The following is a 72089-nucleotide window of genomic DNA, read 5'->3' on the forward strand; positions in this document are numbered from 1 at the left end:
TATATATATATATATATATATATATATATATATATATATATATATATATATATAAATATATATATATATATATATATATATATATATATATATATATATATATATATATATATATATATATATATATATATATATATATATATGTCGTACCTAGTAGCCAGAACTCACTTTTTGGCCTACTATTCAAGGCCCGATTTGCCTAATAAGCCAAGTTTTCCTGAATTAATATATTTTTTCTAATTTTTTTCTTATGAAATGATAAAGCTACCCATTTCATTATGTATGAGGTCAATTTTTTTTTTATTGGAGTTAAAATTAACGTAGATATATGACCGAACCTAACCAACCCTACCTAACCTAACCTAACCTATCTTTATAGGTTAGGTTTGGTTAGGTAGCCGAAAAAGTTAGGTTAGGTTAGGTTAGGTAGGTTAGGTAGTCGAAAAACAATTATTTAATGAAAACTTGGCTTATTAGGCAAATCGGGCCTTGCATAGTAGGCTGAGAAGTGCGTTCTGGCTACTAGGTACGACATATATATATATATATATATATATATATATATATATATATATATATATATATATATATATATATATATATATATATATATATATATATATATATATATATATATATATATATATGTCGTACCTAGTAGCCAGAACGCACTTCTCAGCCTACTATGCAAGGCCCAATTTGCATAATAAGCTAAGTTTTAATGAATTAATTGTTTTTCGACTACCTAACCTAACCTAACCTAACTTTTTCGGCTACCTAACCTAACCTAACCTATGAAGATAGGTTAGGTTAGGTTAGGTAGGGTTGGTTAGGTTCGGCCATATATCTACGTTAATTTTAACTCCAATAAAAAAAATTGACATAATACATTATGAAATGGGTAGCTTTATCATTTCATAAGAAAAAAATTTGAGAAAATATATTAATTCTTGAAAACTTGGCTTATTAGCCAAATCGAGCCTTGCATAGTAGGCTGAGAAAGGCGTTCTGGCTATTAGGTACGACATATATATGTATATATATATATATATATATATATATATATATATATATATATATATATATATATATATATATATATATATTTCATTGAATATGACCGCATATTCTGTATTTATTATTTTCTGGTTTAGGGCTTCTATCCCTCTAACTATTTTCTTAGCATCAGGGCTTAATTGAAATAGGAGTTCTAAATAGTAGAACTCCTATTTCAATTAAGCCCTGATGCTAAGAAAATAGTTAGAGGGATAGAAGCCCTAAACCAGAAAATAATAAATACAGAATATGCGGTCATATTCAATGAAACATGTTTGAAAGAAAACCTGCTGCCAGTATACACCAATATATATATATATATATATATATATATATATATATATATATATATATATATATATATATATATATATACATATATATATATATATATATATATATATATATATATATATATATATATATATATATATATATATATATATATATATATATATATGCAAATAAGCTTGAATGGTCCTCAAGCATTTATGCGACTGAAAACTCCACACCCCAGAAGTGGTACTTTAACCACTCGACCAACCGTGACCATACAAAAGATGATGGTAGCCGAGGCTATTTTCCCCACCTTCCCGACGGCACTTGGTGGTAATCTTGGGCATAGCTATTTCATCAAATCACCTCTCCTTGGGGCCACATGAGCAACACAAATGCAACACAAACACACACACACACACACACGCACACACACACACACACACACACACACACACACACACACACACACACACACACACACACACACACACACACACACACACACACACACACACACACACACACACACACACAAAGCCTTTGATACAGTACCGCACATGAGACTGCTGTTCAAGCTCGAGAGGCAGGCGGGGGTGGGGGGAAAGGTCCTAGCATGGATAAGGAACTACCTAACAGGAAGGAGCCAAAGAGTTACGGTAAGGGGCGAGAAGTCGGACTGGCGAACAGTAACAAGTGGAGTACCACAAGGACCGGTGCTGGGACCAATTCTATTTCTTGTATATGTTAACGACATGTTTACAGGCGTAGAGTCCTACATGTCGATGTTTGCGGATGACGCAAAGTTGATGAGAAGAGTTGTGACAGATGAGGATTGCAGGATCCTCCAAGAGGACCTGAACAGGTTGCAGAGATGGTCAGAGAAATGGCTACTGGAATTCAACACGAGCAAATGTAAAGTTATGGAAATGGGACTAGGAGATAGGAGACCAAAGGGACAGTACACAATGAAGGGGAACAGCTTACCTGTGACGACGCGTGAAAGAGACCTGGGGGTGGACGTAACACCTAATCTATCTCCTGAGGCACATATAAATAGGATAACGACAGCAGCATACTCTACACTGGCAAAAGTTAGGACATCATTCAGAAACCTAAGTAAGGAGGCATTTAGGGCGCTTTACACTGCCTACGTGAGGCCAGTCTTAGAGTATGCCGCCTCATCATGGAGTCCCCATCTGAAGAAGCATATAATGAAACTGGAAAAGGTTCAGAGGTTTGCAACGAGACTCGTCCCAGAGCTACGAGGGATTGGGTATGAGGTGCGCCTGAGGGAACTGTGCCTTACGACACTAGAAAGAAGAAGGGAGAGGGGGGACATGATAGGAACGTATAAGATACTCAGAGGGATTGACAGAGTGGACATAGACGAAATGTTCACACGGAATAGTAACAGAACGAGGGGACATGGATGGAAGCTTGAAACTCAGATGAGACACAGAGATGTTACGAAGTTTTCTTTTAGCGTGAGAGTAGTGGGAAAATGGAATGCACTTCAGGAACAGGTTGTGGAAGCAAATACTATTCATAATTTTAAAACCAGGTATGATAGGGAAATGGGACAGGAGTCATTGCTGTAAACAACCAATGCTCGAAAGGCGGGATCCAAGAGTCAATGCTCGATCCTGCAGACACAACTAGGTGAGTACACACACACACACACACACACACATATATATATATAGGACCTGCCTTACCCTATAGAGTTCTTCACTGACCTGCTTCCAACCAGAGCTGTGAGGGAGATCCCGGTCGATGTAAGCATTGACAACACTCCTCTTGTACCTGTCTGGGCAGGCACTGTTGGCATTAAGGCATATTACTAGGATTGTTTCCTTAGTGGAGACTGCAGTGTGGAAGTCACCATTCATTTCTGTGACTGTTACATCTAGAAAGGGCGGCTTCCCATTACTCTCCATCTCTTAAGTGAAACTTAACACCCAATTTTGCTCGAATGCCTCCTTCAGCTGCTGGATACGTCTGACATCAGGTACCTCCATAAAAATGTCATCAACATACCTGCAGCATATTGCGAGTTTCAAGTCCATGTCAACTAACACCCTCTGCTCTATGGTATCCATTTAGAAGTTCGCAAACAGGACACATAGGGGAGAACCCATGGCCACCCCATCAACTTGCTTATACACGTATCCACCTGGACTCAAGAAGGGTGCCTCTTTAGTGAAGCCTTGGAGCAACTTTCTCAGTATGCTCTCTGGTATGTCAAGAGGAGTACAAGCCGGATAACGATACACTCTGTCCATTATCATCCTGAAGTCTCCTAAAGAATTCGTTGACTTACTGCCGGGAGCACGGCCACAGGAATAAGAACCTCTTTCGATGTGGAGTCGCTGTTTACAAATGTGCCTGAGTGCAAAACAATCAGGATAATGAAGGTCTGAGTTTATCGTGATCCGGCTTGTAATCCTTCTGACATACCTGAGAGCATACTGGGAAAGAATGTACTACTACAGTAGTACATACTACAGTACTACTGCTGAAAGTACTACGGCAATTGACATTACAACAGCTGTTGACATGACCACTGATTATGACATTACTACTGCTGTTGTTGATATTATTCCTGCTGTTGTTGACATTTCTACTACTGTTGACATTACTACTACTGTTGACATTACTACTGCTGTTGACATTACTACTGCTGTTGACATTACTGCTACTGTTGACATTACTACTGTTGTTGACATTACTACTACTGTTGGCATTACTGCTACTGTTGACATTACTACTGTTGTTGACATTACTACTACTGTTGACATTACTACTACTGTTGACATTACTACTACTGTTGACATTACTGCTACTGTTGACATTTCTACTGCTGTTGACATTACTACTACTGTTGACATTACTACTACTGTTGGCATTACTGCTTCTGTTGACATTACTACTGTTGTTGACATTACTACTACTACTGTTGACATTACTACTACTACTGTTGACGTTACTACTGTTGTTGACATTACTGTTGTTGTTGACACTACTACTGTTGTTGACATTACTAATGTTGTTGACATTACTACTGTTGTTGACATTACTGTTGTTGTTGACACTACTACTGTTGTTGACATTACTAATGTTGTTGACATTACTACTGTTGTTGACACTACTACTGTTGTTGACATTACTACTGTTGTTGACATTACTAATGTTGTTGACATTACTACTGTTGTTGACACCACTACTGTTGTTGACATTACTGTTGTTGTTGACACTACTACTGTTGTTGACACCACTACTGTTGTTGACATTACTACTGTTGTTGACATTACTACTGTTGTTGACACCACTACTGTTGTTGACATTACTACTGTTCTTGACATTACTACTGTTGTTGACACCACTACTGTTGTTGACACCACTACTGTTGTTGACATTACTACTGTTGTTGACATTACTAATGTTGTTGACATTACTACTGTTGTTGACACCACTACTGTTGTTGACATTACTACTGTTGTTGACATTACTAATGTTGTTGACATTACTACTGTTGTTGACACCACTACTGTTGTTGACATTACTACTGTTGTTGACATTACTACTGTTGTTGACACCACTACTGTTGTTGACACCACTACTGTTGTTGACATTACTACTGTTGTTGACACCACTACTGTTGTTGACACCACTACTGTTGTTGACATTGTTACTACCATTAACATTACTGTTGCCATTAACACACAGAAATTAAATTGACGAAAATTATATCAAAGAGAAATCCACTAGGGGTATTAGGTGGGTTCGAACCTACGACCCCAGCATAGCCAGTCGCCTTCTCTTCCAGTAGACCACCGAAGACAAGTTTTTTTCAATATACAATATTGTTCCCTGTTCATAGCAAGAACAGAAACAAATTGTATAGGCCGTGACAAGTTGAGCCTCGTATTCAGTGTCTGATAGACCTATTGGGCTACACTTTTGTGCGATAGACAACATTGAGTGACGCTGATATTGTGATGTTACGTTAGTCCAGTTGCTGTAAGAGTCAGGCAGACTGTATTGCATTTAATAATAGTGTGAGCATAGGTGGAATACCATATGCAAATTATCATATTTGTGCAGGTGGGAAAGTAAATACAGTTAGGCCTACTGTAAATGTAAGTGAGGTGAGTATATTCAGTTAGGCCTACTGCAAACGTAATTGGAGCAGTATATTCAGGTAGGACTATGCAAATGTAAATGGGACAGTATATTTAGTTGGGCTTATTACATGTGTGTGTGGTGTAACGTACAGTTAGGCCTACTAAGAGTGTATATATGGATTAACTTATAAAGTTAGACCTATTACATGTGTATATGGAATAAATTATGCCTACGAGAAGCGTAAGCGGGACAACATATACGTTTTTATTAGTGTAAATAAAACACTCAAAACATTGTTTGACTGGAAACAAGCTGTTGCAGACGTGTGTGTGTGTGTGTGTGTGTGTGTGTGTGTGTGTGTGTGTAATTACCTAAGTGTAATTACCTAAGTGTAGTTACAGGATGAGAGCTACGCTCGTGGTGTCCCGTCTTCCTAGCACTCTTTGTCATATAACGCTTTGAAACTACTGACGGTCTTGGCCTCCACCACCTTCTCACTTAACTTGTTCCAACCGTCTACCACCCTATTTGCGAAGTATTTGTGTGTGTGTGTGTGTGTGTGTGTGTGTGTGTGTGTGTGTGTGTGTGTGTGTGTGTGTGTGTGTGTGTGTGTGTGTGTGTGTGTGTGTGTGTGTGTGTGATCAGCCAGGCTGTTATAACACCCTCCTTCCGGACTCACCACGCCGGATACACTCCTACAGGGGTGGTGGTGGATGGCGACAACGGCAGCCAGAGCTGTTAGGCAGCAATACGTGACCATGGAGCGGCCGTGGAGCATGTCGCAGGAGTCTCTCGGCCCACTTTAGTGTGTCCCCAGGAAGGCGTTTACCAAGTGAGGGGGGACTGAGCCCTCCGGAGGGGAGGGCTGGGCGCTACTGCCCTCCTGAGGGCCGCAATATTGCTCGCTCCACGCTCCGTCTAATGGCCCGGCGGGGCGGGAACCTCTATCCTGGCGAGGGTATTGGGTCTCATTACGCGTTACTAATGAAACCTTTTATGTTACTGGAAACTTTCTCGTTGGGTTTTGTTGTCAGTGTTTAGATATTGGTAAAACGCTTACACACACTCTCGTATGTACATAAGCACACATAGGTATACACGCCAGGCACACTCACACACGCATACACAGGCATGCATACGCACGCACACACACACATATAAACACACACACAAACACACACACACACACACACACACACACACACACACACACACACACACACACACACACACACACACACACACACACACACACACGGGCCTGGTAGCCTGGTTGATAACGCGCAGGACTCGTAATTATGTGGCACGGGTTCGATTCCCGCACCAGGCAGAAACAAATGGGCAAATTTTCTTTCACCCTGAATGCTCCTATTACCTAGCAGTAAATAGGTACCCCTGGAGTTAGTCAGCTGTCACAGGCTGCTTCCTGGTGTGTGTGTGTGTGAGTGGTGTGGTGTGGTGTGGGGAGAAAAAAAAAGTAATTAGTAAAACAATTGATTGACAGTTCAGAGGCGGGCCGAAAGAGCAGAGCTCAACCCCCGCAAACATAACTAAGTGAATACAACTAGGTGAATACACACACACACACACACACACACACACACACACACACACACACACACACACACACACACACACACACACACACACACACACACACAAACACACACACACACACACACACACACACACACACACACACACACACATCACAGCATCTGGAGCGAAGGAACTTTGTAACACAGCATCAACATGGGTTCAGGGATGGCAGGTCCTGCCTCACAGGGTTACTTGAATTCTACGACCAGGCAACAAAAATAAGGCAAGAAAGAGAAGGGTGGGCAGACTGCATATTTTTGGATTGTCAGAAAGCCTTTGATACAGTGCCACACAAGAGGCTAGTGCGAAAGTTGGAGATGCAGGCTGGAGTGAGAGGGAAGGTACTCCGGTGGATAGAGGAATACCTAAGCAACAGGAGACAACGAGTCTGTGTGAGGGGTGAGGTCTCAGATTGGCGAGACGTCACAAGTGGAGTCCCGCAGGGGTCAGTCCTTGGACCTATACTGTTTCTGGTATATGTAAATGATCTCCCAGAGGGTATAGATTCGTTCCTCTCAATGTTTGCCGACGATGCAAAAATTATGAGGAGGATTGAAACAGAGGATGATAGTAGGAGGCTACAAGATGACCTGGATAGACTGAGTGAATGGTCCAACAAATGGCTGTTGAAGTTCAACCCAAGTAAATGCAAAGTAATGAAACTAGGCAGTGGAAACAGGAGGCCAGGCACAGGATACAGAATAGGAGATGAAGTACTTAATGAAACAGACAGAGAGAAAGATCTAGGAGTTGATATCACACCAAACCTGTCTCCTGAAGCCCACATAAAGAGAATAACGTCTGCGGCATATGCGAGGCTGGCTAACATCAGAACGGCGTTCAGGAACCTGTGTAAGGAATCATTCAGAATCTTGTACACCACATATGTAAGACCAATCCTGGAGTATGCGGCCCCAGCATGGAGCCCGTACCTTGTCAAGCACAAGACGAAGCTGGAAAAAGTCCAAAGGTATGCTACTAGACTAGTCCCAGAACTAAGAGGCATGAGTTATGAGGAAAGGCTGCGGGAAATGCACCTCACGACACTGGAAGACAGAAGAGTAAGGGGAGACATGATCACAACCTACAAAATCCTCAGGGGAATCGACCGGGTAAACAAGGATGAACTATTCAACACTGGTGGGACGCGAACAAGGGGACACAGGTGGAAGCTGAGTACCCAAATGAGCCACAGAGACGTTAGAAAGAACTTTTTCAGTGTCAGAGTAGTTAGTAAATGGAATGCATTAGGAAGTGATGTGGTGGAGGCTGACTCCATACACAGTTTCAAATGTAGATATGATAGAGCCCAATAGGCTCAGGAATCTGTACACCAGTTGATTGACGGTTGAGAGGCGGGACCAAAGAGCCAGAGCTCAACCCCCGCAAGCACAATTAGGTGAGTACAATTAGGTGAGTACACACACACACATACACATACACATACCCCTGTGGGTATGAGTGATCACAGTGTACTGTTGTTTGAGTATCCGGTCGAAGAAGGGTTTATGTACTCTAGGAAGGGACCAGAAAGCAAGAGGCCGGCATTCCGGAAGGGAAACTATGAGATGATAAAATTCCTAACTGAAATAGCTTGGGAAACAGAGCTCAGAGGAAAGACGGTTCAAGACATGATGGACTACAACACACAAAAGTGTAAGGAGGCAGCAGACAAGTTCGTCCCAGTCCAAAACGAAAAAACTGAAATGGAGATGGGAAACCCGTGGTTAAATCATAGTTGTAAGCTAGCAAATCAGCTAAATAAAAGGGCGTGGAGAAACTATAGAAACAGGAGAAGTCTAGAGAGCAGAGAAAGATACCAGAGCGCCAGGAATGAATACGTCAGGGTGAGAAGAGAGGCACTATAGAAATGACATAGTGAGCAAGGCAAAGACTCAACTCAAACTGCTGCATAGTCTCATCAGGAGGAAAACAAGAGTGAAGGAACAGGTAATGAAACCGAAAATAGGGGCAGAAAGATTCACTACAAACGACAAGGAAGTGTGCGAGGAACTCAATAAGAAATTCCAGGAGGTCTTCACCTCAGAGCAAGGAGAAGTCCCAGAGTTAAGAGAGGGAACATCAAACCAGACACCGCGAGAGGAGTTTGTGATAACCAGTGGTGAGGTGAGGAAGCATCTGCTAGATTTGGACGTGATGTGGGAACCGACCTGTGAGATTTATATTTATTTAATTTATATGAATTTATATTTACGTTAATTTATATACTTCGATAGCAATTTGTATAATGATAAGTGGACTGTATTTCTGCAATAATCTTATAATCTCACAAATCGATCCTCTACACATTAGGGGGGGTTTATTAGTTTATATATATGCAGCCAATCAAACTACAGAATTAACTACATACATTGAAGAGGTTCCTTATCTTATAGTACAGCAGGCTAGTCCACCAGGTATAACTAGGGTGTAGACACCAAATTATCCTCTTTGAGGTAGCTTCCATCACCCAGTAACTGGTGCACAAAATCTTGCTTCCTCGTCTTGACCTGTTAAAAGGGCGCTAGCTGTGAAGCCAGAAACCTAGTATATGACAGGTATTTCAGAGAAACATTGTACATGGAACAATAAAGACCTGGCTTAATTACCTTTAGTATGAGGCGATTTCGCGTTCTAACCGGCTAACCCTACCCAATGACATTAATGGCCACTAATGATAGATAATGGGTTTCGGAAAGAACACTTAACTTGAATTTGTAGACAGCGTGTTGATAATGGTACACTTCTGGTTTCCATAACACTACGTCCAAGTAAATTAACAGGAGCCGAATTTGCTCCCGTGTGAGCCTCTGGTCTAGTCTCAACAATGGCTGCATCTAACACTCCATACTATTGACGCCTGGCCGACATTGTCCAGATATGATAGGAGCCAAATTTGCTCCACACGTCTCGGAGGTGACACAACAATGGCTGCCCTCCTTCCTCACTCTGACGCCTGGCTTACATTGTCCACATGTCAGAAAGTGATAGAAGGGTCACATTTACTCTACTTTAATATTGATAATTAAGTTAATTTATATAAGATGTTTTATGATGGTAAAGTCCAAAGACTAATGTATTTAAGAATAATTCCCAGCAGAATAGCTGGTGAATTATAATAGTATGTGGTGATGATATCCCGTTTTCTTTAGACGGTAATTCCACTACAAGTTACGTTTTCTATGGGTAACTTGTTTATACAATACAGCTATTATCTGTATGATTATTAACACTTTCGCGCTCTCGGCGCTCAAAAAAAAAAAAATACCCCAGATGCTTTCGGCACTTCGCGCGCCTACGCAGTAAGACCGAAAAAGTGTACACTCTTTTGACTGTCCTGACAATAATTGAAGGCGCACGTATTTAAATTTGATATCACTGTGTTCGCAATGAAATTGTCTATAAGAGCATACCTATAAAATGCCGCCCAAGCATAAGGAGTATCAACACCAAATAAAAAACTATGCAGATCACTCGCCGAGAGCGCCAAACAGCAACAAAATGTTTCCACTCTCTTAATGGTTGCGAAGCCTACAGTTGTCCTACATCGCTAATTTTGGTATCATTGGAATCGCAATAAAATTCTCTACACGGACATGTGCATATGAATGTTTAATATAGGTAATTGCCCACCCGCAAGAGTGTGTGAAGTGGAGAGTAGTTAGCCGCGAGCGCACTGGCGAAAACACAATCATGCTTGGAAAGTTTATACATTTATACGTTTCCTGACCCTACTTTTCTATGTACGTATTTCTTTTTTATACCAATGTGTTCGCAATAAAATTTTCTATAAGATGAACTGTATAACATTTGTACAAAGCATGTGTAAGAGAAGCGCCAAATATAGAACCACGTTGCTCAGTATGCGTTCGCGGCAGAAACGAACGCATTGTTTTCGTTCGTTTGATGTTTGTCATGTTTATACTTGTTGAAACATTTTATAATTTGTATGACAGTGATCGCAGTAAAATTCCCTACACAGACATATACATAAAACATACAAATATTTACCACGTGTTGGATATATCAACGGCTAAAGGGAACCCACTGCCACACGCTCGCCACACCCCCAAATATACTTTGTGTATTTTTTTTTTTTACTCATAGAAGTTTATGAGATATAATATTCATTCTGGTACCAGAAAATTCGCAAATAAATTCTCTACAAAACAAAAGTATCCCCATCCATTTCGGTTAAAAAATGGAATTTATAGAAATATTTTTTCGATTGACGAGAAAAGTAGGCAGTTATGCGGAATCGTAAGAAAAACCAGTGACGAGTTATCTCTAATCGAAAGCGCGAAAGTGTTAAATGGTGTCGGATTTTCCGACATAATTCCCCAGGGGGCTGCTCACGGGTCGAAGTCCTATTTAGAACAGACGAACACCGATACTCCTCCTTCGAATTATTAGATTAATTTGATGTTAGTAGTTAGTAATCACACATTTGTGCGTCTGTTCGTACAGGACGGATGTCCCGTACTAGAGTTGCAGGGGTTAGAAGTCTAATGCAATTTCATTTCCCTGTCAACTCTTGAAAGGCTAATATTCAAGCCTTATTACATATTATTTTACCCAGAAGACTGGATGTGATCAAGTACTACAGTCAAGTATGATTCAGGGACTGCAGTGAGATCAGTGACATTAGATATAACTTGAAGTTTCTTCAGGTAACTGGTCACTGATATATAAACACTGAGGCCCATGGAATACATCTTGATTAAATAATAAATGTATCAAATCAGTCATCAGATTTATTGGGGTTTAATTTAGTTAATTGATTCAGAAGATTGAATAGCTCATCATTAAAGTAAAGTATGGTTCTGAGACTGCAGTGGGTTCAGTGACATTGGTCGCAGTGACTTGTAGCTGTTTTAGGCTACTGTTCACTGATTTGCCACTGAGGCCTCATGAACTCATCTCCAGCTTTAAATGATGATACTAACATCAACCTCTGTTACTATAGTCAGCTGTAATCTCCTTAGTATAATGCTACTGGAGAAATATAATCAGCTGACAAATTTAGATTTCTACTGGTATTGTTTATCTGCAGGCATAGGTCTCCTCAGGCTTGATACTGGGCCTGAGAGTAATTTACCTCCTGCAGAGTTTAACATGGTTATACCCTGATATTTAGTAGGGCTACCGATGAATCGATGACAATAGTCTGTCCCTACAAGGAGACCGAAGTCAGTGAGGTGATCAGACTTAATATTATCTGCCAATTTTATTCCTCTATTTCTCAGGAATTTGGCTGTTGCTCTCAGACCTTGAACTTGTAGGTCTACTGGTATTTTGTCCACCACAATGGCTTGTACTCGACAGACGTACCTGCCTAAGCGTACTGATGGTTGTACCACCTGGTAGACTTGAGGTCCTGCATCTGTTACAAACCCTGAGATGTTGAATGACATCTGGGCTACAGGCCTTAATTGTAATTCATCTGCCAGCTTTTTAGTGATATATGTTCTCTGGGATCCTTGGTCAAACAACCCACGGTTATGGACCTTGGCCCTCTTATTCAGGATGGTAATTTGGGCAGTAGGCAAAGTCGTATTACCTTTAGACTTTGCCGAATGGACACTCTTTGTTGGTTGCACCTTGCAGTACTGTACTGAGGTGGGAATGCTATCTTCCACCTTGGGTCTTGAATACGTTAATTTCGTATATTTGCACAGTGCTGCATGGTGCCTACCTCTTCTACACCTGTTGCAGGTGTTGAATTGGGTATCACAATAGTCTATGTTGTGTGACTTGAGACACCTTGAACATCTCCCTAATTCCTGGAGTCGCTCAATACGAGTGTCTCTGGTTGGATAATTAGCACAACAGTATGTTGAATGTTTCTTTTTGCAGAACATACATGTCCCCCAGCCTACTGCACGTTTGGAAGTTACCGGTTTGGGTGAACTAGTAACAGTAGGCTTGGAGGTTGCTGCTGCATTGTCAGATTTTCTGCAACTTGATGTTAGAGTAATTGACTGATGTTTATTTGGGGAAGTTGTTTTACCCTTTAATTGACTATTTTCTATTACTGAAGGCTTGCAAGAGGCTTTAACTTCCTCATTTGCACGTCGTTTGTTTATGATGGAATGTAAACCTTCAGTGATGTCCTGTACTGTCAGGATGGTGTTATGTTGATGTGCATGTAATTCATCTAGTATATCGCTGGACAATTTTCGTTGAAGGATTACTTTGGTCATCCATTCACTAGTAGTTATATCAACCTTAAGACTGAATGTTCTTATTAGTGACTCAAACTCCATGCTGAAGGATTGTAATGAGTCAGCAGTCTGATCAGGTTGAGGTAAATCCAGCAACTGTAGTACTAGATGTATAACAGTTTTCTCATTGCCAGCATTATTCCTAGGAGGCTGGACTGGGAAATTAGTGCTGTCGCTATTTTCATTTACATTTTCTACTACTGGTTCAGCTTCACCTCTAGTTTGGAGGCATGTTAACTTAGTAGCTTCAGGTATTGGGTTTTCAGAAACCACAGAGACTGTGGATAAATTGTCTGAAAACTGCTTAATTTCTGGTGGTATAATATTAGGTGAAGCTGCTGTGGGTGAAGCTTTACTGGGTGAAGCTTTATCCTTGTTGATTAAAGGATCTAATCTGGCTTTACATTTATTCTCAAAAAGATCCAGATCATCCATAACATTATCTACTTTATTTGATGTACTTGCTATTTGTTCTGATTCAATTATCCTGTGTAAATGTTCCAACCTGCCTTGAGTTTCTTCTTCATATTGTGCAAGGTCAGACAGGAATGGTTCCACATCTTCAACTACTATGTCGTCGTCGTGGACCTGATTTTGGTAAGATTTCCTATTTGCTTTCAATATATGCAATTGGGTTTGAATCTGTAACAGTGGTATTTTCAACCGACGATAATTAATTACAGGCTCATATAACAACTGTTCATATTGGTTGAGATCTCTTGTTAGTTGGCGTTTGCTTGATATTAAAGCACGCTTTGCTTTCTGTGGATTAGTCATGGTGACTTGTTAATTGGGCACCACTGGCTCATAAATTGTGAGCAAGTACTAATGGCAGCCTAGGGTTAAATTCTGAACTCACTAGGCAATAATCCTACCTCTACTAGAGGTTAGCACTTAAAATTAATACACATTATATATATACAATCATACACACTAATGATTTGAGTGATAAACCAGTGTCACTGGAAGTACCTTTAGGTTAGCTCTTCAATATCACCCTAGGATGGTAGAGACACTAATTAATCACTCAAAGGTGTAATGATCATAAGTAAATTATTATATATACAACTCAACTCGAGTTGATAAAAATTACACCCAAAATAGGGTCTGGACCATTCATTAATGGTGTTAGGTTGTTGAATATAATACAACTGACTATGGTAATAATGGGACTAGGATGAGCAATAATAGTTCAACTAGTCAATGGTTTTATCCTACCCTGTTGTGGGTTGGCAATTAGTAAATATTATGCTGTGATCACTAGTGCAATATATATTAAATGATTCTCTATTTTGGAGAAATAATATACACAATTATTGATAATAGCCTCTTAATTGCCTCTATGAAACTTCTAATATTATCTAGAAGTATTAAATATTATTAGTGACCTCGCGAAATAAAGTCCACAAAATTCGTAGATAAACTCTCGCGAAATGTAACACCACGAAATCCGTGAACAATCTTGCGAGGACACAGCCACTAATTTGGCTGGCTTCTATATTAGCGCTGTCATTTCACGAAATAACACGCCACCAAATATCTGTGGGTGTCCCTGAAACCGCTGATGAGGCAGATCTGAACTGAGCGGGGCTCGTGAACTCGTTCGAGGCAACGCCGCCGTCTTGACTGGCTTTGTTTAAATCACACTGCACTAGTATATTTAATGAATCCATTGGTTAACTGGTTCATCCGGTACTAAGATGACCAAATGTGGGTTCAAAGGACCGAATATTCCGGTTCCGAAGGTCCAAATAATGTGGGAACCGACCTGTGAGATTTATATTTATTTAATTTATATGAATTTATATTTACGTTAATTTATATACTTCGATAGCAATTTGTATAATGATAAGTGGACTGTATTTCTGCAATAATCTTATAATCTCACAAATCGATCCTTTACACATTAGGGGGGGTTTATTAGTTTATATATATGCAGCCAATCAAACTACAGAATTAACTACATACATTGAAGAGGTTCCTTATCTTATAGTACAGCAGGCTAGTCCACCAGGTATAACTAGGGTGTAGACACCAAATTATCCTCTTTGAGGTAGCTTCCATCACCCAGTAACTGGTGCACAAAATCTTGCTTCCTCGTCTTGACCTGTTAAAAGGGCGCTAGCTGTGAAGCCAGAAACCTAGTATATGACAGGTATTTCAGAGAAACATTGTACATGGAACAATAAAGACCTGGCTTAATTACCTTTAGTATGAGGCGATTTCGCGTTCTAACCGGCTAACCCTACCCAATGACATTAATGGCCACTAATGATAGATAATGGGTTTCGGAAAGAACACTTAACTTGAATTTGTAGACAGCGTGTTGATAATGGTACACTTCTGGTTTCCATAACACTACGTCCAAGTAAATTAACAGGAGCCGAATTTGCTCCCGTGTGAGCCTCTGGTCTAGTCTCAACAATGGCTGCATCTAACACTCCATACTATTGACGCCTGGCCGACATTGTCCAGATATGATAGGAGCCAAATTTGCTCCACACGTCTCGGAGGTGACACAACAATGGCTGCCCTCCTTCCTCACTCTGACGCCTGGCTTACATTGTCCACATGTCAGAAAGTGATAGAAGGGTCACATTTACTCTACTTTAATATTGATAATTAAGTTAATTTATATAAGATGTTTTATGATGGTAAAGTCCAAAGACTAATGTATTTAAGAATAATTCCCAGCAGAATAGCTGGTGAATTATAATAGTATGTGGTGATGATATCCCGTTTTCTTTAGACGGTAATTCCACTACAAGTTACGTTTTCTATGGGTAACTTGTTTATACAATACAGCTATTATCTGTATGATTATTAAATGGTGTCGGATTTTCCGACACGTGATAAAGGCTATAGGCCTGGATGGAATCTCACCATGGATTCTAAAGGAAGGAGCAGAAGTACTGTGCCTGCCACTCTCCATGGTGTATAAAAAATCACTGGTAACAGGTGAACTGCCAAAAATTTGGAAGACGGCCAATGTTGTCTCAATATACAAGAAGGGTGATAGGCAGGAGGCACTGAACTACATGCCAGTGTCCCTAACTTGCATTACTTGCAAGATGATGGAGAAGATTGTGCGAAAAAAGCTGGTGGAACATCTGGATCGAAAGAACTTTGTAACACAACATCAGCATGGGTTCTGAGATAGCAAATCATGCCTAACAGGTTTAACTGAGTTCTATGACCAGGCAACAAAAATTAGGCAAGAGAGAGACGGCTGGGCAGACTGCAAATTTCTGGACTGCCAGAGAGCCTTTAACACAGTACCACATAAGAGACTAGTGAATAAACTGGAGATGCAGGCAGGAGTGAAAACGAAGGTACTCCACTGGATAAGGGAGTACCTCAGTAACAGGACACAGCGAGTCACCGTGAGGGGTGAGGTCTCGGAGTGGCGGGGAGTCACCAATTGAGTCCCACAGGGTTCAGTCCTTGGACCTATACAATTTCTGATATACGTAAATGATCTCCCAGAGGGAATTGACTCGTTCGTCTCAATGTTTGCTGATGTTGCAAAAATTATGAAGAGGATGGAGACAGAGGAAGACAGTATGAGGCTACAAGATGACCTAAACAAACTGAAGGAATGGTCCAACAAATGGCTATTAATGTTCAACTCTAGTAAATGTAAGGTAATGAAACTAGGAGGAGGAACTAGGAGGTCAGACATTGGATACCGAATGGGAGATGAAGTCCTTCATGAAACGGACAAAGAGAAAGATCTAGGAGTTGATTATCACACCAAAACTGTCTCCCAAAGCCCACGTCAAAAGAATAACATCTGCGGCATATGCGAGGCTGGCTAACATTAGCTTCAGAAACTTGTGTAAGGAATCATTCAGAACCTTGTGTACCACATATAAGGCCAATCCCGTACCTTGTCAAGCACAAGACGACGCTGGAAAAAGTTCAGAGGTATGCCACTAGGCTAGTCCCAGAACTAAGAGGCATGAGTTATGAGGAAAGGCTGCGTGAAATGCACTCCATGTCGCTGGAAGACAGAAGAGCTATGGGAGACATGATCACCACATACAAAATTTTCAGGGGAATTGAGAGGGTAGACAAGGATGTATTATTTAACACGCCTGGTACACGCACAAGGGGATACAGATGGAAGCTGAGTGCCAAAATGAGCCACAGAGACATTAGAAAAAACGTTTTTAGTGTCAGAGGAGTTGACAAATGGAATACATTGTTACGTATCCATGTCAGAGTATGGATTCTCACACGATAAATAAATCTGTATTTACATACAATGTGATTTATATAAATATATATGTGTTGGCTCTTATATTTTGTTAGGATTGGACGTGGCAATATAATTGGTGTCTTGGCTTGCTTGTTGAGGGGACAGGAAATGATCGTGTCTAATACCTGTGCATGGACAGGGAGATATTGATCGGCTGTTGTGTTGCTAGATGTCGCCTCCTTTCAGAAGTAAATCTGTTATTCCCATTAATTAAGAATGTTTATACTTTTAGTTATATTATCAGAATGTGTGAAACATTATATTAGCATGATTTTAACTTGTTTAAAGTGGTTACTTTCATAGGTATTATACTAGTTAAGGTATTTTCATAGGTATTATACTAGTATAATAGTTATCATACTAGTTACTCTTAGTATTAATCTTTCGGCCACCCCTCGTAAGAGGCAGATGGGGGCTTGTCAGCCAGTAGAGCTTCAGTAGCTGACTAGGGTCTGTTCTGGAAAGATGTAATTCTACTTTAAGTTAAGTCACGTAATAATTTTCTTGTTCTAGTGTAGGTGATAGTTATCTGGTGAGACATGCATTGTTATAGCCATACCTTGATAGGACTATTATTGCAGTGATTATATTATACGATATAAAGAGAAATATATATATTATTTTACTTTATTATGCATGTGCTTTTACTTCTCCATTTAATTAAAATTGTGTTTGCAAGGAGCATCCTGGTGTGTCAAATACATGCACAGTGGCCTTACCCTAGTTATGTTCCAGTGCTGACAGATATACGAGCCTTGCTGTACTAAGTAGAAAACATGCATTAGGAAGTGATGTACTGAAAGCTGACTCCATACACAGTTTCATATGTAGACATGATAGAGCCAAGTAGGCTCAGGAATCTGTACATCAGTTGATTGACGGTTGAGAGGCGGGACCAAAGAGCCAAAACTCAACCCCCGCAAGCACAACTAGATGAGTACAAACACATGAAATAGCTACAAAAGTTTAACCCGAGTAAATGTATGGAAATGAAACTAGGCGGTGGAAACAGGAGGCCAGACACAGGAATGGGAGATGAAGTCCTTCATGAAACGAACAGCGAGAAAACTCTAGGAGTTGATATCACACCAAACCTGTCTTTTGAAGTCCATATAACAATAATTACATCTGCGGCATATGCGAGGCTGGCTAACATCAGAACTCCCTTCAGGAACCTGTGTTAGGAATCATTCAGAACCTTGTATACAACATATGTAAGACCAATCCTGGAGTATATGGCCCCAGCATGGAGCCCGTACCTTGTCAAGCACAAGACTATGCTGGAAAAAGTGCAGTGGTATGCCACTAGACTAGTCCCAGAACTAAGAGACATAGTTACGAGGAAAGGCTGCGTGAAATGCACTTCACGTCGCTGGAAAACAGGAGAGCTCGGAGAGACATGATCACCACCTTTAAAATTCTAAGAGAAATCAACAGGGTAGATAAAGATAAATTGTTTAACACATATGTAAGACGAACAAGGGGACACAGGTGGAAACTTAGTACTCATATGAGCCACAGGAACGTTAGAACGAACATTGTCAGTGTCAGTGTAGTTAACAGATGGAATACATTAGGCAGTGATGTGGTGGAGGCTGACTCCATACACAGTTTTAAGTGTATATATGATAGATTCCAGTAAGCTCAGGAATCTGTACACCAGTTGATTGACAGTTGAGAGGCTGGACCAAAGAGCCAGAGCTCAGCACCCGCAAGCACACTAGGTGAGTATTCACACACACACATGTATATACACACGCACCCATAAGGGCCTCATGGCCCTGTGGACAGCGCTAAATTGTATTTCTAAGGGCCTGGTTCGATTCTCTGCCGAGGCAGAAACAAATGTGCTGAGTATCTTTTACCTGATGTACCTGTGCACCAAGCAGTAAATAGGTACCTGGGAGTTAGACAGATGCTATTACGTTCATCCTTGGTATGTATGTGTTAGAGTGAGAAATATATGTATTAGATATGATAGAGGAAAAATAGGTTGGGAATCAGGACATTAGACAACCGACGGTTAATAAAGTCGGGCCCAGAGCTAACAGCTAGATCCTGCAAGTAATTATAATAATAAATACAAATAGTAAATGAACACACAGATGTACAAACACACACACAGAGGAGGAGGAGTAGATAGTGAGGAGTAGATAGGGAGGAGTAGATAGAGAGGAGTAGATAGGGAGGAGTAGATAGGGAGGGGTAGATAGGATTGTAGAGATAGCTTTGGGAGAATGGGAAGAGAGGAGTAAACTTTGGAGTAAGGCAATAGTCTTGGAACAAAAAAGTACTTGGACACAAAATGGCAATGTGAAAAGACCAAACAGAAGCAGTGGATAGGGGGATGTTATGACGGGGGAAATTGGGAAGATGGGAAAAGAATGAGGGGGGGACAGCAATTGCAAGATTGAAGAGAAGAATAACTAACTTAGAGTCAGTCATAGCCATGGGTGAGAAGACATAACCCTAGCCACCGGAGCAGAGGTAGGAGTGACCTCCGAGGTAGCGAGCCTGCTGGGGAGCGATGCAGAGGGAAGACTGCAACATCTAGATGACAAATTGGAAAAATAACATAGCATCATTCATTTGTGTTAAAACTAAGGGAACAATGTGACAATTAGAACCATGAAAGAGAAAGCAGGGATCACAATAAGTTACGAGAAAGTGAAGCAGAGAGATGAGAAAATTATCGGGGTGGGGGGGAAAGCGACAAGCCATTACGACGATATAGCACTTGGAAGGGGGTCAGGATAAGGATTTGGGATGGGACGGCGGGGAAGGAATGGTGCCCCAACCACTTGGACGGGCGAGGATTGAACGCCGACCTGCATGAAGCGAGACCATGGCTCTACCGTCTAGCCCAAGTGGTTGGAGAGAGTGATGAGAGAGATGATGACAAGGAACTACAGAAGAAAAGAACAATGGTAATACAGGAACTAATGGAGCTACATGCCTTTACAACACGAGAGGATACAATATGAAAGACTAGAGCTGGGGGGAGATCATGACATGTTTACATGTTGACCGAGTGATGTCGGAGATTGTGATATCACACCACATTGGGCCATATACCGAGGGGATGAATCGACCTGTATTGGTAGAGTTTACCAATGTGCATGCAGTTGAGTATATATTGGAGCACAAACATGTACTAAGGAGGTCAGGGAGTTACTATAATGTTTACATAGAACGATTCATGACAAAGCAGGAGCAGCAGGAACATAAATCACAGAGATCTATAAACAGTAGAGACGGAACATCCAAACAGTGACTGGTGGGACCTCGACCTCACAACCACACCCCCCCTCCCACCCACAACCACACCCCACAACTACATCCTAACACCTCCCCCATCCCTCCATTACCTGAGAATGACCTGACCAATACCTCCCCACTGTGCCCAATTCCCCCCCACCCATCCATGCTTTGCCACCCCCCCTGACCATACATGTTCTTGCTCTGCCCCACATACCCTTCCCCTTCCCCCTTTACGCCCTCACCCAAGCCCACACCCCCACCCACTCCCTGACACTAAAATATCTGGGAACAGGGTGTCCATAAAGAGCCTGAAGATTTGGTACAGGAACGCCGGCGGAACTACTAATAATGCAGAGGAAATAAAATACAATTTTAGTGAAAATGATCCTGATTTGATTGCAATAGTGGAAACAAAAATAAATTATAAGATCTCTGATTCCCAGGAGGATTCCAAGTGATAAGGAAGGAAAGACAACAAAGGCAAGGATGATGAGTTGCACTCATAGCAAAACGAAAGTGGAAGTTCGAAGAACTTGAGAATCAGAGTGAAAACGCGCACACAGACTCCAGTAGTGGAACACTGACAGCAGATGAGAAAAGAATTGTGGTCCTGGTAATTTACAACCCCCCCCCCCCCCCCGTCTAACAACAAAAGACCCAGGCAGGAATATAATAACAACAAAGCATGCATAGAGGCATTGCAGAGAGCAGCAACAGCGGCACACAGAATGAGAGCTAAACTTCTAGTCATGGGGGATCTGAATCACGGAGAGATTGACTGGGAATCCAGAAATCCTCATGGTGTAGAAGAAACGTAGAGAGCGAAATTAGCGGAAGTTGTTGAAAGAAACGTCTCAACCCAACATGTAAAGGAGGACACAAGAAAAAGGGGAGGCGATACACCAAGTCAACTGGACTTGATCTTCACCCAGAATGAGGAAGACATCGAGAACTTAGAGCATGAAATACCACCAGGAGCAAGTGTCCATTGTGTCCTGGTGTTCCACTACATGATGGACCTCAAAACAGTGACCATAAGACAAGGAGTCAGGGAAGGGAGAGCAGACTACAAGAAAGGAGACTACAAGAAAGTAAGAGAGTATCTGGGAAGTGTACAATGGGAGGAGGACCTTAGAGGGAAGACGGTCCAGGAAATGATTGACCAAGTAAAACTGAGGTGCAAAGAGGCAAAAGAGAGATTCATACCACCATTAAGATAAAATGAAGAACATATAATAACCCGTCGTGTTCAATAGACATTGCCAGGAAGCAAAAGCAAAAACAGGAGGGAGTGGAGGAAATGCAGAAAGCAAAGGACAGAGGTAAACCAGAATAGATGCAACAGGGCCAGGAATGACTATATGAACATAAGAAACAAAAAGAAACAATGGAAATTATATTACCTCCAAAGCAAAGAAACAACCGAAACTCCAACGTAACCATATAAGAAGGAAAATGACAGTGAATGACCAAGTGACCAGGTTACAAAAAAATGGGAGGCCAGTATACAGAAAATGATAAAGAAATTTGTGAGGAGCTCTATTATGGGTTAGTGCTCCACAGCATCGCTGAAAAACATGGCCAAATATCAATAAAAGTCTAGACTATACAAAGACTAGCAACAACATATTCCAGTTTACTGGGGCATATAACATAGGTCACCATAGAATAATAAGAATTCACCTTCTATCTCATTATCTAGCTCCTTAAAGCTTTGCATGATCATCAACAGGCCTCAAAACTGCATACACTCAGACCTAGCTGGCACCAGGCTCTATCCTGGGGTAGTAGTTAATAGTAGTCTATTAACACAAATAAGGTCACTACTCTAGAACCGGGGTGACACATCCTCCCGACCTGGGAGTATCAAAGAGTAGTGACCGCTCAGGAGTCAGGCTGGTCGTAAGCCACACTATTTCCACATCCACAAGTCAACTGACTCACCTCTTTCAAATATCACAAGCTCATATACAGACATTTCTCAGTAATTAACTTCTAATTCATACAATAAGTAAACCAAGGTTACAATACCCAACCTTATATAATGATACATATCAGTCATTCAATATGTAAAAGATTATATCATGATATAAATACGTCAACAGGGGATTCATAACAAGCTCAATGCCAGCTTCAATGTAGTGTTCATTACTAGGCCTGAACAGCTCCCAGAGCTACATTAGGAAGCAGCCTCTGATGAGAAACTACAAAATATTGAGATAACGGCTGAGGAAGAATACAACCAGCACCACCAGAAGTAGCTTAGGCTACTGGGCCAGACAAAATATTATCAACAATGTTAAAAGAAGCAGCACAGGCCCTCAGCATACCTCTAGCTCTAATTTTTTAATGAGTCACTTACACAAGGGGAATAGCCCAGCTGCTGGAAGAAGGTAAATGTGGAGCCAATCTACAAGAAAGGAGATCGAGAAGAGGCACTTAACTACAGACCAGTGTTTGCTCACAAGCATCCCTTGCAAAGTACTTGAAAGAATTATATGTTTAAGACTTGTTGCACACCTAGAAATATGTGGGTTTGTAAGTAAACAACAACACGGCTTTAGAGAGGGGAAATCATGCCTGACGAACCTCCTGGAGTTTTATTATAAGGTAACAAAATTTAGGTAAGACAGAGAAAGATGGGCAGATTGCATATTTCTGGACTTCCAAAAAGCCTTTGATACAGTACCACACAGAATGGTTACTATAAAAACTTGAGAGGCAGGCGGGAGTAGACGGCAATGCATTATCATGGGTAAGGAATTACCTAACAGACAGCTGTCAGAGAGAGACAGTGAGGGACGAGGAGTCCAACTAACGTAGAGTAACAAGCGGAGTGCCTCAAGGATCGGTGCTGGGACCCATACTATTCCTCATTGGTGTAAATGACCTGACTACAGGAGTTGAGTCTTATATGTCGATGATTGCAGTTGACGCCAAACAAAAGAGGAGGATTGAGACAAATGATGATTGTAAGATTCTCCAGAATGACTTAGGCATTAATATTGTCAACAGAAGCAGTAATGTCAACAGTAGTAGTAATGACAACAGTAGTAGTAATGTCAACAGTTATAAATTCCACAAGGGCCGTGATGGGGATTCGAACCTATACGCTGGATGTTCCCAGATGCACACTCTAAACAACTACGCCACGACAGGGTAAAGGAGTTGAAACCTGGGGTACTACAGCACCCACTTGGAGTCCCGATGCTTCCACTGATAAACACACAAGTACTGCTTCATCCACTGATAAACACACAGTACTGCTTCATCCACTGATAAACACACAAGTACAGCTTCATCCACTGATAAACACACAAGTACTGCTTCATCCACTGATAAACACACAGTACTGCTTCATCCACTGATAAACACACAAGTACTGCTTCATCCACTGATAAACACACAAATACTGCTTCATCCACTGATAAACACACAAGCACTGCTTCATCCACTGATAAACACACAGTACTGCTTCATCCACTGATAAACACACAGTACTGCTTCATCCACTGATAAACACACAATACTGCTTCATCCACTGATAAACACACAGTACTGCTTCATCCACTGATAAACACACAAGTACTGCTTCATCCACTGATAAACACACAAATACTGCTTCATCCACTGATAAACACACAAGTACTGCTTCATCCACTGATAAACACATAAATACTGCTTCATCCACTGATAAACACACAAGCACTGCTTCATCCACTGATAAACACATAAATACTGCTTCATCCACTGATAAACACACAGTACTGCTTCATCCACTGATAAACACACAAGCACTGCTTCATCCACTGATAAACACACAAATACTGCTTCATCCACTGATAAACACATAAATACTGCTTCATCCACTGATAAACACACAAGTACTGCTTCATCCACTGATAAACACATAAATACTGCTTCATCCACTGATAAACACACAAGTACTGCTTCATCCACTGATAAACACACAAGCACTGCTTCATCCACTGATAAACACACAAGCACTGCTTCATCCACTGATAAACACACAGTACTGCTTCATCCACTGATAAACACACAAGCACTGCTTCATCCACTGATAAACACACAAGTACTGCTTCATCCGCTGATAAACACACAAGTACTGCTTCATCCTCTGATAAACACACAAATACTGCTTCATCCACTGATAAACACACAAGTACTGCTTCATCCTCTGATAAATACACAAGTACTGCTTCATCCACTGATAAAAACACAAGTACTGCTTCATCCACTGATAAACACACAGTACTGCTTCATCCACCGATAAAAACACAAATACTGCTTCATCCACCGATAAACAGACAAATTCTGTGTTTTTATGTTTTAGAGAGGGAGTTGTTAAAAACATTGGACATAATGTTACTGAAGCCGACAGACGAATCATAGAGACTCATCCACCTCCCTTAGCAGACAGAAGGGCGTAACACACAGTGTACCAGCCAGAGGCTTAGAGCCCGCACAAGAATACCTCCTGAAAAATGATCCACTGTTTAATAAGCAAGTCCGCTTAACACACCATTAACTCATCACTCCATCACAACAGAAATAGCAACACGTAAGTAATAGAGTCACTGAAGAAATAATGAACTCCATCTCATTAAAATCTTCACTTTCTTCATTGCATATCTGCACTTAGGATTAAGATTGCCAAGGATTGTTTACTTAGATCTTGGGCCTGTTTGTGGCTGTATTGTTTGGGTTTCTGGCTGGATTGTTTGGTTTTCCGGCTGGATTGTTTGGGTTTCTGGCTGGATTGTTTGGATTTGTGGCTAGATTGATTGGGTTTCTGGCTGGAATGTTTGGGTATATGCCTGGATTGTTTTGGTTTCTGGCAGGAATGTTTGGGTTTATGGCTGGATTGTTTGGGTTTCTGGCTAGATGGCTTGGGTTTCTGGCTACATTGTTTCACGGCTTGTTAAACCATTTTAAATTACAATGAATTGAATAGAGACTTATTTTCTCGGGTACAACGAACCACATTGCTGACAATTTCCCCACATTAGTTATAGATGCTATTTTTTCGGAGAATGAGTTGGGAAATTGGCTAGGTGTTGAGCTCAAGGTTTTCCAACCATTGGAGGGGGTACTAAGTCTGCAACTTTAGTATACTTTTCTCCTGAACATTGTCGAGGACTAAAGTAATTTCACTACGCATATACACCGCGGAGTAGTGCGTACCTCCCGGTGTACAGCTGTTCGAACACAGTCATGTAATGTTAATTGCATTTATTAAAGCGTTTACGAACTTCGAAACTTCGCAATTCAAGTTCGTTACTTGTGGAAACCCCCTCAGAGTGTCTCGGAGCTCATAAACTGTTTAATTAATGTAAACACAGCTACCATGATTGAGGAAAGAAGTGTAAGTTTCGTTAGCAATTGTTTAAATGTTCGATTAATCCTGGTCCAAAGCAAGATTTTCCCTAGTAAATTTTTTCAAGAAATTACGTATATGAAAGAGATGACAATTGCTGATTTATTTCCATTTTTGCTGAAAGGTGATTCGACGTGTTGTGTATTATGGCAATGTCAATTACCAGTTGATTATATATTGTTGGGTTTCTGTTTGTTTGTGAATGGTTGACTGTCCTACCTTTGGGCTGGACGGTAGAGCGACCGTCTCGCATCTAACAGGTCGGAGTTCAATCCGACCGTCCAAGTGGTTGGGCACTATTCATTCTCTTCTTCAAATCCCATATCCTTATCCTCATATTCCCTTCCAAGTGCTATATAATCGCAATGTTTTTGCGCTTTTTCCTGAAATTAAATTACCTTTCCTTGACAATCTGTCTCTCCTTCTTTCTCCCTCATCATTATCTCTTATCCCTTGTCTCTTGTGCCTCCATCTTCCGTTAAATTATTTCACTTTTAAAAAACATTTTTTGTAACGACAAAATTTTCCATCGTAAATTACATCGTGCATATTTTTTTTCTTTTGTACCTTATGTAATTTAACTCGACATATACCAAGTCTTCAGAAGAGACCAAAATATTTTGTTTAATTCCCTTGATATTAAACCCGGAGCCAATATCACAAGCCTTGTTGACATGTACACGGTGAACCTAGTCTATTGAAATTGAAATTGAAACTGAAATAATCCCTAGTCTATTGGACTGCATAGGTTCCCATGGCGCAATGGTCTTCGTTCTTGGCTCACAACCAAAGTTCAATCCTCGGGAAGGACAGAAACGATTGAGCACTTACTATTCGCCAGATTCGTCGACTCACCAAATACTCAACCAAGCACCCTGTAAATACCCAGCTGTTGTGGGTTCATCCTGAGGTAAAGTCAGTGGTTGGGCCAGTGAGACGTCGATCAACCAAATCACAGGCTTCCTGTCCCAAGCAACACAATTACATTTGTTGGCCTCACAGAGCCTGGGGGGGGGGGAGGAACTGGTGGTCGACAGATTATGACAAATAGTCAAGTATACGAACACTTCTTTTCCTAAGGAGAGTCACGGATGAAAGCGTCGAATAGTCGACCTAATGTGATAGTTTCTGTACTACTGCAACAATAGTTCCTATGGTGTGATAGTCCTCAAAATTCTGGAACACTATTCAGCCTAAGATCTTTAAAATAAACTTTTAACAAATAGTTTGATCCAATCACTAATTAAATCCAAAATTAAAACTGAAATGTTTCTATACGCTCCAGGTTAATTGATCATTTCACTGGAATTATTTAATTAGCTGTGTAATAATTAAAATTTTATTATTTATATCAGCTATAGATGTAGGGTAATTATAGTGCTGATAAACTGAAGCTGTGATAATTTGCTTGTTGATTATTATTTGATTTTGTCCGTGTGTTTGTTTATTGCTGACAATGTTATTTGTTTGTTTATTGCTGACAGACAATGTTATTTGTTTGTTTATTGCTGACAGACAATGTTATTTGTTTGTTTATTGCTGACAGACAATGTTATTTGTTTGTTTATTGCTGACAGTCAATGTTATTTGTTTGCTTATTGCTGACAGACAATGTTATTTGTTTGCTTATTGCTGACAGACAATGTTATTTGTTTGTTTATTGCTGACAGACAATGTTATTTGTTTGTTTATTGCTGACAGACAATGTTATTTGTTTGTTTATTGCTGACAGACAATGTTATTTGTTTGTTTATTGCTGACAGACAATGTTATTTGTTTGTTTATTGCTGACAGTCAATGTTATTTGTTTGCTTATTGCTGACAGTCAATGTTATTTGTTTGTTTATTGCTGACAGACAATGTTATTTGTTTGTTTATTGCTGACAGACAATGTTATTTGTTTGTTTATTACTGACAGTCAATGTTATTTGTTTGCTTATTACTGACAGTCAATGTTATTTGTTTGTTTATTGCTGACAGTCAATGTTATTTGTTTGCTTATTACTGACAGTCAATGTTATTTGTTTGCTTATTGCTGACAGACAATGTTGCATCACTAAATGAGTTTTCCTGACTGGAAAAGATTGTTTTGTCCTTTCCATTTGCTTCAAAACCAATTTTGACTCCAATGTATGAATGTTTCGGAGTACAGGGGAGCAAAAAAGAGGCGATCAAAGGTAACGGTTACAAACCTCTTCCTATCGCCTATGATGCTGCCGTGGTGCGGAGAGTTGAAGTGGGAGGGTCCACCTCGTGGACTCAGGAGAGCGCGTCAGCGACGACGTTTTCCCAGTCGTGTGTAGGACTCAGGAGAGCGCGTCAGCGACGACGTTTTCCCAGTCGTGTGTAGGACTCAGGAGAGCGCGTCAGCGACGACGTTTTCCCAGTCGTGTGTAGGACTCAGGAGAGCGCGTCAGCGACGACGTTTTCCCAGTCGTGTGTAGGACTCAGGAGAGCGCGACAGCGACGACGTTTTCCCAGTCGTGTGTAGGACTCAGGAGAGCGCGTCAGCGACGACGTTTTCCCAGTCGTGTGTAGGACTCAGGAGAGCGCGTCAGCGACGACGTTTTCCCAGTCGTGTGTAAATATGTGTAACCTGGTCAGAATTGCGTTTCACCTTTGTAAACGCATATTAATAACACTATGTAAAAACACACCTCGAACACTGTTTATGTAGGACTGACGTAAGTTTGTGTATGTTTGGATTTAAGTTTGTAGGTTAGATTAGCATTTTATAAGCATTACAATCACCTTCTGGGGTTGATTCTTCAATAAATTACTGAACTATATGTTTAACAGGTCTTTAAACCTGTCCATGGAGAATACAAGAAAAATGCATATATTCTGGTTAGCATTGTAAATATGTGGCCACGTCTGTGGTAGGAAATAGTAAAAAAAAAAAAAAATCGTGCTCTATAACTTCTGGAAGATTCTACCCCATCCTAAGTGCTGTGAGGGCCGCACTGTGAATAGACAAAGATGCCACTTATCTATCCATCCGTCTATCAATCTATCTCGCTTCATGCAGGTTGGCGTTCAATCCCCGACCGTCCAGGTGCTTGGGCACCATTCCTTCCACCTCCCCCCCCCCGTCCCATCCCCAAGTCCTATCCTGACCTCTTTCTAGTGCTATAAAGTCTAATGGCTTGGCGCTTTCCCCTGAAAATTCCCTTCCCTTCCCTTCTATTAATCCATCTATTTATCTATCCATCCATCTATTTGTCTATCCATCCATTTATCTATCCTCCTATACATCCAACTGTCAATCTATCTCATTCTTTGTCTGTCCGGAGCCGGTCGGCCGAGCGGACAGCACGCGGGACTTGTGATCCTGTGGTCCTGGGTTCGATCCCAGGCGCCGGCGAGAAACATTGGGCAGAGTTTCTTTCACCCTATGCCCCTGTTACCTAGCAGTAAATAGGTACCTGGGTGTTAGTCAGCTGTCACGGGCTGCTTCCTGGGGGTGGAGGCCTGGTCGAAGACCGGGCCGCGGGGACACTAAAGCCCCGAAATCATCTCAAGATAATCTCAAGATAGTCCCTGTCTATCTGTATCTAGCTGTGTCAATCAGTCTCTGTGATTTCCTTATCTATGTCTTTATCTCTTCCTCTCTCCCTGTCTTCCTCTCTCCCTGTCTCCCTCTCTCCCTGTCTCCCCTCTCTCCCTGTCTCCCTCTCTCCCTGTCTCCCCTCTCTCCCTGTCTCCCTCTCTCCCTGTCTCCCCTCTCCCCCTGTCTCCCCTCTCTCCCTCTCTCCCTGTCTCCCTCTCTCCCTGTCTCCCCTCTCTCCCAGTCTCCCCTCTCCCCCTGTCTCCCCTCTCTCCCTCTCTCCCTGTCTCCCTCTCTCCCTGTCTCCCTCTCTCCCTGTCTCCCCTCTCTCCCAGTCTCCCCTTTCCCCCTGTCTCCCCTCTCCCCCTGTCTCCCCTCTCTCCCTGTCTCCCCTCTCTCCCAGTCTCCCCTCTCCCCCTGTCTCCCCTCTCCCCCTGTCTCTACCTCAATCACTGTTTACAGCTTGCATGGGAAAACTTCAGAAGCAATACGATGATATCCTCAGGAGTGGATAAAGTAATTGTAGAGCTCCACTCCCCTGCCAACACATAACCTAACAACGGTCTCTATTGTTACCGTTTTACAACTTGTTGTACAGCTGATACATCTTGTTGTAAAGTATTTATGACGTGTTAGAAAGTTGTGACAGCTTGCTAGATACTTCTAACTACTTGTTAGAAGTTGTTTCAAGTTGTTCGAATGTTGTAGCTGCGTCGTGTGTTCGGCGGGCATGTCTTTATTGCCAGCATGATTTGAAACCTTTATAATTGGCTGTGGGATTTATGCATCAATGTTTATGTGGAGACGGGTGTGAAAATTGATTCCATGTATCGGTAGGAAAACACATTAACAACAGGCAGGGGTCCTGATGTTAACCATAAGGTACAGCATTGGCCATCTACTGGCATAAAATTTCATTATCATCAACAGGCCAAACTGCAAGATACAGCATACGCCATCTGTCTGTCTCTGTGTATCTGCTTCTAGCTGTGTCAGTCAGTCTCTCTGTCTGTCTCTATGTATCTGCGTCTAGCTGTGTCAGTCAGTCTCTCTGTCTGTCTCTATGAATCTGCGTCTAGCTGTGTCAGTCAGTCTCTCTGTCTCTGCCTCTCTTTTTCTGTCTTTCTCTGTCTTTGTCTCTGAGTGTCTCTCTTTCTCTTATATAATATATAATTTTATAATGTGTGTGTGTGGTCAGCAGAGAAGAGCTCAGGGGTATGAAAAACTAAAAAAATATTAGTTATCCTTTACTCTGATAAAGAACCGTTGTTTGAGGTATCTTTGAGGTAGAGTAAGAATTGACTGTTTTATGCGAGTACGGCCACATTATTGACAGCAAGAAATTTCCGTTAATTTTCCCAAGATCAGTGAATAATGCTGTATAGTACCATAAAGGTTTTTTTTTTTTTGTGAAAAGTTAGTTTTGAAAATATTTAGCTGTTTACTCGCCTAGTTGTACTTACCTAGTTGTGCTTGCCGGGGTTGAGCTTCGGCTCTTTGGTCCCGTCTCTCAACTGTCAACCTATCAGTGTACAGATTCCTGAGCTCCTCGGGCTCTATCATATCTACATTTGAAACTGTGGATGTAATCAGCCTCCACCACATCACTTCCTAGTACATTCAATTTACTAACTACTCTGACACTGAAAAAAGTTCTTTCTATATCTCTGTGGGTTATTCGGGTACTCATTCTCCACCTGTGTCCCCCTTTGTGTGTGTACCCTCTGTGTTAAATAATCCATCTTTGTCTTAGCTGTCAATACCCCTGAGGATTTTGTATGTGGTGATCATGTCTCCCCGAGCTCTCCTGTCTTCTAGCGATGTGAGGTGCAGCTCACGCAGACTTTTCTCGTACATCATGTCTTTTAGTTCTGGGACTAGCCTACTGACATACCTCTGAACTTTTTCCACCTTCGTCTTGTGCTTGACATGGTTCGGGCTCCAAGCTGGGGCCGCATACTCCAGGATTGGTCTTACATATGTGGTTTACATGGTTCCGAATGATTCCTTACACAGGTTTCTGAAGGCAGTTCTGATGTTAGCCATCCTTGCATACGTGGGCTTCAGGAGACAGGTTTGGCGTGATATCAACTCCTAGATATTTCTTTCTTTACGTTTCATGTAGGATTTCATCTCCCATCCGATATCCTGTGTCTGGCCTCCTAGTTTCATTATCTTACATTTACTTGGGTTGAACTTTAGGAGCCCTTCGTTAGACCATTCCTTCAGTTCGTCTAGGTTATCTTGTAGCCTCATACTATCTTCCTCTGTATTAATCCTCCTTATAATTTTTGCATCATCAGCAAACATTAAGAGGAACGAGTCTCTTTTCTTGGGAGATCATTTATATATATCAGAAGCAATATAGGTCCAAGGACTGAGCCCTGTGAGTCTCCACTGGTGACGCCTCGCCAATCCGAGACCTCACCCCTCTCAGTGACTCCCTGTCTTCTGTTGCTTAGGTACTTCCTTATCCAGCTGAGTACCTTCCCTTTCACTCCTGCCTGCATCTCCAGCTTGTACACTAGATTCTTATGTGGTACTGTATCAAATTCTTTCTGGCAATCCAAAAATATGCAGTCTGCCCAGCCCTCTCTTTTTCTTGCCTGATTTTTGTTGCCTGATCGTAGAATTCAATTAATCGCGTGAGGCATGATTTGCCATCTCTAAACCCATGTTGATGCTGTGTTACAAAGTTCTTTCGCTTCAGATGTTCCACTAGTTTGTTTTTTTTGCTCAATGGTCTCCATCATCTTGCATGGTATGCAAGTTAGGGACACTGGCCTGTAGTTCAGTGCCTTCTGTCTATCCCCCTTCTTGAATATCGGGTCAACATTAGCCGCTTCCAAATTTGGAGCAGTTCACCCGTTACCAGTGATTTGTTATATACGATGGAGATTGGCAGGCTCAAAGCTTCAGGTCTTTCCTTCAGAATCAAGGGTAAGATTCCATTAGGACCTCAGTTTCATTACCTGTTCTTTCACTGATGTTTTTCTCCTGATGTAGCTGTGTAGCAGTTTAGTGTGAGTCTTGGCCTTACTTGCTATGCCCATTTCATATTGTCTTTCTGCCTCTCTTCTCACCCTGACGTATTCATTCCTGGCGCTCTGGGGCCAGATTCACGAAGGTACTTAAGTTGGTTTTTCTTCTTAGCTACGAATGTTTTCCTTCTTAGTTCCTTCGTGGCGGCTACGTCGGTATTCAGGTAGCTACACTAAGTCGAGAAACCTTCGTAAGTTTGGTCCGGGATCTAAGTGTGGTGTCGACCACACGTAGCTTTACGTAAACTGGATATAACTCAATTTTTCTCCACTACATAACACTGGTATCGATTTTAGGATTTTGGAACATGAACAAAATATTATAGCTGGTGAATCTCGTGAAGAGGAGTCCTTCGTGTTAGTTATATATGCATCCTCTGCTTGAAACTTAAAGGAAATATGTCTTTTATGATAGTAAAATTAGTTTTATAATAGCAATATATTATACCCGTAGTTATTTAGTAAATAAACACTGGTGAACATGAAATATGAGAGAAGGTGATGAGCCCTGCCTGATGGGATCATTTACTATCACCAAATGCCCCTGTTCACCTAGTAGTAAGGGTGTACCTTAGCTATACATATCCATTTCTAATTTATTTAGTTTGGTTTTATTTTGAAATTTAATCTGGGTGAGACATCAAATAAAAATATGCTGCACAAATGATGTTAGGTAAGGAGAAGGGTAAAAATGTCAAAAACTTTATTCATTGAATATTAAAAGCTATAATTATGACTATATGGACTATTAAAAAAGAAAGAGGGAAGTAGGGATCCAAGACCTCTTCCTGTTACACAACTTGGGTGTGGAACAAGTAATTATCAAAAGAAGGCACCATGCCGGGAAGGCTATGTAGCAGTAAGGCCGTGAGGTGAGGCAGCTACTTATTTGAGAAATGCTTATTTTATTTACCTTATAAGCCGAGGCAACTTATTTTATTTGAGGAATACTCAACTGATTCCTCTACATTTAGCTTGGAACAAATTTGTGTCCAAGACCTCTTCCTGTTACACAATTTGGCTGTGTAACCAAACTAGAAGTGCTCTACACATCAAGAGACCCAGAATGTGGAATGACCTCCCGAATCATGTCAAAAGCTGTACCTCTCTCAACCAGTTTAAGAGTAAAACCAAGTACTACCTAATTAACTCCATGTAACCTACCTTACCCCCTAAATGTCAACCCATGTCTTGCTATTTTTTAAACAATGCTGTTCACCAACGTGTACAATTGCTGATTTCTGCTATGTTACCCCCTTTTTTATTCCTTCTTTCAACACAATTTATGCCTAATCGCGATTACTATTAAGTTTTAGTCTAAGTGTTTTTTCCCCCACACCTTGCCCGAAATGCTATGAGTATTAGTGGCTTTAGGTATTGTATGTATTAGCTCTGTCTATGAATCCAACATAATGTTTGTAAATCAACTGTATGTACTTTTCCTGAATAAAATTGATTTATTATTATTTATTTATTAATCAGTAAGTGTTAAAAGAAGGCACCAAGTTGGGAAGGCTATGTAGCACAGAAAGGCTATGTGTGTGTAACAATAAACCAAATTTTTTTTTTAACAAATAATGCACCTGTATGGTAAAACAAATCCTGTCAGCTGTAACAATATTGATGCAGTTATTTAAATAAAAAATATAATGAAAGAAATATTACTGGTTTATTTTTATCCTATCTTTTTGTACTGTACAGTATATCCAAGGAAGTGAAAAATTGAGACATAATGCACAATTTAATGAATGATTAGCATGGATTAGCAGTTCAAAAGAAATATGACTATTACTTATCAAAATGAGATCTTAATGATCCATGGTTAACATGATTTAATAAGGATAATACCGTACTTGTAATAATACACACTATAATTTAAAATCTTTATTACTAATTTTTTTTTTATTAAGAAGATTAGGTATACACAGCAATGTGCTGCTACCCTATTCTATATGGAATATTACACAGTGTAGATAAAAAAACTAGCTATAAGTTTATCTAGTACTCCCATCTCACAGGATGGTTAGACATACATGGAATCAAGGTACAAAATACCAGCCTCAATACAAAAAACAAATCAACTCTGACTAAACAACACTTCACGATTTTCACAAGAGGTAATCACTGAATCATGGAAACATTATATTATAATTACTCTTACCAGTTTCTACAAGACTCCTCTCAAACAATGTATTTTTTAACATGTTTAGGTATACACAGCAATGTGCTGCTTCCCTATTCTGTATGAAGGACCTCACAGTGTCGATCAAAAACCAGCTACAAGCTCATCCAACATCCTCACCTCACAGGATGGCCAGTCATACATGGAATCAGGAGAGAACAAAATTCTTAAGGCTGATCTATTAGCCTCCACTGGCAAAATCTGGGTGCAGCACAAGAATATCTTCCAATATTCCTGAGTGTATGAAGCAATTACAGAGCTCAAAGTACCTCATACCATTTGGTATGAAGTCACTGATAACAAGGCAATCACAGATATAGTGTTGGAGAGTATGTTCTCACAAGTAGGACTGAAAACAGATGTGTTTTCTACCAAGAGGGCTATAAACCCATGGAACCGCCTACCCGCTTTAGCCGTAAATGCCAAATTCCAGCTAAAGAATATCATGAAGGCAATTGGCGGGCCCTTTAACAAGCCGCCGGCTTTGTGTCCTCTTCGAGGCCACTAGATAGTTAGTGGCCCTTGAGTAAATTCAGTAAATATATACAATAATTGTCAGCGCATCTTCCGAGCAACAAGGACAACTACACAGTATCTCTTAGAATTACGTAGGTAAACAACAAATGTAACATATTTGTTTACTACAATGTCGGTGCTGCCTGTAGAAGTTGAAAAAACATAGTTTTACTTCGAAATATACTAATTTTATTAGAAAATTCGACGTAAAAAGGAAGCAGTAGAGCTCCGATAAGCCAGCGCTAAATCATCAATATGAAGAATGTTGCTGCTCTCTGATTGGCCAAACGAAACACAGTAGTGACCTCTATCGGCACGCATGTGAACCAACAAATATCTTCCTAAGTGGACCTACCTGAATTGCACCTAAGCATCTTCTTAGGGCATACTTAGGAACCTTCGTAGAAAACCTACTACCGAAGAAATACATGGAGCTTCGTGAATTTAGGTCCTGGTATATTTCTCTGCTCTCAAGTGTCCTGATTTTTCTGTAGTGTCTCCACGCTCTTGTGCTTCATAGCTTTGCTAGATTACATCTCTGATTAAATCACGGGTTTCTTGTCTGCATTTCATTTTTTCTTTTTGAACTGGGACGAACTTGTCTGCTGCCTTCTTACACTTTTGTATGATGTAGTCCATAATGTCTTGGGCCGTCTTTGCTCTGAGCTTTGTTTCCCAAGTTATATCTGTTTAGGATTTTCTTATCTCCTCATAGTTTCCCTTTAGAAATCCCAGCTTCCGAATTTGGTTTTCTGGTCCTTTCCTTGAGTACAATAACACTTCTTTGACCAGGTAGGGACTCAAACATCAGTACACTTTGATCGATCATTCCCACTGGGCTTCGTAACCAATTTCCCTTATGTCGGAGTCGTTCAGAGTGAAGACTAGGTCGAGTCTCTCTGGTTATTGTCGTCTCTCATTCTTGTGGGTTCTCTGACATGCTGATTTAAAAAAAAATCTTGTCAGTGGTTCAAGCAACAAAAAAAGTTTCAGGCACTGAGTACCTGACGGGCAGTGCCAAAAATCGTCATGGGGGTCTGAATGTGTCCCTTTAGAATTTGCATGAACCCAAACCAGCCTATGTTCGTCCCGTACCCCAGATCATTCACTGTGCCAATTTGAGTGAGCCCTCTCTTATAGTATAGATATAGATATACAATACGAATGACTGTCAGTCTCTCAGTTCAAAGTTGGAGCATTGTTTTATCACATGTTCGAGAAACCATGGAATCGGATGCCACATGCAGCTATTGTATGGGTGAAGGACTAACTAGAGGAGACCGCCATCTAATCTGCCCGGTGCTACGTCAGCAAACTCCAAGGAAGGTCGCCGTCCGTTTAGCCTGGAATGAGAGAAGTTGTGTGGAGTGAGGTCAGCCAATTACCTAAGTGTATCACTTTCATTTCGTTCGTGTTACCTTGAAGACGATTCTCACGGTTCGACCACCTGACTTAAGAAGACTCTGTTGGCGTCTGTCAAGGGCATAGTGTCGAACAGGTGAAGTAACGGTTGCATTGTCAGGTGGTAACGTCCAGCCAGTTGCACTGAGTGATAAATCCCACACGTGTCAGTTCATTGTTCACTCTGGTGTTTGTGATTTAATTAATTTACAAGTGAATGTGGATTCTCAGTGCATTAGTGTTGATTATCTATTTCGCAGTGAGTTAGTGTGAATAATTTACTGCATACGCAGTTTGTGATAACAATTTACTGTTATCACAGTAAAATGTTTTCAAAGACCAACTGTGATAACATTTAATGTTTATTTTCTTGATGACATAATTTAATTTCACGTTCAGAGATGATTTACTGTGCATTATAGCAGCGTCATTGTCAATGTTGAGTGTTATACCAGACAACTTGTTATACCAGACAACTTGTTATACCAGACAACTTGGTATACCAGACAACTTGTTATACCAGACAACTTGTTATACCAGACAACTTGTTATACCAGACAACTTGTTATACCAGACAACTCCTGTTAACCAGACAACTTGTTATACCAGACAACTTGTTATACCAGACAACTTGTTATACCAGACAACTCCTGTTAACCAGACAACTTGTTATACCAGACAACTTGTTATACCAGACAACTTGTTATACCAGACAACTCCTGTTAACCAGACAACTTATTATACCAGACAACTTGTTATACCAGACAACTTGTTATACCAGACAACTTGTTATACCAGACAACTTGTTATACCAGACAACTTGTTATACCAGACAACTCCTGTTAACCAGACAACTTGTTATACCAGACAACTTGTTATAGCAGACAACTCCTGTTAACGTCCCTTGAACCGCAAGTGTGGTAAGCAGTTAGTGAGAGAGTTAATCATGAGTGATCTGGTTAGTTCACTCTGTGGCTTGCAAGTGGCTGAGAAAGTGGTCTCAAAGCATTACTAAATCCTTGAGATTTCCCATGTATCCGGTGCCCGTGTCGGTGTTGTGTTCTGTATGCTGTATTATTATTCTTTTGACGTTTGTGTATGATTCACTTATTTTTTATGTTCTTCCATTGTTATGCTGTGTTTGTACCAGATTTTCCTTGTATTTTGTGTATGTTCCTTGTATATTGTTTTTATTTATAAAAAAAGTTCCACGAGATAGTATTTATGCCAGATGTAAACTAATGTTTCAGTCTTATTGGCCTGATTCAAATAACAAAACGTAAGCTCCAAGTGTATAAATGATAAGTTTGTTGACTAAACCACTGTAAATGTCATACAACTTTCAATTAATGCCGTAATTAATGGCCCTCAAATACTCAACTACCCAATTAAACTTCCTCTTGGCACAGACCTTGGATAGTGTTGCTTAATTCACTACCTGCAACACACAAATTTAATGTGAAACGTCCTATAGCGTACTACACCTAATAACGACCGTCATTTGTACAGAACGACCACCCAGTGAGGTAAGATATTCTCTCGGGAGAGATTATGACCAACGAAGTCAACCACCAAAATATAGATGTCTAGGCGATAGCTCTTTTAAAGACTAATCTTTGCATTCATCTATTGCATAGCAACACCTGGCGGCCCAGCTTCTTATCCACCGCCTCTCCGAGTGTTGCATTGTTACGAGTATTAATTCCATACCGTTACACCTGCAGTAGAGTGACACCACCAGCGTGAAGCACGCTAGTGGCCTCACTAGCTAATAATAATAATAATAATAATAATAATAATAATAATAATAATAATAATAATAATAATAATAATAATAATAATAATAATAATAATAATAATAATATTAATAATATTAAAATAAAATTGTCATTCACACTTCCGATGAAATACGTATTCCAGTCACCTGGACTCTAGGAGACTCGAATCGCGAACCCCAGGCATGTGACTCTTTCCTTATTGAGACTACTCAATTGCCCAGTTGATAGCGCCTGGGCCTCACACACTTGAGGTCCGTGGTTCGAGTCTCCATACAGCTAAGGTGATGGAAATGTTCATTTCCACGGAAGTGTGGATGTCAATTTTATACAATTATTATTATTATTATTATTATTATTATTATTATTATTATTATTATTATTATTATTATTATTATTATTATTATTATTATTATTATTATTATTATAGCAAACAAGAAAGCAATGAAAGAAAGAAACAATCATCAGGGGAAAGCGCCAAGCTATTACGACTATATAGCACTTGCAAGGGGTCAGGATAAGGATTTGGGATGGGACGGAGGGATGGAATAGTGCCATCTAAAACCACTTGGACGGTCGGGGATTGAACGCCGACCTGCATGAAGCGAGACCGTCGCTCTACCGTCCAGCCCAAGTGGTTGGGCAAACCAGAAAGCAAGCAACTCGTTGGCAACAAATCCAAACAAAGAGAGTGTGCAACACAACATCACTCAACATGTGGATTCAACTAAGAGACTGATGCAACATGCCAACACCAACAGATGGACACAACTAACCGTAACCAAAAAATGGACACTCACAGGTCGTTCTCATTTTCTACAGTAATAAAGTGAAATGGAAAAAAAGGAAAACAAATATATATGGTCACTCGAGGCTGGCCGACTCCCCGCGCACCCAATATTGGGTGGGTGACGGGCAGCCCGACACCACTGGTGGGTGACGGGCGGCCCGACACCACTGGTGGGTGACGGGCAGCCCTACACCACTGGTGGGTGACGGGCGGCCCGACACCACTGGTGGGTGACGGGCGGCCTGACACCACTGGTGGGTGACGGGCGGCCCTACACCACTGGTGGGTGACGGGCAGCCCTACACCACTGGTGGGTGACGGGCGGCCTGACACCACTGGTGGGTGACGGGCGGCCCTACACCACTGGTGGGTGACGGGCGGCCCTACACCACTGGTGGGTGACGGGCGGCCCGACACCACTGGTGGGTGACGGGCGGCCCTACACCACTGGTGGGTGACGGGCAGCCCGACACCACTGGTGGGTGACAGGCGGCCGGCACCACTGGTGGGTGACGGGTGGCCCGACACCACTGGTGGGTGACGGGTGGCCCGACACCACTGGTGGGTGACGGGCGGCCTGACACCACTGGTGGGTGACGGGTGGGCCGACACCACTGGTGGGTGACGGGCGGCCCTACACCACTGGTGGGTGACGGGCAGCCCTACACCACTGGTGGGTGACGGGCGGCCCGACACCACTGGTGGGTGACGGGCAGCCCGACACCACTGGTGGGTGACGGGCGGCCCTACACCACTGGTGGGTGACGGGCAGCCCTACACCACTGGTGGGTGACGGGCAGCCCTACACCACTGGTGGGTGACGGGCAGCCCTACACCACTGGTGGGTGACGGGCGGCCCGACACCACTGGTGGGTGACGGGCAGCCCGACACCACTGGTGGGTGACGGGCGGCCTGACACCACTGGTGGGTGACGGGCGGCCTGACACCACTGGTGGGTGACGGGCAGCCCTACACCACTGGTGGGTGACGGGCGGCCTGACACCACTGGTGGGTGACGGGCAGCCCTACACCACTGGTGGGTGACGGGCAGCCCTACACCACTGGTGGGTGACGGGCAGCCCTACACCACTGGTGGGTGACGGGCAGCCCTACACCACTGGTGGGTGACGGGCAGCCCTACACCACTGGTGGGTGACGGGCAGCCCTACACCACTGGTGGGTGACGGGCAGCCCTACACCACTGGTGGGTGACGGGCAGCCCTACACCACTGGTGGGTGACGGGCGGCCCGACACCACTGGTGGGTGACGGGCAGCCCTACACCACTGGTGGGTGACGGGCAGCCCGACACCACTGGTGGGTGACGGGCGGCCTGACACCACTGGTGGGTGACGGGCGGCCCTACACCACTGGTGGGTGACGGGCAGCCCTACACCACTGGTGGGTGACGGGCGGCCCGACACCACTGGTGGGTGACGGGCGGCCTGACACCACTGGTGGGTGACGGGCGGCCCGACACCACTGGTGGGTGACGGGCGGCCCGACACCACTGGTGGGTGACGGGCGGCCTGACACCACTGGTGGGTGACGGGCGGCCCGACACCACTGGTGGGTGACGGGCGGCCTGACACCACTGGTGGGTGACGGCGGCCCTACACCACTGGTGGGTGACGGGCGGCCCGACACCACTGGTGGGTGACGGGCAGCCCTACACCACTGGTGGGTGACGGGCGGCCTGACACCACTGGTGGGTGACGGGCGGCCTGACACCACTGGTGGGTGACGGGCGGCCTGACACCACTGGTGGGTGACGGGCAGCCCTACACCACTGGTGGGTGACGGGCAGCCCTACACCACTGGTGGGTGACGGGCAGCCCTACACCACTGGTGGGTGACGGGCAGCCCTACACCACTGGTGGGTGACGGGCAGCCCTACACCACTGGTGGGTGACGGGCGGCCCTACACCACTGGTGGGTGACGGGCGGCCTGACACCACTGGTGGGTGACGGGCGGCCCGACACCACTGGTGGGTGACGGGTGGCCCGACACCACTGGTGGGTGACGGGCGGCCCGACACCACTGGTGGGTGACGGGCGGCCTGACACCACTGGTGGGTGACGGGCGGCCCGACACCACTGGTGGGTGACGGGCGGCCTGACACCACTGGTGGGTGACGGGCGGCCTGACACCACTGGTGGGTGACGGGCGGCCCGACACCACTGGTGGGTGACGGGTGGCCCGACACCACTGGTGGGTGACGGGCGGCCTGACACCACTGGTGGGTGACGGGCGGCCCGACACCACTGGTGGGTGACAGGCAGCCCTACACCACTGGTGGGTGACGGGCGGTCCGACACCACTGGTGGGTGACGGGTGGCCCGACACCACTGGTGGGTGACGGGCGGCCTGACACCACTGGTGGGTGACGGGCGGCCCGACACCACTGGTGGGTGACGGGTGGCCCGACACCACTGGTGGGTGACAGGCGGCCGGCACCACTGGTGGGTGACGGGTGGCCCGACACCACTGGTGGGTGACGGGTGGCCCGACACCACTGGTGGGTGACGGGCGGCCTGACACCACTGGTGGGTGACGGGCGGCCCGACACCACTGGTGGGTGACGGGCAGCCCTACACCACTGGTGGGTGACGGGCGGCCCGACACCACTGGTGGGTGACGGGTGGCCCGACACCACTGGTGGGTGACGGGCGGCCTGACACCACTGGTGGGTGACGGGCGGCCCGACACCACTGGTGGGTGACGGGTGGCCCGACACCACTGGTGGGTGACAGGCGGCCGGCACCACTGGTGGGTGACGGGTGGCCCGACACCACTGGTGGGTGACGGGTGGCCCGACACCACTGGTGGGTGACGGGCGGCCTGACACCACTGGTGGGTGACGGGCGGCCCGACACCACTGGTGGGTGACAGGCGGCCGGCACCACTGGTGGGTGACGGGTGGCCCGACACCACTGGTGGGTGACGGGTGGCCCGACACCACTGGTGGGTGACGGGTGGCCCGACACCACTGGTGGGTGACAGGCGGCCCGACACCACTGGGTGGGGTGGTGGGTGGGTCCACACTAAGGGTTGGGGTGGGTTCACACTAAGGGTTGGGGCGGACCCACACTAAGGGTTGGGGCAGACCCACACTAAGGGGTGGGGCGGACCCACACTAAGGGTTGGGGTGGGTCCACACTAAGGGTTGGGGTGGGTCCACACTAAGGGGTGGAGCGGACTCACACTAAGGGTTCGGGCGGGTCCACACTTAGGGGTGGGGCGGACTCACACTAAGGGTTGGGGTGGGTCCACACTAAGGGTTGGGGTGGGTCCACACTAAGGGGTGGGGCGGACTCACACTAAGGGTTGGGGTGGGTCCACACTAAGGGGTGGGGCGGACCCACACTAAGGGTTCGGGCGGGTCCACACTAAGGGGTGGGGCGGACCCACACTAAGGGTTGGGGTGGGTCCACACTAAGGGGTGGGGCGGACCTACACTAAGGGTTGGGGTGGGTCCACACTAAGGGGTGGGGCGGACCCACACTAAGGGTTGGGGTGGGTCTACACTAAGGGGTGGGGCGGACCCACACTAAGGGTTCGGGCGGGTCCACACTAAGGGTTGGGGTGGGTCCACACTAAGGGTTGGGGTGGGTCCACACTAAGTGGTGGGGCGGACCCACAACATACAGAGGGCTCCTACAGGCCTGAGAATGAGCAGCCCCGTCTCCACAGCACCTGCTCCAACACACACATAAAATTGGAAAAATTTCCGCGAGAGAACCAGACCGCCAGAAAATTGCCTGAATTTTAAAAAAATTAGTTTTTTCTCGTTCTTTGATCTTAGACTGACACTTGCCGACTGACTAAGCTGCGAACTGATACATGTATACAGATCATGTATATTTTGTTCGATTGTATGCAGCTGATGCAGCTTGCTGACCCTCTGTTGTTGCAGCTGGTTGACCCCCTGCTAGTGCAGCTGGCTGACCTCCGCTGGTGCAGCTGGTTGACCCCCTGCTGGTGCAGCTGGCTGACCCCCGCTGGTGCAGCTGGTTGACCCCCTGCTGGTGCCGCTGGCTGACCCCCGCTGGTGCAGCTGGCTGACCCCCGCTGGTGCAGCTGGCTGACCCCTGCTGGTGCAGCTGGCTGACCCCCGCTGGTGCAGCTGGCTGACCCCCGCTGGTGCAGCTGGCTATGATAATTTTTTTTTAAATCTTATGATGATCAGTTCCATCAATCATATGATGATCAATACTATCAGTATTATTATGATCAATATTTTCAGTATTATTACGTGACATTTTGCTAAATTGCTCATGAACCAGTGCACAGCTTGCAAGGAACTCCTCACAAAAGTGCTACAAATACTTACAAATACACTCTACTCTCGAAGAAAAACAAATTGTGTCATATATATGGAACACGAAATTTTATTGATCATAACTAACGTGTGATAATGTGTGTGTGTGTGTGTGTGTGTTTGTGTGTGTGTGTGTGTGTGTGTGTGTGTGTGTGTGTGTGTGTGTGTGTGTGTGTGTGTGTGTGTGTGTGTGTGTGTGTGTGTTTACTAGTTGTGTTTTTGCGGGGGTTGAGCTTTGCTCTTTCGGCCCGCCTCTCAACTGTCAATCGACTGTTTACTAACTACTTTTTTTTTTTTTTTTTTTTTCCACACCACACACACACACACACACCCCAGGAAGCAGCCCGTGACAGCTGACTAACTCCCAGGTACCTATTTACTGCTAGGTAACAGGGGCACTTAGGGTGAAAGAAACTTTGCCCATTTGTTTCTGCCTCGTGCGGGAATCGAACCCGCGCCACAGAATTACGAGTCCTGCGCGCTATCCACCAGGCTACGAGGCCCCCCCTTGTGTGTGTGTGTGTGTGTGTGTGTGTGTGTGTGTGTGTGTGTGTGTGTGTGTGTGTGTGTGTGTACTCACCTAGTTGTACTCACCTAGTTGTGCTTGCGGGGGTTGAGCTCTGGCTCTTTGGTCCCGCCTCTCAACCGTCAATCAACAAGTGTACAGGTTCCTGAGCCTACTGGGCTCTATCATATCTACACTTGAAACTGTGTATGGAGTCAGCCTCCACCACATTGCTTCCTAATGCATTCCATTTGTCAACCACTCTGACACTAAAAAAGTTCTTTCTAATATCTCTGTGGCTAATTTGGGCACTCAGTTTCCATCTGTGTCCCCTAGTGCGTGTGCCCCTTGTGTTAAATAGCCTGTCTTTATCAACCCTGTCCATTCCCTTGAGAATCTTGAATGTGGTGATCATGTCCCCCCTAACTCTTCTGTCTTCCAACGAAGTGAGGTTCAATTCCCGTAGTCTCTCCTCGTAGCTCATACCTCTCAGCTCGGGTACTAGTCTGGTGGCAAACCTTTGAATCTTTTCCAGTTTAGTCTTATGCTTGACTAGATATGGACTCCATGCTGGAGCCGCATACTTCAGGATTGGTCTGACATATGTGGTATATAATGTTCTGAAAGATTCCTTACACAAGTTTCTAAAGGCCGTTCTTATGTTAGCCAACCTGGCATATGCTGCTGATGTTATCCTCTTGATATGAGCTTCAGGGGACAGGTGTTACAGACCCGAGTCCAGCGTCGTAGCACGGAGCAGTGACGACAACGCCATCTGTGAGTCAGCTCCCGAAACCCCCTCCAAATGGACGACGTCATCTAGTGAGGACGGGATTTACCGGCCACAGGGGCTGGTTTCCCATCTTAATCAGCTTGTAACATATCCGCTGCTGACCTCTAGTGAGATGGCACTTAGACAGCAACGCCATCTATGGAGTGGATAGGTGGACGTTTGTGTCTAAGCCTGTAAGTGAGGTGCCCTAGAGTGTCCCTAGTACTAATGACGTGTCTGATTACAGAGTCGACCTGGGACTACTGTATTGGACGATGGGGCAGTCTACCCAAGGCAGCCAAAGTCTCTCCACGAGTTGGTGCTGAAGAAGTTGTGAGTCACCCCCAGACGAACACTGTTGAGTGTGTTAGCCTGCCTGTGACGTGGCAGTACCAGGAATCGTCTTATCTGGGGGCTGGCTGGTGGAAGAGACTAGCCACTGTGTTGCGGAGGGAGGAGAGTGATCTGCGGAATCACACGAGGCTCCTGCCTAGGGCTCGCAACCCTAGTATCGGTCGTGGAGTGGCCTACACAGCGGAGCTGATTGGAACCTGCCAGCTACAGGCTGGATTTGTGGTTGAGGGCCTCCACGACGGTGCACCCAGTGGGACTGTGATTTGGCTGGCCAGTGGCCAGGGTAGATTCGCCGAGAAAATCAGAGGATTCATCGTGGGACACAAAGAAGAGAACCAGGGCTTCTCATCGTGAGCACTGTGGAGCATCCCGTGTCTTCGGAGGAAGACAAGTTATTGTACATAAGTGTAGTTATAGCAACCCCGTGTGACTGTGAGATATTTATTTATGGTTGTGGTAGAAATATATATATATATAAAGCAGTGCATTAGTATCCATTCCCCTTTAATTTAACTTGCGTTACGGAACACACCCCTCGAAAGCCACTACTAACTTGGGGCCGGATACCCAAACTCTAATAACATCAGAGAAGAACCCGGTTGCGACCCAATAGGGCCGTAACAACAGGTCTGGCGTGATATCAACCCCCATGTCTTTCTTTCTCTCTGACTCTTGAAGTATTTCATCTCCCAAGTGATACCTTGTATCTGGTCTCCTGCTTCCTATCCCTATCTTCATTACATTACATTTGCTTGGATTAAACTCTAACAGCCATTTGTTCGACCATTCCTGCAGCTTGTCCAGGTCTTCTTGAAGCCTCAAGTTGTCCTCCTCTGTCTTAATCCTTCTCATAATTTTGGCGTCTTCAGCAAACATTGAGAGGAATGAGTCTATACCCTCTGGGAGATCATTTACGTATATCAGAAACAGGATAGGTCCAAGCACAGAGCCCTGTGGGACTCCACTGGTGACTTCATGCCATTCTGAGGTCTCACCCCTCACTATAACTCTCTGCTTCTTATTGCTTAGGTACTCCCTTATCCACTGAAGCACCCTACCAGTTACTCCTGCCTGTTTCTCCACCTTATGCATCAACCTTTTATGGGGTACTGTGTCAAAGGCTTTCCGATAGTCCAAAAAAATGCAGTCCGCCCATCCTTCTCTTTCTTGCTTAATCTTTGTCACCTGATCATAGAATTCTATCAAGCCTGTAAGGCAAGATTTACCCTCCCTGAACCCATGTTGATGGGATGTCACGAAGTCTCTTCTCTCCAGATGTGTTACTAGGTTTTTTCTCACAATCTTCTACATCACCTTGCATGGTATGCAAGTTAAGGACACTGGCCTGTAGTTCAGTGCCTCTTGTCTGTCACCCTTTTTAAATATTGGTACTACATTAGCAGTCTTCCAAACTTCTGGTAGGTCTCTCGTTTCCAGTGACCTACTATACACTATGGAGAGTGGCAAACAAAGTGCTCCTGCACACTCTTTCAATACCCATGGTGAGATTCCATCCGGCCCAACAGCTTTTCTCACATCCAGCTCAACAGGTGCTTCTTGACCTCATCTCTTGTAATTTCGAACCTTTAAAAGGTCACCTGGTTTGCTGCCACCTCTCCTAGCGCCGTGACTTCTCCCTGTTCTATTGTAAAGACCTCCTGGAACCTTTTGTTGAGTTCTTCACACACCTCTTTGTCATTCTCTGTGTACCTGTCCTCGCCCACCCTAAGTTTCATCACCTGTTCCTTCACTCTTCTTCCTCCTGATGTGACTGTGTAGTAGCTTTGGTTCGGTCTTGGCTTTATTAGCTATATCATTTTCATACCTTTTCTCAGCTGCTCTTCTCACACTAACATACTCGTTCCTGGTTCTCTAGTATCTCTCTCTACTTTCTGGTGTTCTGTTATTACGGAAGTTCCTCCATGCCCTTTTGTTCAGCTCCTTTGCTTCCATACATTCCCTATTAAACCACGGATTCTTCCTTTGCTTCTCTGTTTTTTCCTGTTGGGCTGTTACAAACCTGCTTACAGCCTCCTGACATTTTTGGGTGACATAGTCCATTATGTCTTGTACGGACTTGGTTCCGAGTTCTGTGTCCCAATGTATATCCCATAGGAATTTATTCATCTCCTCATAGTTTCCCTTTCGGTACGCCAGGTTTTTATTTCCCAGTTCTATTTTGGGGGTGATAATTCCTAGCTCAACCAGGTACTCGAAGCTCAATACACTATGATCACTCATTCCCAAGGGGGCTTCCAACTTAACTTCCCTTATATCCGACTCATTTAGGGTAAATATGTGTGTGTGTGCGTGTGTGTGTGTGGTGTGTGTGTGTGTGTGTGGTGTGTGTGTGTGTGGTGTGTGTGTGTGTGTGTATACTCACTTTTTTGTACTCGCCTATTTGTACTCACCTATTTGTGCTTGTAGGATCGAGCATTGACTCTTGGATCCCGCCTTTCCAGCTATCGGTTGTTTACAGCAATGACTCCTGTCCCATTTCCCTATCATACCTAGTTTTAAAAGTATGAATAGTATTTGCTTCCACAACCTGTTCCCCAAGTGCATTCCATTTTTCCACTACTCTCACGCTAAAAGAAAACTTCCTAACATCTCTGTGACTCATCTGAGTTTCCAGTTTCCACCCATGTCCCCTCGTTCTGTTATTATTACGTGTGAACATTTCATCTATTTCCACTTTGTCAATTCCCCTGAGTATTTTATATGTCCTTATCATATCTCCTCTCTGCCTTCTTTTCTCTAGTGTCGTAAGGTTCAGTTCCTGCAGACGCTCCTCATATCCCATCCCTCGTAACTCTGGGACAAGCCTCGTCGCAAACCTCTGAATCTTCTCCAATTTCTGTATGTGTTTCTTCAGGTGGAGGCTCCATGATGGCGCGTCATACTCTAAGACGGGCCTCACGTAGGCAGTGTAAAGCGCCCTAAAAGCCTCCTCATTTAGGTTTCTGAATGGAGTTCTAATTTTCGCCAGTGTAGAGTACGCTGCTGTCGTTATCCTATTTATATGTGCCTCAGGAGTTAGATTAGGTGTCACATCCACTCCCAGGTCTTTCTCGAATCGTTACAGGTAGGCTGTTCCCCTTCATTGTGTACTGTTCCTTTGGTCTCCTATCACCTGATCCCATTTCCATAACTTTAAATTTACTGGTGTTCAACTCCAGTAGCCATATCCCTGACCATCTCTGCAACCTGTTTAAGTCCTCTTGGAGGATCCTACAATCCTCGTCTGTCACAACTCTTCTCATTAATTTTGCGTCATCCACAAACATTGACATGTATGATTCCACTCCTGTAAACATGTCATTTACGTAAATTAGAAAGAGGATTGGTCCCAGCACCGATCCTTGAGGTACTCCACTTGTTACTGTTCGCCAGTCCGACTTCTCGCCCCTTACCATTACCCTCTGGCTCCTTCCTGTTAGGTAGTTCTTCACCCATACTAGGGCCTTTCCGCTTACTCCTGCCTGCCTCTCAAGTTTGTATAGCAGTCTCATGTGCGGTACTGTATCTAAGGCCTTTTGGCAGTCAAGAAATATGCAGTCTGCCCAGCCTTCTCGGTCCTGCCTTATCCTTGTTACTTTATCATAGAATTCTAAAAGGTTTGTTAGGCATGATTTCCCTGTCCAGAACCCATGTTGGTGCTTGTTTACAAACCCAATGCTCTCAAGGTGCTCAGCAAGTCTTAGCCTAATTATTCTTTCAAGTATTTTGCAGGGGATGCTTGTCAGTGATACGGGTCTGTAGTTAAGTGCCTCCTCCCTATCACCTTTCTTGAAAATCGGTACGACATTTGCCTCCTTCCAGCAACTGGGCAATTCTCCCGACATAAGTGACTCATTAAAGACCATTGCCAGAGGCACGCTGAGAGCCTGCGCTGCCTCTTTAAGTATCCACGGTGATACTTTGTCTGGTCCAACAGCTTTATTTGCATCCAGTGTTGTCAACTATTTCATTACCTCCTCTGCTGTCACCTCTATATCTGACAGTCTTTCATCTAGGGTAATCGCTTCTAACAATGGGAGCTGCTCAGGCTCGGTTGTGAACACTCCATGGAAATTTGCATTCAGTACCTCGCAGATTTCCTTGTCGCTTTCTGTATATGCCCCTTCTGTTTTCCTCAGTCTTGTCACTTGGTCATTTACCGACATCTTCCTTCTTATATGGCTATGTAGTAATTTAGGTTGCTTTTTCGCTTTGACTGCAATATCATTCTCATAATTTCTTTCCGACACTCGTTTTATGTGTGTGTGTGTGTGTGTGTGTGTGTGTGTGTGTGTGTGTGTGTGTGTGTGTGTGTGTGTGTGTGTGTGAGTGTGATCCATATTTTATCACATTAAACACTCAAACTGCCTCTGACAGTAACTGTTCTTCCGGGTCGCGGTTTTTCTGACCAGCGTTCGACTCCCAGAACGACGAAAGCCAAGCCTAGAAGGCTGTCTTATCCCGCAGGCCAAAAAGCTTAAGAAATCACTTGTTATCCTCAGCATACCTACCAAGAATACGTGCAATAGGTTCTCGTTAAAGAGATTCTCGGGAAGGCGGACAGTGCTCCTTGGACAGCTTAGACAGCTTGGACAGGTTTCGATGGCGCTTGAAACGTTCACCTGTGGCTCGTCTGGTTAGCTGAGAAAGCTATACCTCCTTGATCCTTTGGTAGTAAGCTATGGTAAATAAGATTGTCTTGAAGATCCCAGAAACTGTATACGAGAAGTCCCAGGGCACTACCTCACAGGGTAGTGCCCTGTGAACTAGTAGGTAGTGCCCTAACTCGCAGGAAACTATCTCTCAGGGCACTACCTCTCAGCACACTACCTCACAGAGCACTACTTCTCTGGGCACTACCTCTCAGGGCACTACCTCACAGGGCACTACCTCTCAGGGCAGTGCCTCTCAGGGTACTACCTCACAGGACAGTGCCTCTCAGGGCACTACCTCACAGGGCAGTGCCTCTCACGGCACTACCTCTCAGGGCACTACCTCACAGGACACTACCTCTCAGGGCAGTGCCTCACAGGGCACTACCTCTCAGGGCACTACCTCTCAGGGCTGTGCCTCTCAGGGCAGTGCCTCTCAGGGCACTACCTCTCAGGGCACTACCTCTCAGGCACTACCTCACAGGGCACTACCTCTCAGGGCATTGCATCTCAGGCACTACCTCTCAGCTAGGGCACTACCTCACAGGGCACTACCTCTCAGGGCACTATCTCTCAGGGCACTACCTGTTAGGGCACTACCTCACAGCGCACTACCTCTCAGGGCACTACCTCTCAGGGCACTACCTCCTAGGGTACTGCCTCTCAGGGCACTGCCTCTCAGGGCACTGCCTCCCAGATCACTAACTCTCAGGGCACTACCTCTCTGGGCACTACCTCTCAGGGCACATCCTCACAGGGCACTGCCTCCCAGATCACTAACTCTCAGGGCACTACCTCCCAGGGCACTGCCTCTCAGAGCACTGCCTCTCAGGGCTCAACCTCTCATGGCACTACCCCCCAGGGTAATACCTCCCAGGGCACTGCCTCTCAGGGCATTACCTCTCTGGGCACTACCTCACAGGGCACTGCCTCTCAGAGCACTGCCTCTCAGGGCTCAACCTCTCAGGGCACTACCTCTCAGAGCACTACCTCTCAGGGCACTACCTCTCAGGGCACTACCTCTCAGGGCACTTTCTCACCGGGTACTACCTCTCAGGATAATACCTCTCATGGCACTTCCTCACAGGGCACTACCTCTCAGGGCACTACCTCTCAGGGCACTTCCTCACAGGGCACTACCTCTCAGGGCACTGCCTCTCAAGGCACTACCTCTCAGGGTACTTTCTCTCAGGGCACTACCTCACAGGGCAATACCTCATAGGGCATTACCTCTCATGGCATTACCTCAAAGGGCACTACCTTTCAGGGCACTACCTCCCAGATCACTACCTCCCAGATCACTACCTCTCAGGGCTCTACCTCTCAGGGCACTACCTCATAGGGAAGTACCTCTCAGGGCATTACCTCAAAGGGCACTACCTTTCAGGGCACTACCTTTCAGGGCACTACCTCACAGGGCACTACCTCTCAGGGCACTACCTCTCAGGGCACTACCTCTCAGGGCACTATCTCACAGGGCACTACCTCTCAGGGCACTACCTCTCAGGGCACTACCTCTCAGGGCACTACCTTTCTGGGCACTACCTCTCAGGGCACTACCTCTCAGGGCACTACCTTTCAGGGCACTACCTCTCTGGGCACTACCTCTCAGAGCACTACCTCCCAGATCACTACCTCCCAGATCACTACCTCTCAGGGCTCTACCTCTCAGGGCACTACCTCGCAGGGCACTACCTCATAGATCACTAACTCTCAGGGGTACATTACATTAGACCAATAAGATCAAACATTAACTACAAAATTTAACCCTGCTTTGTTGTTGTTGTTTAAGATTTGCTACCTGGAACAAAACGTTCCAAGTAGCACGGGCTATGGTGAGCCCGTAATAATAGTAACCCTGCTGTTCGCTAATTTCTCTCTCAGGGATGTACTAAATAAGCTACCCCATGTGCTCACCAGTTAGACGTGTCGCCCAGTCATCTTGCAGAACATTTTGTGGTCAACTGGACGATCTGATAAATAATATAGTACATATGTGTGCTATTGAAGGCCTAAGGGTATTTTAGTTACCCCCCCCCACCCAGTTGCATCCTCATTTCTTGCTAGAGTGCACCGTTGGTCAGTAATGTTTCTCATCTCATGCTAGAGGACACTGTTGGTCAGTAATGTTTCTCATCTCTTGCTAGAGTACACCGTTGGTCAGTGATGTTCTTCATCTCATGCTAGAGTGCACCGTTGGTCAGTAATGTTCCTCATCTCTGCTCTGATGATCAATCATTGTTGTTCCCTGTCCACAATTATACTGAGAGACAAGCAAAATGTTAATGAAATATGTTGAATTATTTTACATAATTGTATTGTGCAAAGTTCAGCGGTTTAGTGATTCACTAAAAGATGTATGTAAATAAATGACTAAAACGACTCAAAGATAGCGCATTAGTCTGAGTTGTTGTTTCAAAAACTGTGCAAGAAACAAAAAACACATTTTGAACAACAAACAGGAACGTTTTCTTTCACATGATGCGGCTGTTCACCTAGCAGAATATACAAGGATTCGTAGAGGCGCTTTGATATAGCTAAACACGTTCTCACTACGACAATTGGGCACAATATGGAATTGTTAATTAAAACAGCACACTTTTATGTTAATGGAAAAATACATATATTTATTTATGTTTTTTTTATGTTCAAAATATTATGCAATGAGAACATTTTTTTAATTTTTGCATTACATCGATAAAATGTGGCAGAAATCTGGCCTAGTTGATCACCTAGAGACCAGTGGTGTTATTAGTCACCTACAGACCAGTGGTGTTATTAGTCACCTACAGACCAGTGGTGTTATTAGTCACCTACAGACCAGTGGTGTTGTCAATCACCTACAGACCAGTGGTGTTGTCAATCACCTACAGACCAGTGGTGTTGTCAATCACCTACAGACCAGTGGTGTTGTCAATCACCTACAGACCAGTGGTGTTGTCAGTCACCTACAGACCAGTGGTGTTGTCAGTCACCTACAGACCAGTGGTGTTGTCAGTCACCTACAGACCAGTGGTGTTGTCAGTCACCTACAGACCAGTGGTGTTGTTAGTCACCTACAGACCAGTGGTGTTGTCAATCACCTACAGACCAGTGGTGTTGTCAATCACCTGCAGACCAGTGGTGTTGTTAGTCACCTACAGACCAGTGGTGTTGTCAGTCACCTACAGACCAGTGGTGTTGTCAATCACCTACAGACCAGTGGTGTTGTCAATCACCTACAGACCAGTGGTGTTGTCAATCACCTACAGACCAGTGGTGTTGTCAATCACCTGCAGACCAGTGGTGTTGTTAGTCACCTACAGACCAGTAGTGTTGTCAATCACCTACAGACCAGTGGTGTTGCCAATCACCTACAGACCAGTGGTGTTGTCAGTCACCTACAGACCAGTGGTGTTGTCAGTCACCTACAGACCAGTGGTGTTGTCAGTCACCTACAGACCAGTGGTGTTGTCAGTCACCTACAGACCAGTGGTGTTGCCAATCACCTACAGACCAGTGGTGTTGCCAATCACCTACAGACCAGTGGTGTTGTCAGTCACCTACAGACCAGTGGTGTTGCCAATCACCTACAGACCAGTGGTGTTGCCAATCACCTACAGACCAGTGGTGTTGCCAATCACCTACAGACCAGTGGTGTTGCCAATCACCTACAGACCAGTGGTGTTGTCAGTCACCTACAGACCAGTGGTGTTGTCAGTCACCTACAGACTATAGCCACCAGAATAAGAGTTCCTTGTTATTTTGTATTGATTGTATTGTCCTTAATGTTATTGATGCGCTGGTTAATGTTTCTGTTCATAGACTCAGTGTTAGGTTACATTGTTCCTGAAGTTAATGGTAAATGGTCGTTTGGAGTAATATTTTTATGTTTTGAAAATATATGTAATTTGCTTCCTGGAAACCATAGACATATTCACATTTTTGTTTTAATGTTCTTGGTAGAATGTTGTGAATTTACTTTAAAAAATTATCTTTTAAACTTATTCACAGATAGTTTTTGAATTCTGATTAGGTAGGTTTGAATATCTTTAATTGTTTATCGTAATTGGAGAGAGAGAGAGAGAGAGAGAGAGAGAGAGAGAGAGAGAGAGAGAGAGAGAGAGAGAGAGAGAGAGAGAGAGAGAGAGAGAGAGAGAGAGAGAGAGAGAGAGAGAGAGAGAGAGAGAGAGAGAGAGAGAGAGAGAGAGAGAGAGAGAGAGAGAGAGAGAGAGAGAGAGAGAGAGAGAGAGAGAGAGAGAGAGAGAGAGAGAGAGAGAGAGAGAGAGAACTGTAAGGAGAAAGCACCAAGCTGTTACGACTATGGAAGGGGTCTGGATAAGGATTTAGGATGGGACGGTAGGAAGGAAAGGTGCCCAACCAATTGGACGGTCGGGGATTGAACGCCGTATTCATCATGAACAATGTCTTATCACTGGCTCTTTTCCTCACTCTTCCCAGCTATTTGCCAAATCTTAACAATATTTTAGGTATTTTCCATACAAAAACTGTGTTCTTTCATTCAAAAATCTCACCGAAGGTACTTTGACTCGTGTTAATTAGTTTCGCTTGTTTTTATTTTATTTTCATCGAAGCATAACATTTTATTTAAAATTTCATTAAATGCATTTTTGTGAATGCTAATTAATCACGTAGAGTTTAAAATATGAGAGATCTGATATTAGACTTAATATATAATTTCACTCGTTCTACTTGCCCTAGCTGGTGGCCAAGTGTATTATTTCCTCTGCTGCAGCTCGAGGTCATTTTTACCCGCGGTTTTGTGGAAGATAAATATATGAGTATTTATATATCATACAAATTTTGTTGGAAATTTTGTTGAAGATAAATAGGATCTTCTAAATCTCATGAAAACACTTTTCTGAATTCTGATTAAGCATCTAGGTTAAGAAAATGTGAAATCTCTGTAATTAGGCATTTCATCCTATCCCTTCTGTTGTTCTTGCCTTAGTTCTTGTTGTATTTGTTCAGTGTTGTATTTGTTCAGGGCTTGTTCAGTGTTGTATTCGTACTGATGCGCTTCGATCACAACTACTGCTATCTTCCCATTTTTAAGCCTATATTTTCAGAGTTTTCATCTAAATTTTAATTTCCTCATATATCTCACCAGAGGAATGCATGTTGATGCGGTATGGTAAAGACCAAATATCTGTTATTAGGATTGATTACTCTCCTTCTTGTCTTAACCAATAAAGAGGAATAGTTTTGTCTATGTCTACGACATTGACAGAGAAATGTGTTATGTTTATACATTATATAGTTACACATTATACCATTACACTAACGTATTAAAGAGCTAATATTATAAATATCTCAACAAATATATGTAATTTTGCTATTAATAACTAATTAATATTTTTTTCGGTATTGTAAAAGTACGTTTTCTTATTTTAATATAAATTTAGACCTTTTCCTGAAATACAAGAATATATGTGAAGAGTAATTGTGGTTTCAAAGTTGCTTTTATTAATACTATCTACTAATATGCTAATAATTGAACAATTAAATGAATTAAGAACTCTTCTCAAGGAACATAAACATTTTATCTCTAAATTGTCATCAACACTTCCGTGGAAATGAACAGTCCATTCATGTGGGCTCTAGGAGACTCGAATAGCGGACCCAACGCGTGTGAGGCCGAGCCCAGTCGATAGAGCGTCGGCCTAATACACGTGGGATCCGCTGTTCGAGTCTCCAAGAGACCCAAACCTAGTAGATGTCCCGTGGGTGTCCTAGTAGATGGTTGGGTTTGCAACTGTAGTTTTAGCAAGATTCAGCAGCTTCAATTATAACCAGAATAGACAGAGAAATCGCATTACCGTGATATATCAATGAGAACAACCACAGGAGCCGTGATGCGGATTCGAACCTATGCGCTGGGTGTTCCCATATCGTTCAGAGCGTGCATCTGGGAACACCCTGCGCATAGGTTGGAGCCCTCTTCACGGCTCATACGGATTTGCTCATTGAGGCATCACGATTGTGTGATAACTCTCTGTGTATTATTATTATTATTATTATTAAAATTATTACACAGAGAAATCATATTAACGCGATTATAATAAAAATTAATATTATTATATAATATTAATATTATTATTGCTATTATTTTATTATTATTATTATTATTATTATTATTATTATTATTTTTATTATTATTATTATTATTATTATTATTATTATTATTATCATTATTATTATTATTATTTTCCTCATTATTTTTATTATTATCCTATTTGAAGGAGAACTTCACAGGTTGTGGTAAACAAGATATGGAGCAGGAAGTTGTGTATGGAATGTGGGTGGTGACGTTGGTGGAGTGGGTGGGCGTGAAGGTGGGCCTCTTGCATGTTGCTATGCTACTCAGCACCTCTTAGAACAAGGTGCTCCTTGTGTGATCGGCCGAGATGCAACGAGCACCTCCATCCAGAGGCAGATCAGCGTCTACCCTCGCTCTTCACACACCATAACTCTTACGGGGTCCAGTAGATAGTATTATATTTTACAATAAATTTAGAAAAGCCACAGGTGTTGTGTACTCCATTCCATCCCGCTACCAGGAAAGCTACAACCACAACCGAACAACCCATTTAATATTGTTTGGCAGCTTAGTGGGATTCACCCGACGTACTCCAGCTCCCGGCCCAGCTATCTGGTACAAAAACAGCAGCTGCAGTACAGCAGCCAGGCAACAGAACAACTCGCCGTGTGTGACCTCACTAGTGACGTCAGTGACAGACATTGTCGTGAGTGACATCTTTACATCAGTGTCAATACAGTGTGTACTGCATATACCAACCTCCCACCTCACTCTCCTCAACCTCGACTCACCGTGCCTCATCGCCTCCCGCCCGGCCTGACGCAGTGTCTTCACGCCTCCAGACGCCGTCCCCTGCCGCCTCCTGACTCCGTCTATTGATGCCTCCCGACGTCGCCCGACGCCGGACCTGCGACGACCCGATTGTCCCTACGTCGTTTAATAGATTGTAGCAACAGCGGTCTTCAGCTCTAGTTAAGTACCCTTTGTTATTTGTCTAGTAGAATAAACTGTAGACTGTTATGGGCACAATATGAACTTTGTGAGTTATGGACAATCGATACTCACTAAGGCCTCGCTCGCACAGCTGCCCCTACGGTCTCCGGTCTCGCTCACTTTCTGAGAATAATTTAGAGCTGTTAGCCAGTGAACTATCTGAAAATACACGATCGCCCTCATCTCACGGTAGCTTAGATTCTATTTCCTCTTCAATCAGCAGCGACTCAGTACCAAACATGGCTCACCCCTCAAATACAGCGGGTCCTAACTCAAGCACCGTAATGGTTCTTACCCAGTCCGTTGACATACACCCATTTAGTGGACGGGATCCAGCCCTTCTGCTGCAGGGCTGTCCTCCAGCTGTCAGGTGGCGCCTGGCAGCTGGGTGGACAGCGCTCCGGATTCGTAGTCCTGAGGTTCCTGGTTCGATCCCCGGTGGAGGCAGAGACAAATGGGCAAAATGTTTCTTTCACCCAGATGCCCTTGTTACCTAGCAATAAATAGATACCTGGGAGTTAGGCAGCTGCTACGGGCTGTTTCCCGGGGTGTATGACAAAAAGGAGGCCTGGTCGAAGACCGGGCCACGGAGACGCTACGCCCCGAAATTATCTCAAGATAAACTCAAGATAAGATAAACTCCTGAAATCTTGGTTCTCTGATGTAGTGAGCAAGAGTACGGGGCAAGGGTACTGCTGTCACAGATGCAGACTTGATCAGTATGGCGACGTCTACCCTGGACTCTAAAACTGGAGATGCATATCTAATGGCAGATTCATACGACTTAAAGAATATTGTGAACTGGGACGACTTAAAAAAATTCTTTCATAAGAGATATTCATCAACCGTCGATCATGACCCCTTTGGCATTGCTTCCCAAATAGCTAATGCAGTAATGCCGTGATGAGACACGCAATGCTTTTGGCAGAGGCCTAGATAAGCTACATAGCTCACTGAAATCAGTTTTGACGGGTTTTAGATGGGAAACGCAGGGAAGTTTCACCATAGGCAATGTGTGTAGACTACTGACGTTTGGTGCCATGCAGCGTCATGCACCCGAGACCATACTGAAGGACATAGAAGCTAAGGACTTTGGTCCAAACAACAATAATTGGGAATTAATAGATGAAATGATAGTTTCCAATGAGAGGCTAAAGAACCGGGACTCTGCATAGCAGAGTCCCGGTTCTGCCGTTTCAGTGCAAACAATCCCCCATAAGCCTGTGAACGTTGCCACTCGTTCTCTCCCTAGTAACGTTCAGACTCATGCTAGGTCTCCTCCACCCTCATATGGCCCCAGGTCATACACCAGGACTAACTCTCCTCAGTATCCTCCACGCCCATAAACGCCAGAATGCTTTAACTGTGGCCAACCAGGCCACTGTAAGGCAGAATGCACCACAACCAACACTCGTTACCAACCGGATGCCAGAGATAACAATGCAGGCCATACTAACTATCACAATCGTCCTTATCGCACTTCTCACCGCAGACCTGGACATGACACGCCAGATTGCCGAGTTGTCCGTGCACCATTCTGTACTTACCACCAGCTGCCTGGCCATAACATTGCTGTCTGTCGAGCTCACCGCGGTACTAACCAAGCTAACCGCTATAGCCCTGCTCCTCCTCACCAAGCTAACCGCTATAGCCCTGCTCCTCCTCACCAAGCTAACCGCTATAGCCCTGCTCCTCCTCACCAAGCTAACCGCTATAGACCTGCTTCTCCTCCCTATAACCAATTGCATGCAGCAACCCCTAACCAGCGCAGACCTAGCCCTACACATGCTCCTGTAACCCGACCTACTGACCGTGTTAGGTTCGTGACAGTCAATAACAACACAGACTCTGTGACCCGCAGATGACAAACGGCACTACTTCTTTCATGAATAACACAGACCAGACATACGGACACCCATACCAGACCTATGGCTCACAAATGGGGGAAGGCACAGCAGCCTTCGTAAACAGCATGAAGTAGGGAAGTGAGACGACCTCCCTGCATACTCAGTGCCTACCCATAACAGGTTTAATATATTGGCAGAGGAGGATAGCCTACATTACCTACACGCTGACAGTACACACAATCATGTGAACCAGACAACACGTCGATCACACCAGTCTTGTAATAACATGTCTAACAAAGACACAGAAGGACCTCTGATATCAGCCACCATGGAAGGTCGACAAGTTAAAATTTTCCTTGACACAGGAGCTAGAGTCAATATCATCAAACAAGTTGCCTTACATGATATACATGACAGACTTGTCGAACACCTGCCATCTGTCTCAAACCTAAGTGGAGTTTCTGGAGGAATGACTGCAGTGTTGGGTGAAGCTGACATAGAGTTAATAGTTGATGACAGATCGCTCGCCATGACGTCTTTACTAGTTGATAATATTCGGTTCCCAGGAGACATCTTACTAGAACTGAACACTATGAGAGACTACAGAATTACTATCGATGCGTACCATTGGGAAACGACAATTGGTGATACAGTAGCATCTCTTTGTGGTGTGTTCGCCATGGGACACCAGTTCACTAACCATAGGGACTATATCAGTTACATAAAAGTCTGTAGTGACCAGGATACACTTTACCAGTCACACCCAAACAAAGCCGTCACTCAATCACTTACTGACACCAGTCTATCACGCAACCACAGTCTCACAGGTCGGTGAGGTCAATGAATCTTTGCAAGGGGGCCCTTGTTCCTTGTAAAGTAATTGTTCATTACTTTACCTGCCTAGAGTTTAACATCAATAAAGTCAGAGGCATCTTACACCAAGACACAGTCTTACATTCTCACGCGCTGACAAAGGTTATTGTCAAAATTTCTAGTGTTCCTGACCTAGATAATGTAATAGCAGATAGTGACACATGTCAAATAAAAGATACCTGCCAATGTCACCAATGCCAACATTCACCTCACATCAGGCACACATGTTGTAAACTTCACCCATTATTCGTCACCGGTGCGAGTAGTGGATGAGGCTTCAATTGAACAAACGGTACATGCACTCTCTCATACGACAAATCGAAATACGTTGGTGGTCTCACCTGAGCATCTTAGTCCCACTGACTACCCAGACGCCCAAGCTCAGTTGCTGACCTTCCTCAACAAACATCGTCCTTGTTGCACTGACTGGAGAACAACTTGGACTGACACACCTCATTACTCACAAAATTCCTGTTGATCCAGGTACTCGACCAATTTATGTATACAGATTGCCTCATTTTCAACGAGCTGTTGCAGACTGACTTATTGACGAGATGTTCACGGAGGTGTTATTGAAGAAAGTACCTCTCCATGGAATTCTCCATTGATCTTAGTATCTAAGAAAGATGGTTCTTGGCATCCCGTCGTTGATTTCAGAAAACTTAACCAAGTGACGATACCTGACAGATTTCCACTTCCCGTGCTCACTGACGTATTGCAGAACAAATGTTAGAATAAGATTTTTTTTCTACACTTGATCTATTGCAAGGATTTTGGCAAATACCACTTGATCAAGAAAGCAGAGAACTGGCAGCGTTTTCAGTCCCTAATGGCCATTGCCAGTACACCCGCTTGCCTTTTGGCTTACGCAGCAGCCCTGTTACCTTCTCCAGACTTGTGACAAACTTGTTCTGACTAATGATAGGCAATACCCTCATGGTTTACCTCGATGACCTCATAATCATGTCCAAGGATGTACCAACCCATCTTCAAAGTTTAGAATGTGTTCTACAGAAACTATCTGATGCTAATCTGAAAATCTTACTTAGCAAATGTGCCTTCGCGAGAAAAAGAGATAAAGTTTCTAGGCCATAATGTCACCCCACAAGACATCACCACTCTTGACTCAAAGATAGACGCTGTGAAGAACTATCCTGCCCCTCATAATGTTGAAGGTGTGCAAAAGTTCATAGGCCTAGCAGGATTTTTCCGCCATTTCATCGCTGGCTCCTCAGTGATTGCGTCTCCTCTCACTCACCTCCTTAAGAAAGACGTCCCATTCGTTTGGACAGCTGATCAGGAGAAAACATTTAAAACTCTTAAAGAGGCTTTGATATCTGCTTCCCATTCTCAAGTTCCCAGACTTCTCCAAATCGTTTGTCTTGGTCACCGACGCCAGTAATATTGGGTTAGGAGCCATACTATCACAAACTAGCGACAGAAAAGAACATGCCATTGCATATGCAAGCCGAGTCCTCTCCAATCCAGAAAAGAATTACTCGACAACAGAACGTGAAGCTTTAGCTGTAGTGTGGGCTCTCAAACATGTCAGAGACATCATCTACAACTACCCTGTCCATGTACTGACAGACCACCAAGCCATTATTCCCTTGTTCAAAGAAAAGAATCCAATAGGCAAGTTTGCCCATTGGTCGCTCACAATATTAGAGTTCCTACCCACGTTTGGATACTTACCTGGCAGACATAATGTAGTTACCGGTGCTCTCTCCCGCTGCGTTGCTCGTATTCAAGCTGAATACCTTCAATAGACTTGCAGGATGTAGAAATAGCACAACAACAAGACCCATTGTGGGCACCGACCATAAGCTTTCTAATGAACCCAAACGAGAGTTCAGTCAAGCCTCCCGTGCAACTCTAGGAACTAGTACTCTTAAATCACGTGCTCCACCGCAAGGTTATTCTTGGTTCTCTCGCCAGAATGATACATCAACTTGTTATTCCTGTGTCGATATTACCTACCGTGTTGAAACATGAGGCCCGACACAGTGCGCGTCCTGGCAAGGACCGCACCATAAAGCAGGCTCGCCTCACGTACTACTGGTAAAATAACAAAACAGATTGAACATCATGTGGATCAATGTCTAACCTGCCTGGCTCACAGAGGCTATGTTGCTGTCCCAAACCTGATTCTGACTTACTCCACGACTAATGCACCTTGGGACCGTGTTTCTTTGGACATGCTAACGAACTTTGCTGACACTTCCAAAGGTAATAAACATCTCCTAGTTATGGTAGATAAATTTCTAGATACTGTGAAATGGTTTCAATTCTAAACAAGACTGCAGAAACAATAACTAGTGCATTTCATGATAACATAATTTGCAGGTATGGTCCACGTAAGATTATACTTTCTGACAACGGCGCGGAATTCAATAATTCTGTTCTGGAACAACTGGCTAAAATATACAACATCAAAAAGTGCAATATAATGCCTTATCCTCTGGCTAGCAATGGCATTGCTGAAAGAACATATAAGAAAGTACTTGACGCAATCAGAGTAACAGTCAATCGGGACAGTCACAAATGGGATGAACTTATGCCAATCGTCCAAAGCTCGATAAACTCAACTCTTCCATTGGAGACACACCTCACTTTGTGCTTTTTGGGACAGACATGGGATTCCCTAATGCTCTCATATTCTCGCCTCCTGTGCCACTCTATAACCATGATGATTATGTTAAAGTAATACAACGAGACACTCAATTGGTGTTCCAGAGAGTTAAGGAACATCTATCTAAAGATACTGACGATTTCACTCTGTTACAAAACGCTCATGCTAAACCTACAAAAATAGGACCTGGATCTTTAGTAATGATCCTCGACCAGCGAAGAGATGGTCCCATGTACAAGCTGACTGAGAAGTTTCTTGGGCCTTACAGAGTTCATGAGTACATTACAGGAAACAAGTACAAACTGGAAAACCTAGCTACAGGCGAACATGTAAATGAACATCTCAAACACATAAAATTAGCCCGACTGACTGCTGACGATGACAACCTTTAAGTAACACCGTAGTGACTGATCCTACCACTGTGACACCCACTCCGGTCGCAGACACGAACAATGGTACTGCATCACCTGGTACTCACACTTACAACCTTCGGTTCAGAGCAGTTATTTCGACTGAACACCACCAACAGTCTGATGATACACGCTCGTGTGACTGTGGTGTTCCAGTCTCTAAAGGACAATGATGCGTTACATCAGCTCCCGCTTCCTGACTGTCAGTATGTAGCAGAGGATGACTATGTTCGAGACGAACTAGCACCTAACGTTCATTGTTTTTATGTCTAGCTGTAAGGGTAATGCTTATAATATTACAGACTAAGTTAGAAGCTTATGCCTACTAACTTCTATCCATTTCAACTAGCACTAGTTCATATTTTTACGAGAGAACTCGTCCTCTTTGAGTACCCAACCATTGTATGTGTTAAACATTTTTTGTACTATTCCCACAGCATATACATTGAGATTTCCTGAGAAGGTTCAACCAATTAACACCTTTTTCAGTGGATTTTATACATCTGTTCACTTTCCTTTCCTTCATATGTATGTATGTAATATAATACCTTCAAAAGTTCACATACGTTCATAGTTTCCATCTTATCACATCTCTTACAATCACAGTTTAAGTCCTCGTGTTTCTGCCTCGTCCCTTCACTCCATATATTAGTAGAATGCCACTTATACTATGTTCTATATTGTGCCTGTGTTAGTGTCTACCGTTTATAATCTGCTTAACAGATAACACAGATAACAGATAACAGCTGAGCATCATGAGCTCTGTGCACAACTTCTGGTTCACTGCCTCTATATCCTACGACTACTCTGCCTCTCCCTGCACATGGACCTCTTGCCTCCAGTATCTGCAAACGTTTAACTAGTTAGTCATGATGCTCCATGGATAACTTAGTATTAGACTTGCATTTATACCATGAAGACTATATTCATGCATGTCCGAGACGGTGTTGGACGTTTCAAAGTTGTTTATGGCCACTATACATAAAACTAAATATAAATGTTAGTTAGGTACACAAGTTGGTACACAACCAAGACTTTCGTCAAGCAGATTGTCGAGGACGCCGATGACAGCGTGCTGAGCAATGTTGGACGCCCAGGAAGCCCAGAATTGGTGGCGCCATCTTGCACGTTGCTATGCCTAGTCAGCACCTCTTAGAACAAGATGCTCCTTGTGTGATCGGCCGAGATGCAACGAGCTCCTCCCTCCAGAGGCAGATCAGCGTCAACCCTCGCTCTTCACACACTCACCATAACTCTTAAGGCGCCCAGTAGATAGTATTATATTTTACAATAAATGAAGAAAAATCGCAGGTGTTTTGTACTCAATTATCCCACTACCAAGAAAGCTACAACCACAACCGAAAAACCCAATTAATAGGCCTCCTTCCTGTGGGTGGGCGTGGTGGGCCTCCTTCCTGTGGGTGGGCGTGGTGGGCCTCCTTCCTGTGGGTGGGCGTGGTGGGCCTCCTTCCTGTGGGTGGGCGGGGTGGGCCTCCTTCCTGTGGGTGGGCGGGGTGGGCCTCCTTCCTGTGGGTGGGCGTGGTGGGCCTCCTTCCTGTGGGTGGGCGGGGTGGGCCTCCTTCCTTTGGGTGGGCGGGGTGGGCCTCCTGCCTCCTGCCTGTGGGTGGGCGGGGTGGGCCTACTGCCTGTGGGTGGGCGGGGTGGGCCTCCTGCCCGTGGGTGGGCCTCGTTCCTGTGGGTGGGCGGGGTGGGCCTCCTGCCTGTGGGTGGGCGGGGTGGGCCTCCTTCCTGTGGGTGGGCGGGGTGGGCCTCCTTCCTGTGGGTGGGCGGGGTGGGCCTCCTTCCTGTGGGTGGGCGGGGTGGGCCTCCTTCCTGTGGGTGGGCGGGGTGGGCCTCCTTCCTGTGGGTGGGCGGGGTGGGCCTCCTTCCTGTGGGTGGGCGGGGTGGGCCTCCTGCCTGTGGGTGGGCGGGGTGGGCCTCCTGCCTGTGGGTGGGCGGGGTGGGCCTCCTGCCCGTGGGTGGGCCTCCTGCCTGTGGGTGGGCGGGGTGGGCGTCTGCCCAAGACTCTCCTGGCACCAACTATATGACGCTCTTTCTGCTCGCGTCGCTGTGCATCACCGGAAGACGAACGGACCTGTATTGGTGGAGGTCTGTGAGTGTGTAGGTGGAGGTCTGTGAGTGTGTAGGTGGAGGTCTGTGAGTGTGTAGGTGGAGGTCTGTGAGTGTGTAGGTGGAGGTCTGTGAGTGTGTAGGTGGAGGTCTGTGAGTGTGTAGGTGGAGGTCTGTGAGTGTGTAGGTGGAGGTCTGTGAGTGTGTAGGTGAAAGACCTCTTGAGTGTGTCGCTGTGAGAATTAAAAGTGAGTAATAGCCTAGTGTCGAGTTTCATATTGATGTGTACAACACTTAATTGCTATTCTCTTTATTGAAAAGCACTATTGCAAAATTATTTATTCCATTACACGAAATGGAACATTTTATTTCCAATAATAAATGAATATTTTAACATAGAAAATTGTTAATATTATTATTACAAATTTCATAAACCAAATAATAAATTTCTGAAAAACTAGAAATTTATGCTAAAAAAAATGAGTATATGTATATAAGAAAAAAATACGTTGCCTAATTATATATTTTTATTCCTTAATATTTGCATAAGCTTATATGTAACTTTTCTTCAAATCCATTGAGAATATTTACTAAAGAGGCTTTTGCGGAATAAGTAATATACATTTTTCCAAACGAATCTTGTTCGTTTATCGAAATTTATTTAAATAAATTTGATAAAATTATATGTATTAAAAATGAATACTTTCCTCGATTTTTACTCTTGACCGGATATTGCTGTAATGAATCTTGGCCGGATAGTATCGTGGTGACTCTTGGCCGGATACTATCGTAGGGACACTTGGCCGGATACTATCCTGGTGAATCTTGGCCGGATACTGTCGTGGTGACTCTTGGCCGGATACTATGGTGGTGACTCTTGGCCGGATACTATGGTGGTGACTCTTGGCCGGATACTATCGTGATGACTCTTGGCAGGATACTATCGTGGTGACTCTTGGCCGGATACTGTCGTGGTGACTCTTGGCCGGATACTATGGTGGTGACTCTTGGCCGGATACTGTCGTGGTGACTCTTGCCGGATACTCTCGTGGTGACTCTTGGCCGGATTATATCGCGATGAAAGAAGAAATGACCGGATTCCTTTCATAAATATATTAATGGGCGTTCATGACTTTGGAGCCAGAGGCGCTTCTGTTGCAAGATATAACTTGCCATGATCTGAGGCTGGTCAGTAACTTGCCATGATATGAGGCTGGTCAGTAAATTGCCATGATCTGAGGCTGGTCAGTAACTTGCCATGATCTGAGGCTGGTCAGTAACTTGCCATGATCTGAGGCTGGTCAGTAACTTGCCATGATCTGAGGCTGGTTAGTAACTTGCCATGATCTGAGGCTGGTCAGTAACTTGCCATGATCTGAGGCTGGTTAGTAACTTGCCATGATCTGAGGCTGGTCAGTAACTTGCCATGATCTGAGGCTGGTCAGTAACTTGCCATGATCTGAAGATGGTCAGTAAATTGCCATGATCTGAGGCTGGTCAGTAACTTGCCATGATCTGAGGCTGGTCAGTAACTTGCCATGATCTGAAGATGGTCAGTAAATTGCCATGATCTGAGGCTGGTCAGTAACTTGCCATGATCTGAAGCTGGTCAGTAAATTGCCATGATCTGAGGCTGGTCAGTAACTTGCCATGATCTGAGGCTGGTTAGTAACTTGCCATGATCTGAGGCTGGTCAGTAATTTGCTATGATCTGAGGCTGGTCAGTAACTTGCCATGATCTAAGGCTGGTCAGTAACTTGCCATGATCTGAGGCTGGTCAGTATAAAAACTTGCCATGATCTGAGGCTGGTCAGTATAACTTGCCATGATCAGAGGCTGGTCAGTAAATTGCCATGATCAGAGGCTGGTCAGTATAACTTGCCATGATCTGAGGCTGGTCAGTAACCTGCCATGATCTGAGGCTGGTCAGGAGCCACCAGCCTCAGATCAGTAGTGTCCTTCCACAGATCCAGACTAAAAGCCTTTTCGGATCAGTATTTGCTTCATCAAAAATGTAAAGTGATCTGATGCCTGTTTACAAATGTAAACGATTGAAGTATTTGATGATTGTACATTTGCAAAGATTCAGTAGATAACGTATAGGATGTTATTGCTTTAATTATTTCTGAAGCTGCACTAACGAACCTGTTGACAGACAACAGATCTAGTTGAAATTGAAATTGAAATAAGTTTATTAATGTAAAATACACACAAAGGGATGAGGTAGCTCAAGAAGAGATCTAGTCTCCCTACGTTTTTTTTAATAATGATTCTAATCAAGAGTTTGACTGCACAAATTGGTTAACGATAGATATATATTGCACTAAATTGTGTTTAAATACAAAAACAATATTTAAACAGCGATGGTCTAATTGGGGGCAATTTCGATTTATATATATATACAGTATATCGTTAAAAGGTCTGGCTGTTATAATTCCGCAGACGTAGTATCCTGGTTGCTGGTAATTGGTGCCCTTTGATTGCCAAAAATATATTTGCATTACTTTGGTCGGTTGGTTTGGGGGGCTGATGGTGAGTGAGGCGTACTGAGCAGGTTTACTGCCTCAAACCCATGATTAATCATGCGTGAGTCGCTGGGATGAGTAATAAAGTACAAGCTTGAATATATTCTTTATTATACCTACATTATTATTCAAGATTATTCACGTAAACGTTTGCTAAGTTTTCTTCCTAATAATTTGTACATCTGTTTTGAGAGTTAATTTATTTTTATTTTTTACTGCCAAAGAACTGCCTTATTACGCCATGGAATTTTATTACTATTATTATCCATTATTTTAGACTTGTAAACAGTATACACGTAAACAGATTTGTAAACTTTAATCTTATTCTCCCTAACTCTTCGTGTTTCCAGAGAATGTAAGTTAAGATTTTTAACTTCTCGTAATAAAGAATGATCCTAGTGACTTGGGTTACCTTTGTAATTATTTTCTGCACACACTCGAGGGAAAGTAATCAGTGTGTATACCCAGGGAAACTTGGTTAAGTTCTCTGTGTATATATCAATATATATATATATATATATATATATATAAATATATATATATATATATATATATATATATATATATATATATATATATATATATGCAAACAAGCCTGAATGGTCCCCAGGACTATATACAACTGAAAACTCACACCCCAGAAGTGACTCGAACCCATACTGCCAGGAGCAACGCAACTGGTATGTACAGGGACGCCTTAATCCGCTTGACCATCACGACCGGACATAAGGAAGTGATAGCCGAAGCTATTTGAACCACTTCCCCGCCGGCACTCGGATGGTAATCTTGGGCATAGCATTTTATCAAATCACCTCATTCTTTGGGGCACACGTGAGGAACACAAATGCAAACAAGCCTGAATGGTCCCCAGGACTATATACAACTGAAAACTCACACCCCAGAAGTGACTCGAACCCATACTGCCAGGAGCAATGCAACTGGTATGTACAGGGACGCCTTAATCCGCTTGACCATCACGACCGGACATAAGGAAGTGATAGCCGAAGCTATTTGAACCACTTCCCCGCCGGCACTCGGATGGTAATCTTGGGCATAGCATTTTATCAAATCACCTCATTCTTTGGGGCACACGTGAAGAACACAAATGCAAACAAGCCTGAATGGTCCCCAGGACTATATACAACTGAAAACTCACACCCCAGAAGTGACTCGAACCCATACTGCCAGGAGCAACGCAACTGGTATGTACAGGGACGCCTTAATCCGCTTGACCATCACGACCGGACATAAGGAAGTGAGTTTTCAGTTGTATATAGTCCTGGAGACCATTCAGGCTTGTTTGCATTTGTGTTCCTCACGTGTGCCCCAAAGAATGAGGTGATTTGATAAAATGCTATGCCAAAGATTACCATCCGAGTGCCGGCGGGGAAGTGGTTCAAATAGCTTCGGCTATCACTTCCTTATGTCCGGTCGTGATGGTCAAGCGGATTAAGGCGTCCCTGTACATACCAGTTGCGTTGCTCCTGGCAGTATGGGTTCGAGTCACTTCTGGGGTGTGAGTTTTCAGTTATATATATATATATATATATATATATATATATATATATATATATATATATATATATATATATATATATATATATATATATATATATATATAGAGTTTTCAGTTGCATATTGTCCTGGGGACCATTCAGGCTTGTTCGCATATATATATATATATATATATATATATATATATATATATATATATATATATATATATATATATATATATATATATATATATATATATATATATATATATATATATATATATATATATATATATATATATATATATATATATATATATATATATATATATATATATATATTTATATATAAAGAATATTTCAGTATTCAAATTTGGTTATTCTGCATATAGAGAACTGATTTCTTCTGCACATGATACTAGTTATTAGTTCATCTGGTTTTCATATGTTTTTGTTAATTTAAAAGACGTTCAATTTATATAATTTTCTAAGTTTAGAAAAAAATAGATAGATACAAATAAAATGTAATATTTATATTAACATTGATACTGAATTAGACAAAAATTACTAAATATTGATTGAAAAATAAATGACTTAGCAAGTGTATTTAAAAAAAATAAACACAAAAGGTCATTCTGATGAATATAAATCAAAATAATTATGTTGTTATGCCTCTAAATATCAGCTTGACTTACTTACTGAAGTTATATTTTTCAACTTTGACATAAACAATGGGCAGAGTTTCTTTCACCCTATGCCCCTGTTACCTAGCAGTAAATAGGTACCTGGGTGTTAGTCAGCTGTCACGGGCTGCTTCCTGGGGGTGGAGGCCTGGTCGAGGACCGGGCCGCGGGGACACTGAAAGCCCCGAAATCATCTCAAGATAACCTCAAGATAAATGCTCTGCCATCTAACACTTGAGCATGTAGTTACGCTAACGCTGTTTGTGATCGCGCACTTAACAGCAAAAAGTTAGTTGTTAGTACATTCTGATTCCAAAACCACTGTGGTCTCCTACAGTAGAGCATCTCACCACTGTGGTCTCCTACAGTAGTGCATCACCACTGTGGTCTCCTACAGTAGTGCATCACCACTGTGGTCTCCTACAGTAGAGCATCTCACCACTGTGGTCTCCTACAGTAGTGCATCACACACTGTGGTCTCCTACAGTAGTGCATCACCACTGTGGTCTCCTACAGTAGAGCATCTCACCACTGTGGTCTCCTACAGTAGAGCATCTCACCACTGTGGTCTCCTACAGTAGTGCATCACACACTGTGGTCTCCTACAGTAGTGCATCACACACTGTGGTCTCCTACAGTAGTGCATCACCACTGTGGTCTCCTACAGTAGAGCATCACACACTGTGGTCTCCTACAGTAGTGCATCACACACTGTGGTCTCCTACAGTAGTGCATCACCACTGTGGTCTCCTACAGTAGAGCATCACACACTGTGGTCTCCTACAGTAGTGCATCTCACACTGTGGTCTCCTACAGTAGAGCATCACCCACTGTGGTCTCCTACAGTAGAGCATCACCGACTGTGGTCTCCTACAGTAGAGCATCTCACACTGTGGTCTCCTACAGTAGTGCATCAGACCACTGTGGTCTCCTACAGTAGAGCATCTCACCACTGTGGTCTCCTACAGTAGTGCATCACACCACTGTGGTCTCCTACAGTAGTGCATCACACACTGTGGTCTCCTACAGTAGTGCATCTCACACTGTGGTCTCCTACAGTAGAGCATCTCACCACTGTGGTCTCCTACAGTAGTGCATCAGACCACTGTGGTCTCCTACAGTAGTGCATCACACACTGTGGTCTCCTACAGTAGTGCATCACACACTGTGGTCTCCTACAGTAGTGCATCTCACACTGTGGTCTCCTACAGTAGTGCATCACACACTGTGGTCTCCTACAGTAGTGCATCTCACACTGTGGTCTCCTACAGTAGAGCATCACCCACTGTGGTCTCCTACAGTAGAGCATCTCAGACTGTGGTCTCCTACAGTAGTGCATCACCACTGTGGTCTCCTACAGTAGAGCATCTCACCACTGTGGTCTCCTACAGTAGTGCATCAGACCACTGTGGTCTCCTACAGTAGTGCATCACCACTGTGGTCTCCTACAGTAGAGCATCTCACCAATGTGGTCTCCTATAGTAGTGCATCACCACAGTGGTCTCCTACAGTAGAACATCTCACCAGTGTGGTCTCCTTCAGTAGAGCATCTCACACTGTGGTCTCCTACAGTAGTGCATCAGACCACTGTGGTCTCCTACAGTAGAGCATCTCACCACTGTGGTCTCCTATAGTAGTGCATCTCACCACTGTGGTCTCCTACAGTAGTGCATCACATCACTGTGGTCTCCTACAGTAGAGCATCTCACCACTGTGGTCTCCTACAGTAGTGCATCACCACTGTGGTCTCCTACAGTAGAGCATCTCACACTGTGGTCTCCTACAGTAGTGCATCTCACACTGTGGTCTCCTACAGTAGTGCATCAGACCACTGTGGTCTCCTACAGTAGAGCATCACCCACTGTGGTCTCCTACAGTAGAGCATCAGACCACTGTGCTCTCCTACAGTAGTGCATCAGACCACTGTGGTCTCCTACAGTAGAGCATCTCACCACTGTGGTCTCCTACAGTAGTGCATCACCACTGTGGTCTCCTACAGTAGAGCATCTCACCACTGTGGTCTCCTAGAGTACAGCATCACACACTGTGGTCTCCCACTGTAGGGCCTCACACACTGTGGTCTCCTACAGTAGAGCATCACACACTGTGGTTTCCTACAGTAGAGCATCACACACTGTGGTCTCCTAGAGTACAGCATCACACACTGTGGTCTCCCACTGTAGGGCCTCACACACTGTGGTCTCCTACAGTAGAGCATCACACACTGTGGTCTCCAACAGTAGTGCATCCCACACTGTGGTCTCCTACAGTAGTGCATCCCACACTGTGGTCTCCTACAGTAGTGCATCCCACACTGTGGTCTCCTACAGTAGTGCATCCCACACTGTGGTCTCCTACAGTAGTGCATCCCACACTGTGGTCACCTACAGTAGAGTATGCTATGATCCCAGGTAGCCGAAAAACGAGTCTCCCCTTTGAGAATTATTCTGTCAAGCCTGA

General features: G+C 43.8%; 1 protein-coding gene across 1 annotated transcript; it reads right to left on the reverse strand.

Annotated features, from left to right (window-relative positions):
* Positions 1-3434: 3434 nt before the first annotated feature.
* Positions 3435-57334, reverse strand: LOC138371687 (GATA zinc finger domain-containing protein 14-like). Its single transcript, XM_069336694.1, has 4 exons — positions 57282-57334; positions 56892-57068; positions 3793-5041; positions 3435-3704 (listed from the first exon to the last, which is right to left on the reverse strand). Exons 1-4 carry the CDS (start codon positions 57332-57334, stop codon positions 3435-3437), a joined length of 1749 nt encoding a protein of 582 aa, XP_069192795.1.
* Positions 57335-72089: the final 14755 nt, after the last annotated feature.

This window comes from Procambarus clarkii, chromosome 36 (assembly GCF_040958095.1).
Source record: "Procambarus clarkii isolate CNS0578487 chromosome 36, FALCON_Pclarkii_2.0, whole genome shotgun sequence".
NCBI classification, from domain to species: Eukaryota; Metazoa; Arthropoda; class Malacostraca; order Decapoda; family Cambaridae; genus Procambarus; species Procambarus clarkii.

Excerpts from the sequence above, each read along its gene's own strand:
- LOC138371687 (XM_069336694.1), bottom strand. The coding sequence starts at position 57,334 with ATGTTTGGTACTGAGTCGCTGCTGATTGAAGAGGAAATAGAATCTAAG. Across the intron at positions 57,069-57,281 it reads GAAATAGAATCTAAGCTACC|AGCTGAAGACCGCTGTTGCT; the intron begins GTGAGATGAGGG and ends GTACTTAACTAG. Across the intron at positions 5,042-56,891 it reads GCGGGAGGCGATGAGGCACG|TAATGTTAATGGTAGTAACA; the intron begins GTGAGTCGAGGT and ends TAATGGCAACAG.